Below are 68,886 nucleotides of genomic sequence, written 5' to 3' on the forward strand. Positions count from 1 at the left end.
GAGTGTTGGGAATGGAGGTGTAGGCTGCAGTGCTAGACAATGAGCAGTCTTGGGGGGTCCTTACAAATATGTGGGAGCAGGAGATTGGTGGGAAGCATGGTGTGGAGGTGGGATCTTGCTCAAGGACACTGGGAGGTCTGATTTGAACATTCTTTTTGCAGTCCTTTCCTGATTTTCCAGTCTTGTTTTGTTGAGACAGGGCTTCTCTGTGTAGCCTTCACTGTCCTGGAACTCACTCTGTAGACCATGCTGGCCTTGAACTCACAGACGTTCACTTGTCTCTACTTCTCAAGTGCTGAGATTAAAGTCTGTGTCACCATGTGGCCTGTCCTTTGCTGCATTTCTGGCAGCTAGGATGCCACTCCGCAGAGTCTAGAGGGTTAACTCTCAAAGAGAGCTCACCTATGCACCCCTCCCCATACATTTTCAGAAGGGCAGTGTCCTGGTCCCTCCAATGCAGCCATTCTCCTGTCTCTGCCTCAATTTGATGCACTCTTTCATTCACTCTAAATGTTTTCAATTTTTCCTCCCTTTTCAGACCCAGTGAAAAATAAGATTTATTTCACAGTCTTTCCTATCTATTTCTGCAGAGAAATGCCCATCCCCTCTTGAAGTTTCTCTGGTATTTATAATCTAAACTGCCCTTTCGACACCTATTTACTGCCTTGGATTCTTTCCTTCTCATGTGTGTCTTCTCAATAGACTGAATTTCCTCAGGGTAGGAATTAGGTCACATTTATCTTTGTGTCTCCCAAGGCACTAAATAAAGCACCTCACTTTCATGTCTTTCAGTGGGGGCACTCTCTTACCCATTATCTCATTTCATCATGACATCAATGCTAAGAGACTGGAGTCACTACAAATATGCTATTCCCTCCTTTTGACAGGAAGGAGAGCTGTAGCCCAAGGTCTCACAGCCTCAAAGGGACAAAGAGGAAAGATATAATTGCCTATGGAGGTCTGTCCGATGCAAGGCTCCCACCACTATCTTCTCCATCCTTCTGGAAGGCAGGCTCCTGTACCTTCACCTCTCAGGGCCTGGCGTGCGTTAGAGGCCCTTAGTCAAAGCCTCGTATCTGAGAACTTCAAGACTCGGGAGATAAAATTCCAGTAGATCTCTGATCAGCTGAAACTCTGCAAAGCACGCTTGCTATTTTGTTCTCAGCACTGTTTGTGTATAGGCCTGGAATTTAATGAGGCTGCATTGTAGAACTGAGGAAGCATAAACAATTTTTAACAGCCCTGAAAAATAACAGTACTCTAGCATTAAACCGAAACACGGCAGCGCATGTATGCTCTGACCAAGGGCGTAAAATCTTTCCCCACGGGTTCCTTCCTCTGTGTATACTAGTGAAGTCTACTTGATCCTTTTTTCTTTTTTTTTTTTTTCTGACAGGATCACTCTATGTAAGCCTGGCTGGAACTCGCTATGTAGACCAAGCTGTCCTCAGACTAAGAGATCTGCCTGCCTCTGCCTCCCGAGTGTGGGGGCTAAAGGTGTGCGCCACTAGGATCAGTCCTCGCCTGTTCTAAAGGAAGAAGCCAACAGCTCCGTCTCCTCCCACACTCTGCCCCACTCTCTAATGCAAGACAGCTAATGATTGGACTGGAGAGCGCTCAACCATTGCTCTTCTAGAAAACCTGGCTTTGATTCTCGGCACCTAAGGGTGGCAACCGTAACCAGTCCCAGGGATCCAAGAGCACCCTCACACATAAGTAACAGTAAAGCAGGTAGAACTTGAAAGAGACCTAATAACCTTGAAGCAGCTTATTTCATATAAAACTTTTAAAAATATTCATTTATTACATATACACCAGATTGAATTGTAGATGGCTGTGAGCCACCATGTGGTTGCTGGGAATTGAACTCAGTGCTCTTAACCTCTGAGCCATCTCTCCAGCACCCTTCATATAAAACTTTTATTCACATGGAGGGGGCAACTTCAACATGGTGCTCAGGTCCAGCCATGAACTCCAGATCTTCCTGACTCTGGCCTAGATGGGATGAAGGACAAGTCCTACCACGGTGTCCAGCTAGACATCTTATTTTCTACCCAATTCACTTCCTGATTGGGTTCCCTTAGTTTTGCAAAACCAGTGTAGGCTGGAGTAGGGGTTGAATGAAGAATGAGAAATAAAGGGAGGGCGGGGCCGTTAACTTGGCAATATGGGTAAAAGAGCTTGCTCCCAAGCCTATGACTTGAGTTCCTCCCCCAGAACCTACATCTTGGAAGAACTGACTCCCACAGCATCTTCTGACCTCCACAGCGTACATAGCACACAATCAGTAAGATGTGATTTAAGAAAAAAAATAATAAAGGGAGAGCAGAGGAGGCTGCATTAAGAAATTCAATAGGCAGGAGATGGTTCAGTGGTTCAGAGCACTGAGCTCTCTTGCTGAGGACCTGAGTTCAAGTACCAGAACTCACAACTGGCCGCTCACAATCGCCTGTAATGTCGCCTCAAAGAGCTCTGACTCCCTCTTCTGGCCCCCGTGCGCACTGCACACGTGACGCATGCTCGTGATAGGAATATATATATATATATATATATATCGCGTGTTGGGCTAGTGTGAGATTTTAATCTCAGCACTCGGGAGGCAGAGGCAGGCGGATCTCTTGAGTTCAAGGCCAGCCTGGTGTACAGAGCGAGTTCCAGGACAGGGACAGCCAGGGCTACACAGAGAAACCTTAAAAAAAAAAAACCCAAATACACGACTAAATCTAAAACAACAGAACACATTCAAGAGGAAACCGGCAAAGGTGCGATTCGTTCGAGGACCAGAGAGGCAGGCCTAAGCTTCCCGGCCCGTCGCTACCTCTAACTCTACCCTTGCTTCCGTGCCTTGGCCCTCCCCTCCCCTAAACCGGTCAAGTCCGGACTTCCAGGCGGTTGAGCCGAGCGCGCGCTCCCGGGGCGGGGCCTCCGTTCCCGCCCAGCGCAGCCCCGCCCCTCCCCGCCCCGCGGCCCGGCCGATTTGAGACCTGTGCTACCCAAGTTGGCGGGAGTCCACCCCCGGCAGTCCCCGGCCTCCGCGCTCCGGCGGCGAGGTGTGCAGGTTTGCTTTCGACGTCCGCGGGCTCGCGCCGAGGCCGCGCTCGCCCTTAGGACTCCTGGGCGGCCCAGACGGTAGGTCGGCGCCGGAGAGCGCGTTCTGCATCTTGATTCTCTCGGGCCCTGTAAGGGTCACCTCCTGCGAAAACACCTGGAAATCAATCTGCGTCCAGCGCAGCGTGCGGGGACGGCTGGAGGGCTGGCAGCTGGGCAGCCCCGCGCGTGGGACCCCGGCTGCCTGCGCAGGCGGGGTGGGGTGCAGCCTGAGGTCGCGTCCTGTGGCCACTGAAGGCGGATGGCTCTGCCGAGGACCCTGGCCGGCAGAGACCCTCGTGGCTGTGCGCCTAACTGGCCCGCAAAACTAACTCAACAATAAACTGAATTGTTAAAACTGAACTTAACTAAATAGCTTTTGTCGACAAGTCGATTGTTATTAATTCTTAATGTTTCATGCAAGGTAAGAATCATTATCGCGGTTTTGCAGCTGGAGGAGGGTTGGCACCAGAAAAGCTTTCCCTTTAGACTCACTCACACAGAAACACCGGGGTGGCAGAGCAGAGCCACAAATTAAGGCCTAGCATCACACCTCCTCAGCTGCGTCCACGTTACAAAACAAACGGCTAGTTGCTTTCATGTGACTCGTAAAAGGAGCGAATAAACCAATATTCTGTGGACCTGAAGCGTTAAGTCCTAATAAGCTTCAGGGTCAGCGCTGCTGCGGGCTCAGCCACCTTTTGAAGGAGGGGGTGGAGCAAAAACCGGAAAGAATGGGCTGCAATGCTTGTGTTCCTGTTCAGATTCTCACTGCCCTCTGTGGACGACATTACTTTAAAAACACCGCAGGCTGCTGTGTCCCCTACCTGCCACTGCAGCCCGCAGTCCACTGTGGTGTCCTTTCCTCCAGGTGCACTGTTGTATGGGAAAAGCTGATGTGGTTCAGCTGTCTGTCACTCCTGCCCCCAGACACACAGCTCTTCCGTGAGAGGACAAGGTCAGAGAGCACTAGAAAACCATAGCTCCGTAGCTGGGCTGTCACTGGGGAAAGGGCACACTTGGACCCGCCATCCCCAGTTTCCTGGGAGCATGAATGCCACAGTTTGTAGCCCGCGGACAATGGTAGTGGTCGGAGGCAGCCTTCCTTAGACCTTAGTGGACTGGGTGGGGCGGGCCGGGTGGCTCTCTCTTTTGGAAGGCTTGGGAGACATTTTGGAATGTAAGGTCTGGCACTTGTAGTGTGTCTATAAAATGCCGAAGAGTTCGGGACCCCTGATGTCTGGCATAACACTTGTCTATACGAAACATCTTTGAGCAAGATGGGGTGGTGCCCTCGGGAGGCGGGGGCGTTGAAGAGAATCAGAAGGTCAAGGCTTGCCTCAGTGGCACGGAGTTTGAGGCCAGCCTGGGCTCGTGAGACTGCCTGAGGTGGCGTCACCTGGGGCAGCCTGGGGTTGGCTCATCTTCCACTTTTCTCCATTTGGCTCCATACAGATACTACCAAGAAAGCCAGATGGCGTCTGGAGATTTCTGCTCACCTGGAGAAGGGGTGGAAATACTGCAGCAAGGTAAGGGTAGAGTCTGCAGAAGGGACTGTCTACATCCTTGCCTCCCGTGACCCAAGGGCTCACCCCCGCTAGCGAGGAAAGTGGAATCCAGAGACCCTGGAGGACTTCGCTTGAAAAGCAGGTTGGGCCGGGTGTTGGTGATGCACGCCTTTAATCCCAGCACTCGGGAGGCATAGGCAGGCGGATCTCTGTGAGTTCGAGGCCAGCCTGGTCTACAGAGTGAGTTCCAGGACAGCCTCCAAAGCCACAGAGAAACCTTGTCTCGAAAAAAGAAAAGCAGGTTGGACCACTGTTCATTCGGATTCAGGGTCCTCTTGTGCAGTAGACGCTGCCTGTCGTGCTGTGTTGGCAATCTATTGCCAAGGCAAGGGTGGCTGGGCTGCCCTTTGACGGCTTCTTTCCTGCCTGTGTTTTCATGCTTCTGTGTAGCCTAGGCTGGCCTTGAATTTCTGATTCTCCTGCCTCTACCTCACACCTAATCATCTCTGAAATGATTTTAGATATAATAGTCCAAAGAGTAAACATCTTCATGTTTGGTAGGTAAAAGTAAAAGACCTCTTGAGGAAGCTCCTGGGAGACCATGGAAAAGAAGGGGCGTTGAGCAGAGGGGTAACTGGAGGACCCTGACCCGGTATGGGTTCTCTCGTGCCTGGGCTGACTTGTGAGCACATGGGTTACTCAGCTCCGCCTACAAGGACAGAGTTGCTTTCTTCCACCTGTCTCAGCTCTGCTTATGTGATAGCTCATCCACAGCTGGAATTTGCCATGCCTGTTTCCCACTCTTCCTCAAGATCTGTAATGATTCTGGCCCGGCGTGGTGGTGCATGCTTGTAATCCCAGCATTTAGGTGGATGAGGCAGGAGGATCACAAATTCAGAGCCAGCCTGGGGCTTACACAGAAAATGTTTTAAAAATTCTAGTACGTTTGTATGAATGGGGTATTATAGTTACTGGTGAATCATACCAAAAGGGGGTGTCTCCCCTCCCTCCCTGCCTCCCTCCCTCCCTCCCCTCTCCTGGAGCTGGGAGGCAAACTAAGTCCCAGCAAGCACATGCTCTACCCTCACTCCTTGCTCTCCATTTACCAAGGCCTTGTCTTGGGAGCTGCAGCTCTAGCTGATGGTAGAACCCATGCTTAACATGTTCAAATCCCTGGCAACACATACCCTACTTCGTCAGACATTCGTCTATAAACTAGATACTTGCTAATTTGAGCACCATTTCCGGTTAGCTTGTGATTTGTGTTTGAGGCAGGTTCTCTCAGCGTAACACAGGCACCTCTGGAAGTCACGCAGTCCAAGCTGGCCTGGAATTGCTAATTCTCCTTCTTCTCCCGCCTCCAATCTCTCTGGTGCTGAGATTCCAAGTGTGTGCTACCACATCCACATATTTGCTGCTTTGTATTTATTTATTTGTGTGAGCACTGAAGTGTGGTGATTCATGCTCTTGGACTGAAGAGATGGCTCAGAGGTTAAGAGCACTGCCTGCTCTGCTTGTCCAGTGGTCCTGAGTTCAATTCCCAGCAACTACATGGTGGTTCACAACCATCTATAATGAGACCTGGCGCCCTCTTCTGGCATGTAGGCATATATGCCAACAGAACACTGTATACATAATAAATAAATCAATCTAAAGAAGAAGATGTTCATATTCACTCCGTAGTGTGGATTCTGGGGAGTGGACTCAGGTCAGCAGGCTTGGTGACAAGTACCCGTCCAGTTTGACACTCTGAGGCTGATCCCAGACTCTTGGGTTTAAAGGGCCTTTCTACCTCAGGCTCCTGAGTAGCAGTGGTATATGTCATTGCCCCCGCTTTATTTTTCCATTTAGATCGCATTATATTTAGAGAATTTTCCTACTCAAAACCAGGGTTGTCTCTTTTTGTTTGTTTCAGAAGTGAGTGATGTTATGCCCAATTATGTAAAGCAAGGAGTCCATGTGTTTGTTGTCATTTTTTAAGTGTGTGACCAGCAGTTTCCTCCTTGTGCCCTGACTGAAGAGGACCTGATCCAGAACCCATATTTCAGTAAGCTGTTACTCAGTCTCTCACAGCATCTGGATGAAAGCGGCTTAAGCCTCACCCTGGCGAAGGAGCAGGCTCAGGTAAGGCCGCAGGAGAAGGGATGGGGAGGAAGGTAAGGCCTCGTGAGAGAAGCGTCTCAGACAGGGATTTTGTTTCGTTCTGAGGCATGGAATGAAGTTCGACTGCATAAGACAGCGTGGCTGAGGTACGAGATCTTACAGAGAGTCATCCAGGAGCTGCTTGTGGACTGCTACGTGAAGGCACAAGACACAAACCTGACATCGGAAGACAAAAAGGTGAGGCCAAAGGAATATGGCTAGTGTTGGTTCCGGCACAAGAACCACCAGGGTAGCCAGTTGAGGCGGCACGTGACTGTTACCCAGGGCTGTGGAAATGTGAGCCAGCCTGGCAGCGCAGTGAGACCCTGTAGGAAGAAAGAAGAGGGAGGACGGACGGACGGACAGCAGACTCAGGGAGAGAGGAAGGGGGATGAGGAGGAGGGGGAGGTGCCTTGCTTGAGGACCCTGACAGTGTGTGAGAAGAGGTGCATGGGGTGAACGAGGTGGGGTGAACTTCTTTGTTTCGTTCTATTGAGACACTCACTGTGTAGCCCTGGCCGACCTGGAACTGGCCATGTAGACCAGGCTAGCCTCAAACTCAGAGAGATGGACCTGCCTTCTGAGTGTTAGGATTAAGGGTATGAGCCACCACTGCCCAGATAAGTTAAAAGTTTTATAGTCATTGAATGTGTGTGTACTTTTTATTCTCAGTTTCATGAGACCCTTGAACAGCGGCTACTTGTAACTGAACTGACACAGCTTTCGAGTCCTGACCAGGAGACAGAGATGCCCCCACTGCTGGGACTTAAGAAGGCCGACCTTCTGGAGCTCATGCCACCCTCACAGGTTGGAAGCAGATACTGGATCAAGTCTTTTAAGTTCTTGTATTGTAATTGTCTGTCTGTCTCTCCATCTCTTTCTATAGGATCTCATGTATTATCTCAGGTTGGCCTTGAACTTTGGAGCCTCCTGGTTACACCTCCCAAGTTCCGGGGTTATAAGCGTGTACCGCCATGCTTGATTTATGAGGTACTGGAGATCAGACCCAAGGCCTCTTGAGTGCTAGGCAAGCAGTGAGCTACATCCCCAGCTAAAAAATTTTTCTTTTTTTTTATTTTACTATTATTGTTTTATGTTTATGGGTGTTTTGCCTGATTGTATCTATGCACCACGTGTGTGGAGTGCACATGGAGGCCAGAGAGGGCATCAGATGCCCTGGAACTGGAGTTACAGATGGTTGAGTCACCTTATGGGTGCTGAGACTTGAACCTTGGTCCTCAGGAAGAACAGCCAGTGCTCTTAACTGCTTGGCCATCTCTCCAGCCCCTAAAACCCTAAAATTTTCTTATTAACTTACACTGTTTTTTTTTCTTTTTCCTTTCTTTTTTTAGACAGGGTTTCTCTGTGTAGCCCTGGCTGTCCCTGTCCTGGAACTCTCTATAGACCAGGCTGGCCTCGAACTCAGAGATCCACTCTGCCTCCCTAATTCTGGGATTACAGGCATGTGTGACCACCACCCAGCTTTACTGTTTTTCTAAAAATTACATACATCACATGGTCAGACTCAAGAAAAACATTACACACAAGAATGAAAGACCTGAAATACTAGTCTCGAAATGCATTTTGCTTTTGTTTGAAACCAGAGCATTTGCGTTATGATGGGATACGCTGGGTGCTCTGTCACTGCCCTCGTGGGTTTGGCTGGTGTTCAGAGTCCACGTTAGTCTGTGGCAGACAATTTTAGATGCCCCAGTTGCCCAACCCTGGTAGTGTTTGTTAATCTTGGTGCTCCAGCCCCTCGTTCTCTGCCTGGTAGGGCAGCCCGGTTTGTACCAGGCTGTCTTCTGAAGGTGGTGGACCTCAGAGCCCCCGTGGCTACACAGTGTGTGCATCTTATTGAGATGCCTCTCAGCGCAGACCAAGTCCCCATCGTCATGTTGCTGTGCCACTCAACCAGAGACTGAAGAGTGAAATGCAGAGTTGTTAGAAACTACTCAGTTGATGATCTACTCCTTGCTCATTCTCTCTTGTTCAGAATATATGCGTGTTTTGCCTGCATGTATGTCTGTGCTGAGGAGGCAGCAAGGGTGTTGGGTCCCCTTGGTGTCGCTTTATCCAGGGCACATTGGCTCACCTGCTGCTACCTGGCTTCTGAGGCTGCTACCTGGCTTCTGAGGCCGAGGCCCTCGTATCCCTCCGCTGCCTCTGCTGTTGCTGCCTCAGCCGCTTCCATGTTTTGTAACTAAGTTTCAGCGGGTGCTGGGGTGAAAGCCTGCTAGCATAGAGAGGCAGAGAAAGCATCTGGCTGACCTTCCTCCTCGGCAGGCACCTCAGAAAAAGAGTTTCTGCTACACCTGTGACAAAAACTCATCCAGCCGGATACCCCTCCCCTCTACTTCTATGTCTCTCCCACCTCCCGACTTCCTCTCCCTCTTGTTGCTCCAAATGTCACTGTAACGATAAGCGACACACACTTACTGAAAGTAAAACTAAGTATTTACTGTAGAAATTACTCACAAGATACCAAACAAGTGACCCAGATGAGCCAAGTAGTTGCCGAACTCCGGGAAAAGAGACCGAGACTTCCTGTGTGCTGTCTTTTATGCCTTTCCCCCGTAACGCCCCCTAGCCATGCCCAAAAGTGGGCCTGGCTAGTGACGTAGTTCACTGCCTACGTACATATACGTCTTTACGTCTGGCCGTATACGTCTTTAGTCATGCCTAAAGTGGGTGTGGTTAGCGGTGTGGTAAACCGCCCTTTTATTACCTCATCTGTATGCGCCTCTAGTAAGTCACATGGTTAATGGCGGCATACAGACTTCCTCCTACACTCTCTATGGTTACTTTCAGTCAACTGATTGTTTGCTCTGCCTTTAACCTAAGGTTGATTTTATTTAAATATCACAACCTCGGGGTTCATAGTGACCAGATATTCCACAACACCCTGGAACTGGGGTCATAACTGTTGTCAGCTGGGAAACAAACCTGGAGAGCAGCCAGTGCTCTCAACCTCTAAGCCGTCTCTACAGTCTTCCCCCTTATGAAACATTTGTGGGAGACAAGGCTTAACTTTGTAGTTGTGGGTGAACTCTCTGTAGACCAGGCTGGCCTGGAACCCACAGAGCTCCACCTGTCCCTGCCTCCTGAGGGAATACTGTGAATAAAGGTGTACTCTACCCTATCCGGCCTGTAGGGCGTCACTCTGTAGGCCAGACTGGCTTCAGGCTGACCTCAAACTCATGGCCAGAAGTTCATCATCCTTGGCTACTTATTGAGCTGCTTGGGCTGCATGAGACTGCCTTTAAAAGCAAAGGGCTCAAGTCAACAGACGTAATTCAAGAGCAGAGCTCAGGAGGTGGCTCGGTGCGTGAGTTCATATTGTTATTGCAAAGTTCAGTTCCCAGGACCAACCTGGGGCAGATCATAACTGCTGTAATTCCAGCTCCAGGGCTTCTAACAGCCGTGCTGGACTCTGTGGACACCTACACTCACATGTGTACATTCCCACACACAGACGTAAAGATGTAAATAAATCTATAAGAAGAAATCCTAACACTTGGGAGGCAGTTGCAGATAGATCTCTGTGAGTTCAAGTCCGACCTGGTCTATATAGCTAGTTCCAGGCCAGCCAGAGACACTCAACATGGTACATATGACCCTGTCGCAGAAACAAAACGAATAGAGGTTTATAATCCCAGTGCTTGGGCTGGAGCAGAGGGTTGGAGTTCAAGGCCATCCTGGGTTTGTATAACAAGTCTATCCCAGAAAACAAACAACGAAGACAGGTGTGGTGGTGGAAGCCATTAGTCCCAGCATTTGAAAAACAGAGGCAGGCAAACTTCCTGAGTTTCAGGCCAGTCTGCTTTACAAAGTGAGTTCCAGGACAGCCAGGGCTATGTAGAGAGACCCCGTTCTCAGAGAACCAAAACCAAACCCAACAACAGAAAGAAGGCAACAATAATAATAAATAAAATGATACCTGTAGTAGCACTCTGCGCATTGTCTGGGCACTGGGAGCGTGTTGTTGAATCAGCTTGACCCACTGGGGAGATTCTCAGTGGTGGAGCCCATGCCTAGCCCAGGGTCCTGTGTTCCATCCCCCGTGTGAAAGGACAGGACCACTGATAGCAGTCCGTTGTGTGGATACAGTACAGTTTGCTTGCTTAGTGGTAGGATTTATGTTGTGGGTAGTCCTTGGCCTCGGTCCTCCACATGCTGCCATTCCAGGCTCTCTCTGATTATTTGTGAGGCTGTCTGTCCTTGAGTCATTGTCATTGGGGAGGTCTTCCTGGTGCCAGTGGTCTGTGTGCTCTCTAGGACTTTGTCTGGATGAGAGCTCGACTCCAGCTGGAGGTGGAGGAGCAACTCAAGAGGAAATGCTTCACTCTGCTCTGCTACCACGACCCCAGTTCAGGTGAGAGCCGCCTATCCTGTCATGGGGCCTTCAAGCTCCTTGGCTAGCCGCCTTTCAGTTTGTTGTGGGTTTGAGACAGATCTTTTTTAGTTCTGGTTTTCAAGACAGGGTTTTTCTGTGTAACAGCCCTGGCTGTCCTGGAACTTGCTTTATAAACCAGGCTGGCCTCGAACTCGCAGAGATCTGCCTGTCTCAGATCTGCCTGCCTCAGCCTCCTGAGTAATGGGATTAAAGGCGTTCGCTGCTGCCGCCACCGCCGCCACCACCACCCGGCTGACAAAGGCCGTTGTAGGGTGGTATCTATTGGGGTTCCCTGTCCTCCTGTCTGCCCAGACACGGACGGGGAGACGCTGAAAGCTGCGAAGGTGTGGAGACTGGCCGAGGTGCTGGCGGGAGAGAAACAGCAGTGCCTGGAGGCCAAAGGCCAGCACAAGAAGCAGCTGGTGCTGCTGGAGAAGAGGAGAGCCACCTACTCCCAGGTCGGGGCAGGACCTGCCCTCCCTCTGTTTGACACAGGACCCTCAGGTAAGCCAAGGCGTTCTCACGGCTCGCTCGTCCTCCCTCCCGGTCCAGGTGCTCCTTCGCTGCCTCACCTTGCTGCAGAGGCTTCTTCAGGAGCACCGGCTGAAGACTCAGTCTGAGCTGGACCGCATCAATGCCCAGTACCTGGAAATCAAGTGCAGCGCAATGATCCTTAAGATGAGGTGAGCTGTGAGCCCGCTGGGTGGGAGGGCTGGTCTCACATGCCACTGCCCCACCCCACCCAGCGCCAGTGGGTCCCAGGTGTCACATGGCGGTGTAATTACCCAAAAGCTTTCAACAACACTTGTGTTTATTTTAGAGCCTTCTGAAATAGGTGCTGTGCTGTGAGGCCAGCTGCTTGGGGCTCACAGTGTCTGTTTCCTCTCCATGTCTTGACTACAGCTTGCTACTGTGGGTTTTTGTGTTGTTGTTGTGTTTGTTTTGAGATATAGTCTCACTATGTGGTCCTGCTAACTGGCTGGCCTGGAACTCACTAAGTAGGCCAGGCTGACTTTGAACGCAGAGATCCACCTGCCTCTGCCTGTTGAGTGCCGGGGTTAAGTGTGCCACCACAACAGAGTTAGCTGTTCTTTTTTGAAAAGTTTGTTTCTTTTTTTTTTTTTAATGTGTATTGTTGTTAGGACTGTATGAATGACTTCTGGTGGCCACCAAGGTTAGATAGAAGAGGGTGTTGGAGTCCCAGGAACTGGAGTTACAGGCACTTGTGAGCTGCTGTCTGGGTGCTGGGAAGTGAACCTAGATCTTCCAAAGAGAACAAATGCTTCTAACCCCCGCCGTCTTTCAACCTCCCATCTTCTTGCCATTCTTAACTGCTTTAAAAAGAAGTGTGAATCCCAGCACTTGGGAGGCAGGGGCAGAGGCAGGCGGATCTCTGTGAGTTCGAGGCCAGCCTGGTCTACCAAGGGAGTTCCAGGACAGCCTCCAAGACAATACAGAGAAACCCTGTCTCGAAAAACCAAAAAAAAAAAAAAAAAAAAGAAGTGTGAGACTGTGAAACTCCTGAGTGTATCTTACCTGTACCTTTTTTTTTTTTTGAGATTTATTTATTATGTTTACAGTGTGCTGCCTGCACGACAGAAGAGGGCACCAGATCTCATTACAGATGCTGTGAGCCACATGTGGTTGCTGGGAATTTAATTCAGCTCCTCTGGAAAAACAGCCAGTTCTCTTAACCCCCGAGCCATCTCTCCAGCCCCCTCTTAGCTGTACTTTAAGAGAGAGAGAGAGAGAGTGTGTGTGTGTGTGTGTGTGTGTGTGTGTGTGAGTGAGAGAGAGAGAGAGAGAGAGAGAGAGAGAGAGAGAGAGAGAGAGAGAGGTGAATATGTGTATGTGTGATGGGTGCATGTACAGGTCAGAGGACAACTTTGTGGATCCAGTTTTCATCTTCCACCTTTCCATGGGTTCCAGGGATTGAACTCAGATTGTTAGGCTAGCACAGCAAGCCCTGTAACCCACTGAGCCATCTTGCTGGCCCCTAAACTCTGGTTTGGGATCTTCCATGTAACATCTCTCTTCCCTCTGTCAGGATGGAGGAGCTAAAGATGTTGTCTGACACGTACAGCGCTGAGAAAGTGGAGGTGCACCGTCTCATTAGGTAAGAGCCGGACACGGCTGCTCACGCCTGTCCCCTGGCTCTTCAGAGGTGTTCTGTTGACATGTGTCTGTACCTGTCTGTTTTCTGAGAACTTACATCATGTCTTCTATTGAACTTTCTATGCCGGGGCTGCTAGGGACCGTTTGGAGGGAGCCATTCGCCTACAAGAGCAGGACATGGAGAAGTCGAGACTGGTCCTGAAAACCTATGAGGTCCTTGGAGAAGACTTTGAGGAACTGGTGAAGGAGTACACCCAGCTCAAACTGGCAACTGAGAATAAGCGTTGGGCTCTCCAGGAGTTTAGCAAGGCCTAGCCACTAGGTTGAGTGTGGGCAGAGCCAGGAAGCATGGATTCTATATGGCCATCTTCTCTTCCTGCTCAACAGACTACCTCCACTGTAAGGGAATATGGGGACATGCTTAAAACACTGCAGTGATTATGACAGCCTCCTGGTCTCCTTGTTTACAATGACTGGGTCTCCTCTGGAAAATGTAGCTATTAGATTTATAAAATTTCATGCATATCTGTGTGCATCAGCCCTGTGTAATATTTCCTGAATAAAGTAGTAATATTATGTCTTAGGATTTTAGTCATTTTCCTTGGGCAAAGATGAAAAAAGAAGATTGAAGTATGTGATGGTTTGAGTAAGCATGCCCCCCAAGCCAATATATCTGAGTGATTAGTCACCAGGGAGTGGACTCTGATAGGACTGGAAGGATTAGGAGGTATGGCCTTGGAGGAAGTTGTCATAGAGGGTGGGAGATGAAGGGTAGGAGTGGGGGGCTTTGAAGCCTTAGAGCCCACGCCAGGTCCAGGTTCTCTCTGCTTGTGGATCAGGACATCTCTCAGCTACTGCTCTAGGGTCACGCTTGCCACCAAGCTTCCAGCCACGACGCTGGTGGACTAACCCCCAATTAAATGCTTTCTTTTCTAAGAGTTGCCGTGGCTGTGGTGTCTTCACAGCAATAGGACTGACCAGGGCAGTAGGTAAGGCAGAAGAACTGAGTGGATCCAAAGATAGACCTGAACTTCAGTGCTGTCCACGTAATGGCAGGTAAATGTGCCAGGCTGCCCTTGAGTCCTACGGCTTTATCCAGGAGAGAAAGCCGATTAAATCTGGACCTGTCCGTACTCCCCAGAGGAGGGTTAGGTGCTCAGGGAGATTGGAAACGATTTTGTCACTGGCTGGCAGTGGGGCAGTTAGAATAAAGCAGCCAGGGCTGTTTTATCTTGTCACAGTGGCCATGCTTTAAACCACTAGCAGCCTGGCTGCTCAGGCTGTATCCTGGGGGGAATTCTGTTCCCCCAAACATCGGCTCTGTGCTGCTGCTAAGTTGGTTCTAACCAAATCTCTATCATTCTAATAAAACTTGAGATTCAAAGGCTAGGGTGAAAAGCTGTGAGCTCAGAGTTAGAACAGCAACTGCTAACTTCCCCATCTCCTCCTACACCACCCCATCTAAAACACTGCTTCCTGTCAACTAGTTGCTAACCCGCCTCTCTGAGCCCAGGTTGATTTTATTTAATTAACGCAAACTCGACACAAATAGTCCGCAGCAGCATCCTTAGGACGCAGTCACTTGTACTCCTGTGGCTTAAGGACCGAATGCCTCTCTAAAAGCAAGAGTGAGGTTGAACCCTGATGACAAGATTCTACAGTCCCTGCTGAGGCCAGGCAGGGGTCTGGCTGGGGTTGGCTTGGGAGCAGGGCAAGAGGGGAAGCCTTCACTCAGAAGCTACTCAACCATGGTCTAGAACAAGTACCTGGAGCCTCTTGATGAGGTCAAATGAAGGTCAGGGTTGGCCTGGGAAGAACTAAGGTCTTGTACTTTACATTAAACCTTTCTGTAAATGGGGCCAACTACATCTGTATGCAAATGTTGCTCCACATGAAGCCACTTCCTAAACTATTTGGAGAAAGTTTTATCTATAGAAAAATTGAAGCTAGCTGGTCGGCGATGGTGCATGCCTTTAATCCCAGCACTTGTGAGGCAGAAACAGGAGGATCTCTGTGAGTTCAAGGCCAGCCTACAGAGTGAATTCCAGAACAGGCTCCAAAGCTACAGAGAAACCCTGACTTGAAACACACACACACACACACACACACCCTGTCTCAAAACAAATTATTATTTTTTATGTATGTGCCTGTTTTGCCTACGTGTGTATGTATAGCCTGTGCATACCTGATGCAGACAGAGGCCAGAAGAGTCTGTCGGATCCCCTGAAACTGAGTTACAGACAGCTGGGAGCTGCCATGTGGATGCTGGGAATTGAACCCAGGTCCTCTGGAAGAGCAGCCAGTGCTCTTGACCACTGATGTATCTCTCTAGCCCGTCTCCTCTCTCTCTCTCTCTCTCTCTCTCTCTCTCTCTCTCTCTCTCTCTCTCTCTCTCTCTCTCTCTCTCTCTCTCTCTCTCTCTCTCTCTCTCTCTCTCTCTCTCTCTCTCTCCCCCCCCTTGGGCGTTCTTTTTCCTTTCATATTTCTTTTGATTTTTCTTTGATTGCTTTTTGTCTAGTATTTTCCTCCTCAGGAGTCAGCTTGGCCCCCTTCTGGCGGCCCAGGGGCAGTGCGTAGTGCGACTCGTACCTCTGCAGGTACCGCGTACCGCGTGCTCGACGCGTTACTGGTGCATTGTAGACGACGTCAATGATCCTTGTTTTGCGAGTACAGCACTCAGAGGCCCAGGAACAGTTTCCCACATCCAGGCTTAGGGCACGGTACTTCTCTTACCACCTCCTCAAAGTCGGGCTGTGAGTATATGACGAGGGTCAATCTTAGTGCTGGCAGCAGTCTTCCCCGCTGGTACTTCCGCTTCTTGTGGTAGGGCTCTTTCTCTTACAACCCCCCCTCCCCGTCTCGTGGGCTTGTTCTCCGTGCTGGCTGAGAAAAGGTCCCCCTTCTCTAAAAGACTGAGATACAAATCTATACATCTTCCCTGAAACATTTTTCAGAAGTTACAGATTCCAGAAGGCAACTATTCAAAATTAGGGCATCCCTCTATAACTGCTAAAATTGTTATTCATAAAAGTTAATAATTCCATAATGACTATTATCCAAGTCATCAAATTTCTCAAACTTCATTTCCTGATCTCAGGTCCAATAAAATCTAATGTCTTACACTTGGATGTTAGGTTTCATTAATTTCTTTTTCTTTTTTGAAATAGTGTTATGTGGCCAAGGCTTGCTTCAAATTCATGGTCCTCCTGCCTCAGGCTCCTGGATCTGGGGTTGTGTGCATGTGCTTACCTCCTCCCCCCTGCTCACATGTTTATTTAATGTAATGAGGTCTTACTATGTAGGCCAGGCCAGCCTTCAGCTCACAGCCTCTGCTATGTGCTGGAATTAGTGTATACTTCCTGACTAACTTTTTCCTTGTCTGTTTCTTTTCACCTTCCTCTTCCTCCTCCCCACTGGGGATGAACTCAAGGGTCTTGTGCATGTAAGCAAGCTGTGACCAGCTTTGGGGGCTGATGCTTTTGGTGGAGGGCAGAGGCTTGTTTTTGTTGTGCTGGTGTGCACATGTGCCTGTGCACCACATCTGTGGCTAATGCCTGTGGAGGCCGGGAGAGGGTGTCAGATGCCCCGGAGCTGGAATTACAGATGGATGTGAGCAGCCTTGTGAGTGCTGGGAACAGGACCCTGGGTCCCCTGGAAGACAGCAAGTGCTCTTAACCTCTGAGCCAGCACTCTGACCCCTCTCCCTCCCTCCCTCCCTCCTCTCCCCGTCTCTCTCTCTCTTTCTCCCTCTCTCTTGATAAGTCTCATTATGTGGTCAGGCTGGCCTTGAATTTACAGCAATCCTAACTGCTTCTTTTTGTTTTTTGACACAGCATTTCACTATGTAGCTGGCTGACCTGGAACTCAGTATGTAGACCAGGCTGACCTTGAGCTCACAGAGATCCTCCTGCTTTTACCTCCCTCCTATAGGATCAAAGGTGTGCACCACCAAGCCCAGCTGGGTTTCTCTAGTGTATGAAAGCATTTTCTTAAGCCTACCATGGTGTTAAACACCTTTTAATTCCACCTTTCGGAGGCTGGTGGATTGTTGTGAGTTCCGTGCCAGTTAGAGCTCCAAGGGATCCAATACTCATTTCTGATCTCTTAGGGCATGTGCAGACCCCACACAAGGACACATGCATATAAATAAAAAATAAAATTACAGCTTCAAAACCAAAAGACCCAAAACACACTTTCCCTTGTTAGTCAGTAGCACCCGGAAAGAAACTTCAAAATCACATGATAGTTCTGAGATTACTTCAGAAAATATGTAACACTCAGCAGGCCAACGTTGGCGGACACACAGCAGCTTCCAAATGAGAAGCAATACAGAGAGTGGGTAAGCGTGCCTGGAGCCCAGCGCTGGGAGTCGGAGCATGGACGGCGGAGCCTGGGGGGCGGCAGATTTGGTTTGGACTTGGTTGGGATAGGATTTTGGAAAAAGCAACTGAGAGAAAGGAAGGAGAGGCCCTTACTTGCTGAGCCGTCTTGCCTGACCTGGAAAACTAATTTTTAAACCTCTACTGGGGAGGTCAGTTGGTAGAATGTTCTTGGGTAGCATGAGTAAGGCCCAGGGCTCACCCCCAGTACTGTATAAACTGGGTGTGGTGGTACTATGGATATAGCCCAGTAGGGAAAGTGCTTGCCTCATAACCGTGAGTACTAGATTTTGGTTCCTGTGAACCCATGTAAGGCCATGTGGTAGTACATGTCTGTCATCCTGCTGCATAGACATTCACCTGTCAGGGTCAGAAAATCAAGGTCATAACCAGCTGCGGCTCACACCTTTAATCCCAGCACTGCTCAGGAGGCAGAGGCAGACAAGCTTTGTGAGTTCCAGGACAGCCTGGTTTACATAGTTCCAGGACTCCAAGACATAGTGACAACCTGTCTCCAGAAACAAAACAAAATAAAACAAGAAAGAAAGTTCAAGGTTATCCTTGGCTACATAGCAAGTTCCATTTAAAAAAAAAAGGTGTGCTTGTACAATAAGTGGTCTTACTGGCTGGGATATTTCCCAGCTCCTGCCTTTTCTTTTGGGGGCATTATAAATTAAGCTGGCCTGGAATTTGCTATGTAGATACCCTGAGATCTTCCTGCCTCCCATGGGCTGGGATTAAAGGTATGTGCTACCATGCCAGACAAGAATTCAGTTTTGTAGGAAAAACAAAGCAAAACAAAAACCTTTCAAAAATCAGGGGAACAAAAAGCGTGCCTACTCCTTAAGGAAATTTGTTTTCTCTGTCCTTCCGTGGTTTGCCCTGCGGCGCTGCGGTGAAATAACAGAAAGGGACTTACTTGGCAGGCTAGCTGCCCTCTCCCCACACTGTTGAGAAAGGAAGCGTGTACTGTTCCCATCTGTTCTTCGGTGGTCCTAGCTCCCTCCTGCCTGTCAAGTGAAGGAAATAACCTCCAGAAAGTGGAGTAAGATCACACTGGTAAGAAACACAGGGCCTCTTAAGACACATAAAATCGAGTTCTCAAGTAAGGTTGAACTCGAAGCCTAGCCCAGCAGGATTCCTAGCCACCAAAGGTAGGAAAACATCGCCCCCTAGGGGCCAGCCTGGTCATCTTCAACGGTGAGCAGGATCTCTGGGGTCCAGGAAGACCCTGTACCATCAGTGGGGTTTTAGGAAGCAAGTAGGTTTCCTTTACATTGTGGGGGAGATATAGAAATGCACAGCACCAGGAAGACCAACTAGATCTCCAGTTTGCGTCTGAAGGAGAGGGTTTTTGGTGGGTTAGGAGAAAAGGAATTTCAGCCTAGAATGCACCTGGTTATCTTACGCTACTATCAAAGAGTCAGGAGCATTTCTGGGCCAGGTGTGGCTGCACAGTTCCACACGCCCCTCTAGGGCTCTGTGGTTTAGAGTTTGCTTGGAAACTCCGCAGACAAGCTCTGAGGTCAGTATGGTAGCTAGGGTTCAAAGGGCTGCAATCCCAGGCCTGATAGCTCACGTTGTAATCCTAGCTATTGGGAGGCTGGGGCAGGAGGATTGGTGAGTTTCAAGCCGGCCCATGAACAGAGGCACTCAAATAAAACGAAGGAAGAAAGGAAGGGGATGAAGGAGCAAGAGAGAACGAATGGAGAGGTGAGAAAGAAGAAAGATGGAAGGGAATACAAGAGGGAGACTGGAGAACAGAATAGAAGGTGTTATAGAATTAACACCAAGTGGCAAAATGAGGGGGGGCGGGGGCGGGGCCGGAGGTGGGGGTGGGGGTGTAAGTAAATAGTAAGAGAAGGACCGCTCCTCACCGGCTGGACAAAGAAGCAGGGCTCCGCGGGATTTACTAGGAAAGGACTTACAACTTCTCCTTCCTAGTACTTCTGAGCCCCAGAGAGCAGAGGCTGAAGAGACCAGGCTCCCACACGCCAGTACCAGGGAGCCTGCTAGAGCCAGGGGGACCAAGGACCTTTATCACTGATGGAAGCCATCCCATCAGTGCTGCCTGCAGCCTTGGTCAGACCCTTCCTGCAGCAGACTCCTGAGGGTCAAAGTGCTGAGAAGAAATGACTGCTGTGTGCTCAGGCTAACACACACACACACACACACACACACACACACACACACACACACACACACACACGGGCTCGGGGTGCACGGAGGGAGAGAGTCAGGAAGAAAATAAGATGGACGCCGGGAGTAGTGGTGCACACAACTTTAATCCCTGCACTCAGGAGATCTCTGTGAGTTAGAGGCCAGCCTGGTCTACAGAGCAAGTTCCAGGGCAGCCAGGGTACACAGAGAAACCCTGTCTGGAAAAACAAACAAACACAAAACAGCAACAACAAAGATAGAAGGCATAAAATGCTGTCTTCTGGACATGGCATGGTTGCTGCACTCCTGACTTCACAGATCGTGGTTGCTACACAAGACCGGAACAAGGTCACACCAGCCAATGTTCCAGCATGCATGAGAGAGGGGTTCATGAGCTCTGCTCCTAGCCTAGCCGCTATTGGCAATTGATCATGGCTGGGGGAAAGGGAGGCCATTTTTCTTTGGGGATTCGGTTGCTGCTGTATTACCCATACTATAATGGAGCATGCAGGAGCCACCAATTGGACTCAATGGGTTCTTTTAAAAAAAGGCATTAAAGTGGGAGGGGGAGTGCATGGGGGGGTTCCAGGGAGATTGGGAGGGAAGATGAGGGTTGGATATGAGCTAGGTATACTGTATACATGTATAAAGTTGTCACAGAATAAATTTAGTATATAAAGAAAGTAACGGAGGGGAGAAAAGGAAGCAGACTGCACTGTGTATAGCTAAATCTGTACATGTTTGTATTACAGGCTAGCCAAATCAACATATTAAACTTATTATCACACAGGGTTCTGGTTTTCATTTAACCCTAAGTTTGAAAGGAATACTGAGATAGAGTCTCACTGGGGAAAGAAGCTGGGTTGCACAGGTGCCTGAACAAGGCTTGGATGTAATCCCTTTCCACTAAACAAGGCTTCAAGGGACTGGAGACGTGGCTCAACAGTTAAGGGCACTTGCTGTTCTTGCAAAAGGTCCATGTTCAATTCCCAGCACCCACATGGCAGCTTACTGTCTGTCAGATCCAGTTACTGAGGATCTGATGGCCTTTTCTGGCCTTTGAGGACCAGGCACACACATGATACACATACATATAATGCAGGCAAAACACTTATACACATAAAACAATCTAAATAAACCTAACAAAAAGTTAAGCCCTCCGGGCAGTGGTGATACATACCTTTAATCCCAGCACTCTGGGAGGCAGAGGCAGGCAGGTCTCTGTGAATTCGGGGCCAGCCTGGTCTACAGAGCAAGTGTCAGTATAGTTCCAAAGCTACACAGAGAAATTCTGTCTTGAAAAACAAAAAACAGAAACCAAACAAGCAAAAAAAAAAGAAAGAAGAAAAGAAAAAAAAGACAAGCCCAAGGCTTTGAAAGTTTATTAGATCCCAAATACTTTTTATTTTTGTTTCTGTTCAGGACAGCCTCTCTTGTGTAGTCTAAACTAGTCTTGAATTTGTAGTAATCCTCCTGCCTCTGCTTACTAAATTCTGGGATTACAGAATGAGCCATTATCTCCATCTTGTACATTTTATCAATAGACATTCCCCAAATGAAAACTGAGTCAGGCTAGCATTTAGGAGGGTGAGGTCAGCCTGGGCTACATAGTTTGATCCTAATTCAAACAAACAAACACGAAGTACACAACCACCACCAATAACAACAACAACAAGCTGAGAACAATTTAAAATATTTTAGGCTGGGTATGGAGGCTCACATCTGTAATCCCAGCATTTGGGAGGGAGGCAGAGGCAGGAGGATCAGGTGAGTTAAAGTCCAACCTGTGCTACATAGTTTCAGGCCAGCCGGGACTACATAGTGAGACAGGGTTTCTCTGTCTAGCCCTAGCGGTCCTGAAGTCTTTAGACCAGGCTGGACTTGAACTCACAGAGATTCTCTTGCCTCTGCCTTCTGAGTGCTGGGATTAAAGGTGTGCAGTACCACTGCCTGGCTTCTTGGACCACATTTTGACAAAAAAGGAAAGAATGATTGGAATCAGAAACTAGACTCTTTCCCATCTGGCTCTTAAACAGGTAAGTATCACTTTCCTCTAGAGACACTTATCTTCTGTTTCCTCACCTGTAGAATGGACATTAATAATTCTCGCCTAACAATTATAGCCAGAGCCGGGTGTTGGTGGCGCACGCCTTTAATCCCAGCACTCGGGAGGCAGAGGCAGTCAGATCTCTGTGAGTTCGAGGCCAGCCTGGTCTACAGAGTGAGTTCCGGGACAGCCTCCAAAGCCACAGAGAAACCCTGTCTCGAAAAACCAAAAACAAACAAACAAACAAACAAAAACAATTATAGCCAGAAAACTAATGATACTTTTTTTTTTTTTTTTTTTTTTTGCTTTTTGAGACAGGGTTTCTCTGTATTGTTTTGGAGGCTCACTCTGTAGACCAGGCTGGCCTTAAACTCACAGCGATCTGCCTGCCTCTGCCTCCCGAGTGCTGGGATTAAAGGTGCATGCCACCAACGCCCCACTCCTTATGATACTTTGTAAAATGCCTGGCATGTGGTAAAGCTTATTAATACTCTGGCGAGGGGGATGAGCGTGTTATTGCTGTGAGGTAGGAGTAATGGCTGAGGTCAGACAGCTGCAGCAGCCTACAGAGGAACAGGTGAATGAGACAGAAGCAAGCCTGTGTTTATATAGACTTTTAGAAATGCTGTCAATGGAATAGAAACATGCTTATCACTGAAAAAGTGGAAAACAGATTTTCTCTACATGACTGAGGTCATTCTGCATGTACAGTTTGTAATCTGTATCACTTAATGGTAATATTATGAGCACTTCCCTACATTATTCAATTTTGTTTGGTGACATTGACTTTAATGGCTGCTTAAGACTTCACTGCATGGATGATTTACTTTCTCCGTTCTCTAACTTGCTTTGTGGCTTAAAAAAAAAAAAGCCTTTAATGAGAGCCTGGAGAGATGGCTCAGTGAGTAAGAGCACTTCTGCTCTTCCAGAGGTCTTGAGTTCAATTTCCAGCACCCACATGGTGGCTCACAGCCATCTGTAACTGTAGTCCCATGAGATCCAGTGCCCTCTTCTGGTGTGCAAGTGTACATGCAGACAAAACCTTCACATATGTAAATAGCGCTCTCACTAAACATTTCTCTTGCTCAATCTTTTGTCCTAGTGTGTGAAGATCACTAAGGCCACCTTTCCAGAAGTAAAATATAGAGGCTATGTGTAGGTGGAGTTTCTCTGTCTCAGCAGTCACTCCCAAATAACCATCCAGAAACTTCGTATCATTATAAATGCTGGGTTGATAACTTGTCTCCAGCCAGCTCTGACAACGTAAATTAACCCATTCCTACTAATGTGTGTGTGCCCTGAGCTCATTTGCCTTGTCTATGAACTCCCCATGTTGCTTCTTTCATTTCTGGCTCACAACTCTCTGACTCCGCCCCCAAATCCTGCCTAGCCTTCAGCCAATCAGCTCTTTGTTAACAGTGTACAGAAAGACTGTTCCATAGCAGATATGTGTGGTGGTTTAGATAAGGTTTAGATGGGCTCCTATAGTTGACTAACCACCAGGGAATGGAACTACTTAGAAGAATCAGAAAGACTAGGAGGTGTGGCCTTGCTGGAGGAAGTGTGTCACTGGAGGGTGGGATTGGAGGTTCCCAAAAGCTCACACCAGCCCCACCCAGTGTCTCTCAGTTGCTGCTGTGTCCCACCGTGTCCCACCATGCTCCCCACCATGAAGACTAAGCCTCTGAAGCTGTAAACCAGCTTTCTTTCATAAATGTCCTTGATCGTAGTGTCTTTTCACAGCAAAAGAACAGTAACTAAGACAATATATCTTTAAAAAAATTGTTTATTTACTTTTTAATTATGTGTATGTATATGTGTCCTGGAGGGATGTGCACACAGTTGCAGGTTTTTTGTTTTTGTTTTTTTCTTTCTTTTCTTTTTTTGTTTTGTTTTTTATCGAGACAGGGTTTACTCTGTGGCTTTGGAGGCTGCTGTGCTGGAACTAGCTGTTGTAGATCAGGCTGGTCTCGAACTCACAGAGATCCGCCAGCCTCTGCCTCCTGAGTGCTGGGATTAAAGGCAGTCAATACCACTGGGCTGACTTGTTATTCTTATCATACTTCAAAGCATTTGTGTATGTGTCTGTGTCTGAGTTTTCAGTCACATGTGTGGAGGTCAGAGGACAACTTGTAGATTCTCCCTTACTTGGGATCAAATTCGTTTCCTCACCTTTAAAAATAAATCAGCTAACAAAAGGCACCCTTAGAATTGTGATTGAGGGCGGAGGGGCTGGCTGTCCTGAGAGTGTAAGGGGCAGAATTCAGATCCTCACCCACACAAAAGCTGAGGTTCAGCAGCCTGCCTGTGACCCTAGCACTCTGCAGGCAGAGACAGGAAATCCTTCAACAACCTCAGTCAAGCAAAACCCTGTGCCTCAATGCACAAAGCGGAGAGTTACTGAGGAAGACGTCCCACACCAGCCTCTGGACTCCACACACATGCACATGGGTCACACACATGTGTGCCAATACACAGGTGAATATACCCAACACCGCGCTTGTATTTTTGTTTTTGAGACAATATTTCATGTATCCCAGCCTGCTCCCAAATTTGCTTTGCAGTGGAAAATGATCCTTCTGCCTCTGCCTCCTGCATTGAGATTGCTGTACCTGCTACCATGCTCTGTTTATGCTGTGCTAGGAGCAGAGGCTGAGTCTTTGTCCATGCTAGGGCTCTCTTCCAACTGCGCTACAGCCTGGCCTTTTGCCATCATGTAGATCATGTGTGTGTGTGTGTGTGTGTGTGTGTCTGTCAGAGAGAGAGAGAGAGAGAGAGAGGAAGGGAGGGAGGGAGAGAGAGAGAGAGAGAGATACAGGGTGCCCTGTCTTAGCCTCCTGAGTCCCTTCCTAGTGCCAGGTCTCAAAAAGAAGAATCTGTCTGTCTGTCTGTCTCTATGTGTGTATGTATATATATTATATCCTAATACCAAATTTTGTATTAATTTTTGGGATAAGCACTATTTAGCTGTGTTATATAATCACTACAGCAATATATTGATTTTAATAATTCTAAATATCTCCAGAATTTTATATCTATAAGATAGAACTGGTCTAGAGCCTTTCTGGATGCCGCCTTTGACAGTTTTTGATACTGGCTGTGTTTTTGCTTCATACATAAAGTGAGTAGCTTTCTATCGTTTTCTATGTTTAGAGCAGTCCCTGCTTCCTGTTTGTCTTGACAGATTAATACTGTATGACAGAGACGACAAGGAAGAAAATGCAAATCGGCACAGATTATTTTGCCTCAGTGACCCTGCCACTTTCATAGCCAGAGGGATGCTCTGATTATAAAGAAGCAATTTGGAGCCGCAGGAGGGTCAAGCTGGCCATTGTGTAGGTGTTGAAGAGGGCTGCTGACCAAGCTGGTGCAGGGGTGAGTGGAGGGGGAGTGCAGGGGTGAGTGGAGGGGGAGTGCAGGGGTGAGTGGAGGGGGAGTGCAGGGGTGAGTGGAGGGGGAGTGCAGGGGTGAGTGGAGGGGGAGTGCAGGGGTGAGTGGAGGGGGAGTGCAGGGGTGAGTGGAGGGGAGTGCAGGGGTGAGTGGAGGGGAGTGCAGGGGTGAGTGGAGGGGGAGTGCAGGGGTGAGTGGAGGGGAGTGCAGGGGTGAGTGGAGGGGGAGTGCAGGGGTGAGTGGAGGGGGAGTGCAGGGGTGAGTGGAGGGGAGTGCAGGGGTGAGTGGAGGGGGAGTGCAGGGGTGAGTGAAGGGGGAGTGCAGGGGTGAGTGGAGGGGGAGTGCAGGGGTGAGTGGAGGGGGGAGTGCAGGGGTGAGTGAAGGGGGAGTGCAGGGATGAGTGAAGGAGGGTCTCAGGAAGGCCAGCACAGCCAAAGAACAGTGCAGTTAAGACTGGCAGGAGGGGTTTAAACTACTAAACTCAGCCAGACAAAGCTGAGCCTGAAGACGGAATAACTGGCAGCAGGGAGAGCACTATCTGGGAGTGGGCATCTCCTTCCCCGCCCCTCCCCTCCCCTTCCCAAAAGTCTCTAATGCTCTACTGTGTTGTCATTAGTGTCTACTGGAAAAGTGAGCTCATTTATGGTTATTATTATTTACATATATACATTTATTCATTTGTTTGTTTTTTCAAGACAGTGTTTCTCTGTGTATCCTCGACTGCCCTGAAACTGTAGACCTGGCTGGCCTCGCCCACTGCATCCTTTTTTCTTCCCTAGACTATCTGGCCTTCTTCCGTGCCTGTCTTCATCCAGCCAAGGCCCCCGTCATGCTGTACACCTGAGATCTGTAGCTTCTGAGGTCAGAGGACGACCTCTGGGAGTCTGTTCTTGCTCTTTGGTAAGACCCTGGGTCACCAGGCTTGTGTGGCGAGCACTTCACTAACCACACACAAACCTGGAGCTACATGCTTTTACCCCTCCCCAGGGACACAGGAAAAGGTCGTAGAAACGACAGAAGTGTGTGACAAAATTCCCAGCAACTGCTGGACATCACACTCAACAGGTGGCTATAGCCAGTTTTAGCGGAGAACAAAGACCGCACAGATGGAATAAATCCAACCCCATAAATGTCCAAACTCTTGAGAATTATTGTAACTAGTGAAACCACAGTATTTCCCAGGCTTTTCTTCTTTCCCTCTCACCTATGGATTTTTAACACTCAATGGAGCAAGCACTACCTTGCTTCAGGAGCGAGACCCCAGAAACACAGATGGTCCACAACTAGACGTTTAGCCTCTGAAAGAACAGACACCTACTGAGACTTTGGTGGATGCAGTTTGCTGTGCACAGCTGAGGCAGACAGAAAGGAAGCCTCCTTAACAGGGTTTTTATCTCCTGGATTGTGGACAGAATACTCACTGCCCACAGACATCCACCTACTGGAAAGATCTGCGGGAGGAATTGTAAATAAATTCTTCAGATCTGCCCCCTACAGGAGAGAACCTGTAGTTCTCTATTCCCATGGTGAGGGCAAGGGCGCGCAGAGTGTGTCCTTGCAAAAAGTATAGCATAGAAAATTGTCATTGGTGAAGGAAAGAAATCGTGTGTGTGTGTGTGTGTGTGTGTGTGTGTGTGAGAGAGAGAGAGAGAGAGACAGAGAGAGAGACAGAGAGAGAGAGAGAGAGAGAGAGAGAGAGAGAGAGAGAGAGAGAGAGAGAGAGAGAGAGAGAGAGAGAGAGATTGTGTGTATGAGTGAGAGAGTATATGAGTCTGGGCTGTTTTTAAGAGATCTTCCAGCCGGTGGTGGCGCACGCCTTTAATCCCCGCACTCAGAAGGCAGAGGCAGGAGGATCTCTGTGAGTTCCAGACCAGCCTGATCTACAAGAGCTAGTTCCAGGACAGCCTCAAAAGCCACAGAGAAACCCTGTCTTGAAAAAGCAAACAAAAACAAAAACCAACAAACAAACAAAAAAGAGATCTTCCAGCCCCAGCTTCCCAGGTAGCAGGGATTATAGGTCTACGGTTGTGCCTGGTGGGCCAATTAGTGTGTTGTGGAGAAATCTGAGAAATTCCTTCCACCAGGTGATAAAAGCCATGCTGATTGTGATGAAAATAGCATGGGGCAGGGTGATTGTTGAAAGTTTGAGGCCAACCTGGGTTATATGGTGAATTACAAGTCAGAGGAAATCCCTGCTTCAAAAAGCCAAGAATGAGGGGAAGAAGTGGGGGAGGGAAGGCGGGAGGGAGAGAAGGAGAGAATGACCACTTATCTCTGATTTTCTTTCTCAGCTTAATCACAAGAAAAACATGAGACAAATTCCAACAGAAGGGCATCTTACATCATCAAAATTAACAATCACTAGGAACAAAGAACATCTGAGAGATAGGCACAGTCAACAGGAGCCTAAGGACACATTCGACTGAATGTGATAGGAGCCTAAGGACCCTGCTTAAGATCCTGGAGCAGCAAAAGGGGGGTGGGGTGGGGTGGGGTTGGCGTGGGTGGTACAAAAACATCCTCAACTCCTCATGGTGAATTTTCTTGGTTTTCTGGTTTCCTGACTGTTACTGGGGTGCGGGTGCCGGTGGGGGGACTTATGTTACCCAGGGTTCCTTAGAGCCCATTTTATCCATGTCCTTCCAGTGTTGCTAAGAGCACTGTCCTCCAGAATCCATGGTGATCTCACTAGTCAAGACGACCGACTCCTCGTCTGGAAACGTCCAAATATCGTCTGGCTCAGATCATTGTCCCTGCAACTCTATCACACAGTACTCTCTGGATGACCAGTCTGCACCCCGAACCCCAAGTCTGATTCTCCCTGAACTCTCCCACTTCAAGAGCAAAACGCTGAGTGTCATCCCTACTTTTCCCTCTCGTGGTTCCTTGCTACTGAATCTTTGAATAGTCAATGCCTCCTTGTTCTCGTTAATTTGTTTATTTGTTTGTTTTGTTTCGTCAAAGCTGACACAAGACAGAGGGAACTTCAGCTGAGAAAATGCCTCCCCCAGATTGGCGTGGAGGGCCCTCAACATCTGTGGGCTTCTTGCCTTCAGGTATGTGTTTCCCATTTCCCTTCCTAGGTCCTTCCTTGCCTCTGCCATTTCCTTTTCCAGAAAAAAAAAGGGGGGAGGGAGCGTAGATTCTCTTGGTCCCCCGCGAGGTAGTTCCACGACTCCTGGGTACAGAAATCTCTCATGTATTCCTTTTCTCTGAGGGGTGTGCGCGCGCAAAGATGTTTACTTACATCTGTGTTTGAGACAGAATCCCTAGGAATTAGTGGCTAAGTTACTGAAGTCTATTTTTAAGTGTAGCGTAGTAATGAGACAAAGCTCATCTTAATAGTCCATTCACCGAAATTGTCATGCTCAGATTGACTTAATTATACAAGAAACAGCTTTGAAAAGAGGAATGAGACGCGCCAGCATGGGATAGCTGGAAATTAAGACCTGAAAATGAGAGCATAAGGAGAGAGTGAAGGAAATACAGCGGCTGCGAGACAAGGAAGAAAGAAAAGTATTATACAGGACTGGTTGTTTAGGAATGCTAGATTTGCAAGGGTTGCAAATAAAGGAGTACCAGTCCCAACGAGCCAGCCAGGAGTCGAACCTGGAATCTTCTGATCCGTAGTCAGACGCGTTATCCATTGCGCCACTGGCCCGCAGACGTTTTCGTGCAGTCCAATGATGGTACTTCAGGCTAGCTGCAGGGTTGCATGGGACCTGTAGTCTTCTCTAGAGCGCTTCAGGCGGACACGGCATTCTGGGAGACTGCAGAGCGTCACCAGTGACAGTCTGTCATTGGTCGAGCCGGGAAGCCACGCCTACGTCACCGTGCGGCCTGTGGATTGGCGGGAGCGGCCCCTCGGTCCCTCCGCCTCCGCTCCGGAGCTGTGAAGACGCTCTGGTTGTTAAGGCGACTTGTCCCGCCTCCCGGGGACTGTTCTCGGCGTCGTGATTGGTCTTTACTAGCAAGGAATCCCGGCGTGGGCCGCGCGAGGGAAAAGATGGCGGCGATGGCAGTCGGAGGTGCCGGTGGCAGCCGCGTGTCCAGCGGGAGGGACCTGAATTGCGTCCCCGAAATAGCTGACACACTGGGTGCTGTGGCCAAGCAGGGGTGAGGGCTGGACCTCCGCCAGAGCAATGCGGGATCCAAATTTGGGGCCCAAGGAGGGCAGACTGGTTTCCCCGCCGGGGATGAGGGCTGGAGACACTATTACCCCTTGAGTGGGGAGGACTTGTGTTCCAGGAACGAGATGAAACTCTGGGAGGCGTGTGGTCACCGAGTTCAAAAGTCAGGGGAGTTGTTGGGCAAATAAAAAACGGGACGCAAGTCAGTCCATCTAGGGCCTTGGAGGCTGAGATTATTTTAGAGTAGAAGGAAGTAGAAGATGGCAATCGAGGGAAGAGGTTAACCTGGCAGGGGAGGCATGGCTGTATTGGGACAATCTGGGTTTGACGTCCTGGAAAGCCAGTGTTATCCGGGAAGAAAGAATGCTATTTGCCTTGGATGCCCATCTTTTCTCACTCGTCTTTTTCATGGCTGTGTTTTGGGAAGAAATTGGTGCAGAGTGTAGAGAAAGTGATATGTCCCAAGATGGGCTGAACTCAGTAGCCCGGGGGAGGGGGGGGCTGACTGATGGCTTTTTAGAACGGTGCAAAATCAAGACAGTTTAAACCCAGTTGGTTGCTCTCCGGGTCCTCACTTTACATGATAATTCTGAGTCTGTCGCGGTTGTAGGTTTGATTTCCTCTGCATGCCTGTCTTCCACCCGCGTTTCAAGAGGGAGTTCACTCAGGAACCTGCTAAGAATCGGCCTGGCCCCCAGACACGATCAGACCTACTGCTGTCAGGAAGGGGTAGGGACCATCCCATGTGCCCCTTGATTGTTAGAGGCAGTGATAACTTGTGCTTTCTAGGTCTTCAATTCCCTCCTTTTCTGACTTGGTTATACTGGTTAGCCCCTGTGATATAGGTAACTCCCCCATTTTTCAGGCTATCCCTATATCTGAGAGAAAAAGGCTTGTTTTCATCATTTCCTGCTGAGAACTAGAAATTGAGCAAGAAAATGCCAGATCTCAATTGAGTTTTTGTCTTTCCTTGGGTGGGGGAGTGCAGACTGGAATACGCTAATTGTGGGAAAGCTTTCTCCGTGGATTCGTCCAGACTCTAAAGTGGAGAGGATCAGAAGGAACTCTGAGGCGGTAAGGCAGTTTGTTTTTTCTGTGGGTTCCTTTTAAAGATTAGGTCTGACCTGGGTACTGTGGCCCCTACCTGTAACCTCGGCGTTTGGGAGGCTGTTCCACACCGGAATATAATGAAGGAGGATTAAGAGTTCCAAGCCAGGAAAAGGAAAGGAGAAAAAAAAAAAAAAAAGGAAAGCAGGAAAGAAATTAGTTCTGTCATCAAATTGGGTTAGGGAAGTAACTCCCACTCCCCAGAACCTGTAAATCAGAGGACAGTCTGATTCTGGGTGTGGTGGTTCACATCTGTAACTCAGCAGAAGCAGGCAGATCTCTGAGTTGGATGCCAGCTTGGTCTACAGAGAGAATCCTAGGCCAGTCAGGGCTACATACTAAGACCCTATTTCATCCCAGTTTTAATATATATGCTGCTAAAGTGATATGACCCTGTTTCAAAAAAAAGTTTGGGTTCAAGGCTAGCCTGGTCTACATAGTTCTAGGATAGTCAGGACTATGTAGACAGACCCTGTCTCAAAAAGACAAAAATAACTGAGCGGTGGTGGCACGTGCATTTAATCCCAGCACTGGCAGAGGTAGGTGGATCTCTGTGAGTTTGAGGCCAGCCTGGTCTACATAGCTATTTTCAGGACTGCGGAGGCTGAGTGAGGATTGCCTCCCATTCAAGGCCAAATTGAGTTACACAGTGAATTCCAGACAGCCTGGGCCACAATGCCAGATCCAGTTTTAACTCCTCTCTCCCTGGGAAGTATTTGGTTCCTAGTTTTTAATGGCTTTCTCTTCCCATGTGTTTCAGGCTATGTTACAGGAGCTGAATTTTGGGGCATATCTAGGTCTTCCAGCTTTCCTGTTGCCCCTGAATCAGGAAGATAACACAAACCTGGCCAGAGTTTTGACCAACCACATCCACACTGGCCACCACTCTTCCATGGTAGGCTTCTTTGCTACTGGGTATCCTGATAGTCATGGTAGGCTTCTTTGCTACTGGGTATCCTCCTGATAGTCACCTGTGCTAAGCACCTTTTGCCTAGTTAAGCCTCAGTGCTTTTGGCCGAATTGAAATGTCAGTACTGCCCACCCCCCACCACACCACACCCAACCCCCAATCTCAAAGTGTGAGGAGATAGTTTCAAACAGAATCTATGGGGCCAGAGTTGCAGCTCAGTGGTAGATCACTTGCCTAACATACATGAGTCTCTGGGTGAGAGTCTTAGCACTGTAAAACAAAGCCAAATCATAGAAAATACTTAATTGTTTCTAGTTAAAATAAAGGACAAAGGAGGTATTTGCATAAGGGTGTGTATAAGGTACTATTAAACACAGATGTAATCAAATTTAGAAAGGCGTATAAAGAGATTTTAACTTGAAATCTGGATCAAGATCTTTTGAGGGAAGCTTTTTGGACCCAATTAGTTGAAAACGGTGTTCTAACTAATGGTAACTGTTCGTATGCAGTTCTGGATGAGGGTGCCCTTGGTGGCTCCAGAGGACCTCAGAGATGATGTCATTGAGAATGTCCCAGCTACACACACAGAGGAGTACAGTGGGGAAGAGAAGACGTGGATGTGGTATGCCCTCTTGGCACTTTACCTGCATGGAGTGGGATAAGGAACTTGGAGAGCTGGTGGAAGAGCTTGAATCGTAAGCCACGTGCATTTGACAGTGCCTTCGTTTCTGATTCTGGGCAGGTGGCATAACTTCCGGACTCTGTGTGACTACAGCAAGAGAATTGCAGTAGGTACGTACGTAAGGATCCTAGGATAGGAGCAACCTCCTAAGAGTAAGAGTCAGCAGGTCGGGTGTGGTGACCCAGTGCTTTTCATCCCAGGGCTGGGGAGTCAAAGACAGGTAGATCTCTTTGAGTTCAAGGCTAGCCTGGTCTACTCAGTGAGTTCTAGGATAGCTAGATTATGTAGACAGACCCTATCTCAACAAAACAAAACAAAAACCAAAAATGCAGCCAATCTGTGGTGGTGTTTGCCTTTAATTCCAGCACTTAGGAGGCAGAAGCAGACAGAACTCTATGGGTTCGAGACCAGACTGGTTTACAGAGTTCCAAGACAGCCAAGGCTGCACAGAGTGACCCTGTCTTGGAAAACCAAAACCAAAAATATGAATTAATCAAGTTAGAAAATTCCAGAACAGTCAGGGCTACATAGAGAGACTATGGTTGGTTTTTTGTTTGTTTGTCTGTGTGAAAACAAAAACAGCCAGGCCTTGGAGGCGCATGCTTTTAATAATACAGGCACTTGGGAAGCAGAGGTAGGCAGATTTCTGGGTTCTAGGCCTGCATGATCTACAGAGCTAGTTCCAGAATAGCTAAAGCTGTTACACAGAGAAACCCTGTCTCAAAAAACCAAAAACCAAAAAGCAAAAACCAGGAGTTTCAGGGCTGGAGCAATGGCTCAGTGGTAGAGAGTACATACTGCTCTATTGTGAGGATCAGAGTTCAGATATCAGCACCCATATTAATTCGCTCACAACTGCATATTAACTCTAGCTCCAGAGGATTTGATTTGATGCCTTCTTCTGGCCTCCATGGTATATGTACATAAATACACATATGTGCATATAAATAAAAGTAAATCTAAAAGACAACAAGGGCCAATAATTTCATGAGGTGGATAGAGGCATATAAGCACTTGCTTGCCTATATACATGAAGCCCTAAGTAAAATCCATAGCACATAAAGCCAGATGTAATGGCACATGCCTGCAATCCCAGCACTTAGGAGGTGGAGGCAGGAGGATCTAAGTCCCCGGGAAGTTCAGTACTTACTGGGCTACTTGAGACCCACTGTGAAAATAGAACCAGCACTAGCATTCTGTTTTCATGCACCTCTAATCCCCGAATCAGGGAGGTGGAGCTCTGAGTTGAAGCCACTCAAGACTATACAGTGAGAGCCTGTCTATAAAAGGGGAGAAAGACACGGGTTCCATGTGTGTACTGGGTATTTTGGCTGCTTTCCCTGGGCTCAACCACCAGTTTTCAACAGAAGGAAAAAACTTGCACCCCGTAAGGCAGGGCTCCCTGCCTAACAGCAGGTGATAGGCCTTTTTTTTCTTTGCGTAGCTCTTGAAATCGGGGCTGACCTCCCATCTAATCACGTCATTGACCGTTGGCTTGGAGAGCCCATCAAAGCAGCCATTCTCCCCACCAGCATTTTCCTAACCAACAAGAAGGGATTTCCTGTTCTTTCTAAGATGCAGCAGAGGCTGATCTTCCGGCTCCTCAAGGTGGGTGGCCCAGTGGTGTCTCCTGACTTGCTCACTAGTACATGGAATAGAGTCAGATGATTGTTTTCTTTGTGATTTCTGGAGAAGGAACCAGGCTTCATGAGAAAATGTTATATAAGTAAAGTAAGAGGGCTGGTGCAGTGACACACACCTCCCAGCACTGGGAGGCAGAGGCAAGCAGATCCCCGAGTTCCAGCCAGGGCCTGTTTGTCTCAGAGCAAACAGGCAACGAGCAAGAAGTTAAAGGTACTTGCGTGTGGAAGTGTAAGGGCCCTTGTGTGTGGGATTGTGAAGATTGTTGTATAGGGAGTGTGAAGGCCCTTGTGTGTTGGGAGTGTGACAGTTCCTGTGTGTGGAAGTGTGAAGGCCCTTGCACCCACAGATCACCAGAGAAGCTAGAAATGTTAAGCATGCAGGATTGTCCTTTCAAGGGGAAGGACGTAAAACCTGTTTTTCTATCTAGAAAGCAAGGAATGGAAGTGATTAATTTGTTATCTGGTGATTTGTGTTATCTATTGGGCCAGGCCATATCAAGTCTCCATAACCAAGACCGTAGGTGGCTAGTAGTCTAAATGACCCTTACATTATCTAAGTAGCCAGGGGCTTCCTCCAAGCTTCCAGATGTGGCTAATAGCCCAAATGACCTATATGCTATCTATATGACCAAGACTAGGTCAGATCCTTCCTTAGACCCTTAAGCTATTACAGGTAGCCTATCTCTAGAGCCAAGCTTCTTGGAAGAAATGACAGATACTTTGAGTTGAGTTTTGTGCACTGGTGATTGTATTATGCCAGGAAACTTTTTCTCAATTCTACTGTGTTTAAATATGCTTGGCAATAAACTGCCTGGCATCAGACTCTCAAAGTTTGATCCGGCTTAAGTCAGACTGAACTGAGTTTTCATTCTTACCTCTTTGCGGATCATTTCCCTGCAGGGACCCCCTCACTTGTGGCCCTTTGAGTCGGGATGATGCTTATATAGCATATGAGGACTTTATAGATTTATCAAAGCCCCCTTTTGGGGGGTTGATGCTGGAGAACTGTTGGTGTGGGTTTTATTTTGTGTTAAGGCTTTTGATCATAAGCCGTAAAGTCTAAGAATCATGGTTGTGGGCTGGGTCTCACGGACTGACTTCTCTCACAGTTGGAAGTGCAGTTTATCATCACGGGCACCAACCACCACTCGGAGAAGGAGTTCTGCTCCTACCTGCAGTACTTGGAATACTTAAGCCAAAATCGTCCTCCACCCAATGCTTATGAACTCTTTGCCAAAGGCTATGAAGACTACCTGCAGTCTCCACTTCAGGTAGGTTTGGAGTACATTTACAAAGGTAAGAGGAGGGACTGGAGAGGTCAGTCAGCAGTTAAAGAGTGCTGCCTTTGCGTCCAGAGGACCTGGGTTCGTTCCCAGCACTCCCATGGTGGCTCACGGCTGCAATGCCTGTCCCAAGAGATCTGATACTCATGGTGCCCTTTCCTCAGACACTGCCTGCAGATGGGCAAAAGACCCACACACAAATGTTTTTTAATCGAAAAACCTCAAAAGGCCACCATAAGGCAAGTAATAATAATGGTAACAACAACAATAATAATAGCAAGAGATATCTCTTGAGAGTAGGTGGTCCAGGATCCTATTAAAATTCAGGAAGCAATGGGAGATTTCAGTATCTTGGCCATTTCCCCTAACTGGCCAACTTGTTCTTTCCTCATTTATCAGCCACTGATGGACAATCTGGAATCTCAGACATATGAAGTATTTGAAAAGGACCCCATCAAATACTCTCAGTATCAGCAGGTATAGTGTTGGCTCCAGGGTGGCAAAGCACAGGGAGACCAGTGAGGAAAGGATTGTAGCTGTGAGGTTTTCTGTCCTCCCCAGGCTATCTACAAATGTTTGCTCGACCGAGTACCAGAAGAGGAAAAGGAGACCAATGTCCAGTGAGTGCTTCCCTTATGTTCCCAGGGAGCCCTGTGCCTGGTTCTCCACCTGCTCGGTTTGCTTGACCCTTCCCTTCTCTCAGGGTACTGATGGTGCTGGGCGCAGGCCGGGGCCCTCTGGTGAATGCATCTCTCCGGGCAGCCAAGCAGGCTGACCGGCGGATAAGGCTGTATGCTGTGGAGAAGAACCCCAATGCTGTGGTGACGTGAGTAGCAGCCCGCTTGCTAGGCAGCTTGTCCTGGGTCCCAGTTTCCAGCTCCTGCTCTTATTCTGACACCTCTGTTCCAGGCTAGAGAACTGGCAGTTTGAAGAATGGGGGAGCCAGGTGACGGTTGTCTCTTCAGACATGCGGGAATGGGTTGCTCCCGAGAAAGCAGACATCATCGTCAGTGAGCTTCTGGGCTCCTTTGCCGACAATGAGCTGTCACCCGAGTGTCTGGATGGAGCACAGCACTTCCTGAAAGGTTTGTCCACGTTGGGTGTATGAGGTAGTTGATGGTTGGTCTGGGAAGCAGCCTGGGAAATTGGACTTGGATCAGATCATACAGCCTCGAACTGCTGCTCACTAGATTAGAAAATGATGTCAGGTAGCAAAACTTCTGAGAGAGCTGTAAGTGGGTGGACTAGAGATTGTTTACCTAAGGTTTGTGGCCTCCCTGAGTTGGTGTAATATGTATCTACTTTGAGGGCCAGGGGTAGTACCTAGCCATAGAGCATTTACCTAAAATGAGGCTCTGGGTACAATCTCTACCATAAGGGGGTACTTGAGCTTAATGTTCACTGGGAACTTTCATGGGGTGTTATGATCCCCATCAAATTTCAAAACCACCAGATTATAGTGCAGTCATGCCTTGCCTAGTGATATTCACCAGCAGTGGGTTTTGTACATGATGTGGTCCCACAGGGTTATGTCATCACGATGTCATAGTCATCTTAGTTTGTGTAAGGACTATTGTTTTCACATAGTAGTTTAACATTCATCCCAGAATTTGTTGTGCTGCTAAGTAGTGCATGACTCTGTTACATTTCTCTACCTTGAATCTGTGGTTCTAAGCTATCCGGAGAGTGGAGTCCCTGTGTGTTAAGGGAAGCTTTTTCCTTTGAGAGAAGCTTTCCCGCCAGCCTGGTTCTAGAGCCGCATCAGTCCCAAATAAACACACAGGAGTCTATATTATGAAGCTGTTGGCCTTGCTTGTTTCTTACTGGCTAGCTCTGACTTAAGTAATTACCCCATAATTGTTAATCTAAGTATTTCTCTTACCGGAGAATGGTTCCAGGCTTCCTACCCCCATGGCATTACATCTTGACTCCTTGTGTTTCTCCTTCCCAGAGTCCTCCTGGACTCCTAGTCCCTCCTATCTAGATTCCCTATAGGCCAGACAGTGCTTTATTGACAAATGCACAGGACTTCCCCAACACCTGTGGGACACCAACCAGTCTTCCTGCCACACCCACAGCAGCCTTGACTTGTCTTGTTTGAGCCTGCAGGTAGTGTGAGCATGCCGCTCCCTCCCTCTGGAAACTGATGTGACCCTGTTGCTCTGTAGGCGATGGCGTGAGCATCCCTGGAGAATATACCTCCTTCCTGGCTCCCATTTCTTCCTCTAAGTTGTACAATGAGGTCCGAGCCTGTCGGGAGAAGGACCGTGACCCTGAGGTAAAAAGCTGCCTCTCTGGAAGGTGGGGTATTCTTTAGTCTCCCGTCTTCTTGTGGAGCAGGTGAAGACGTGAACGAGAGGTTGCTTCTGAAGAAAGTGCTGCAGTGAAGCAGGCCTTTTGTCTGTTTCTTTGGTCCTGGGTTGAGTTTCCTCTGGGGAGGTTGGTACCTCCTGTCTGTGCTCTCCAGTTCTTGCCTCCTCACTCTGAACAGGCACAGTTTGAGATGCCTTACGTGGTTCGGCTGCACAACTTCCACCAGTTGTCTGCACCCCAGCCCTGTTTCACCTTCAGCCATCCCAACCGAGGTAGGTTCACGCATGGCCATCCTGACTGGGAAGGGTGTGAGCTGTCCTGCTTTCTCCCCTTGCCATGCACCCACATCTTTCCTAACAGATCCTATTATTGACAACAACCGCTACTGTACCTTGGAGTTTCCTGTGGAGGTGAACACGGTGCTGCATGGCTTTGCAGGCTACTTTGAGACTGTACTCTATCGGGACATCACTCTGAGTGAGTGTCAGGGGGACATTTGTTCAGTCTGTGTACGTTCTTGGGACTGCTCCAGAAAGCTTGGCTCCTTCTTGGAGCTTTTGAGGCTGAGGCTGACTACTAGTTGATGTTACTTTGGGTCTAGCTTACTAATTTAGTGGGAGCCCAGAGCCAGGAACTGGAGATCTTTAATTCTTCTCAATAAGGTAAGAGGGAGAATGGAGACCTCAGGTTGCACTGTTTTGTCTCCACAGGTATCCGTCCAGAGACCCACTCTCCTGGAATGTTCTCGTGGTTCCCCATCCTTTTCCCCATTAAGGTAGGAATCACCTTTAAGGTGGTAGGCTCAGAGAGCACCTGCTAGTGGTGTTCTTTCTGCTCCTGTCCCTCAGCTAGTTGACTGTGACTCTTTTTTTTTTAATAAAAAATTTTTTTCTTCCTTTTTTTTTTAAGTTTGAAACAAGCTTGCTTCACATGTCAATCCCAGCTCCCCTGTGACCCCTTCCTACTCTGTCACTTGCTCTGAGAAGTTGGTACATCCTGGTTGGGTTACCTAAGTGACTTACCTGGACTCCCCACATCTCTGACCACTCTTGTCCAGTCTTTATCTAGAACAGGAATCACTTTTTATGACTCTAACTTGAATTTGCCTCAACTACTTAAACCCTTCAGTGCCTTCCCACTGCCCTTAGGTGAACATCTGGAACAGGGTTGTATGAGTTGGTGTGGTGGGTTTCCTTGCCTCCTGCCCTGTGTCTCCGCATTCTCTCCTCTCTGCTTTCCTGTGAGGCTCTGCTCATGTGGCCATCCTACTGACTGACCTAGGTTTCAGGCCATTTTCCAGGCCTCTTAGTTGGCTTCCTCTTAGGCTTTTTCGTGGCATCTTGTACATGCTATAGCATTCACTACCCTTTGTTCACTGTCTGAGTAGTCCATATTTTGACACAGTAGGTAAGTTTTATGAAGGTCAGAATATTTCGTTGTGCTTATCTTTTGGTGTTTGATTTGAGATAGGGTTTGGAGTTATGGTCCAAGTTGGCTTTGAATTCCTGATCTTCCTGCCTCAGCCTCCTGAGTGCTGGGGTTATAGGTTTGTACCCACACTTGGTTGTTTGTCCTCTAATCTCTGCCTGCCCTAATACATTACCAAGTATAGTTCATCAACTCTGCCTGAACCTCCCTGTCTTTCCTATTACAGCAGCCCATCACGGTGCGTGAAGGCCAGAGCATCTGCGTGCGTTTCTGGCGATGCAGCAATTCTAAGAAGGTGTGGTACGAGTGGGCGGTGACAGCACCAGTTTGTTCTTCTATTCACAACCCTACTGGCCGCTCCTATACCATTGGCCTCTAGCACTGTGTGCAATGCTGAGCCTTGGAAGCGCTTTGAGTTCTGTTCCTACAGCACAGAAGGTGCAGGACAGCTACTGGTACAGTTCATCTGTGAGACCCTCACCCGTCAGAGAGCCACGGTTCAGTCTGCTTTCCTATCTTATGCCATGGTGGGCAAGGGTAGGCATTCCAGGACTGCCAAGCATGGTGGTGCACACCTTTAATCCCAGCACTCTGGAGGCACAGACAGGTGGATCTCTGTGAGTTCAAGGCTAGGCTGGTCTACCTAACAAGTTTCAGGCCAGCTAGGGCTTGCATAGTGAGACCCTGTTTCTAAAAAAAAAAAAAACAAAAAAAAAAAAGACGGGACACCAGCCACCAGTCTTCAAAAGCCTCTGGCTAGGGCATGAAGAGTTAGTAGTGCTGGATATGAAGCATCATGAACACGTACTCAGCCTTCAGAACAAGGGTCAGAGAAAAAAGAAAAGGTTTGTGAGAACATGTGCGTTGAACAGATTTCCAGCCTTTTCCTTGCCTTATTCTGTTGTTTTTTGGATGGTTTTGTGTAAGAAAGAAACATAAATAAAGTGAAGTTATGGCCTCTGCTGCTTTACTCTGCTGTTCCTGCCTGTCTCCCTACATCTCACTTAACCTGGGCATGTGCGGGTCTGTGCTCTTGCCTTACTGAAGACCCAAAGGACCTAAGAAACGGGGGTGTTCAGTAGTCGAGCATGGAGTACTCAGTGGTAACCTCTGAGGTCCTGAGTTGAGTCTGTCCCTCACACCCCACACTCCCTCCCCGGGACTTCTGGATGTAGGCTTTTTCTGACTGGTCCGTTAGTCTATTTTCTAGGAAAGAGACATGGCCTTTGCCACTTTGGGGAAGCATGAGTGAAGCTAGCTAGCTTCTGCCCGCCTTAGATGGATTGCCAGGCATCTCTAGTCAGAGAGTATTAGTCCAATTGTCCATTTTACAGAGGGTAATTTGAAGTCGGTACAGTGAGGTGGCATTACTACATATCCAAATTGGTACTGACTTCCGCTCTCTAAAAGCCAGGCACTTTGGGGTAGTGCAGGATTGGGCAGCTGAAGTCTCCAGTTTTGGAGTGAGGGTTGGCATCATCAGATCTTTTAGAAGAGAATACTTAGTGCAGTGTCTGTGTCACCGAGGAATGGTCTCAGTTTACCTTTGTAGTAAGGGGTCATGTGGGGTGCTGATATGGATAGTAGTGTAGCCTAGGAATCTGTGGCAGTATTTGAGTGATGGGGGATGCCCTGTATGCTGTGAATATGTTTCTCTTACTGGTTGATGAATAAAACTGTTTTGGCCAATGGACAGGATGTAGGCAAGCAGGAATTATAGTTGAGGTTATCATACTAGGAGAATTCTGGGAAGAGGAATGCAGAGAGTGAGTCGCTAGAGAGATGCCGTGTAGTTAACCAGGAAGCGTTCCCTAGTAAGCCAAGACCATGTAGAGATACATTAATAGAAATGGGTTAATAATTAAGAGAGAGCTAGCCAATAAGAAGCCTTAGCCATTGACCAAACAGTTTATAATTGGTATAAGCCTCTGTGTTTATTTGGGTGGGACTAAATGGCCGCAGGACCAGGCAGGACAGAAAAACTTCCATTAACATTTGGGTCTTAAGTAGTGAGGTGAGGAGGGGCAGTCTCGAGGGTTGGGTAGCTGCCCACTCAGGATGGAGGTGTGGGCCCTCAAAACCATCTCCAATAAAACAGATCCTACTACACTCTTAAGTCAGTAGGTGTGGTCATGGACATCCTCATCAGCATCTATATTGAAGGACTGAGTGTTTCCTCCATCTGTTTCCTCTCCTGTAAGTCACTTAGCCAAGGAATGAGTGACTACTTGCCAAAACACTGCCAGAGCACCTCAGATGTGCTTGGCCCAGGTCAGTGACTTCACCAGGTGTTGCCATCATCCCTCAAACGCCAACATTTGGTAAATTCTTCCTGAAGTAGCCAATTGGTTTTTAAGCATTCCTCTGCCCCTTTGGCAACACAGTCTTATTTGAAAAAGTCCAGGCACTGCTATGACTGGGTGGTTAATGTGATTTTTGGAGCAGGGTTGGAAGAATAGCCTGCAGTGCATAGTGGATGGGATTTAATGCCCCTTGACGGACTGGAGAGATAGCTCATCTGTTAAGAAATACCAATTGTCAACGGATGGTGGTGGCGCATGCCTTTAATCCCAGCACTTGGGAGGCAGAGGCAGGTGGATCTCTGTGAGTTCGAGGCCAGCCTGGTCTACATGATCAAGTTCCAGGACAGCCTCCAAAACAATACAGAGAAACCCTGTCTCAAAAAATCAAACATAACAAACAAACAAACAAAAAAAACAACAAAAAGAAATACCAGCTGTCTTTTTCAGAGGACCTGGATTCAATTTCCAGCATCCACATCGTGTTCACCATCTTCCAGAACTCTTGTTCTGGGGGATCTATTGCCTTCTTCTGAGCTTTGTAGGCACACACGGTACACAGATATGCAGCGAAAACACTCATACACATAATTAAGGGATTTTGACCCATAAGTTAGGGCATTGAGAAGTCTTAACAATTACCATCTTAAAATGCATAATATTTGGAGCATTACTGCTTTTAGAACTTCTAGAAAAACCCAACTAAACCCAATGAGATTGTCAGGCCTGGCAGGGTGAGACTGAGGGAGAAGGACTGATTGAATCCCTCAGTTCGGGGCTATAATGCACTCTGCCACTGATCACAAGTTCCAGCATCAGTTTGGTGGTAACTTCCTGGGAGTGAAGGACCACTTGAATTGCCTAAGGAGGGACAACAACAGAGTGGGCCTGTGGTAGTTTGAATGAGATTGGCCTTAGTCCCCATTTGGTGGAACTGTTTGAGAAGGACTAGTAGGTGTAGCCTAATTGGAAAGGTGTCATTGGGGGTGGACTTTGAGGTTTCAAAAGTCCATGCTTTCCCAGCTAGCTCTCTCTGCTTCCTATTTGTGGATCAGAAAGTAAGTTCTTAGCTACTGCTCTAGCTCCATGCCTGCCTGTCTACAGCCATGCTCCCCACCACGATGGTCCTGGTCTAACCCCCTGAAACTGTAAGCCCCAATAAACTCATCTATAAGTTGTTTTGGTCATAGTGTTTTATCATGGCAATAGAAAAGTAACTAAGACAGGTTCAAAATTCCTTTCTGATTAGTAGTGGGGGCTATGCCTCTGCGTTGGTGGCGCACGCCTTTAATCCCAGCACTTGGGAGGCAGAGGCAGGCAGATCTCTGTGAGTTCGAGGCCAGCCTGGTCTACAGAGCGAGTTCCAGGACAGCCTCCAAAACAATACAGAGAAACCCTGTCTCGAAAAATCAAAAAAAAAAAAAAAAAAAAAAAGAAAAAGAAAAAGAAAAAAAAAAAGGAAAAAAAAAGAAATGTCATGTGGGACATGACTATGTATGTCTGTGCTTTTAAATTGCTATGAATGAAAACTTCATATATGCAGGATTGTCAACTTCACTGAAAGATTTTTTGGGAGGGATCAAGCACATTATAAACACAGGGAGTTACATCCCTATCTCCTTTATTTATTCACAGACAAGGTCTCTTGTAGCCCAAGCTAGCTTCGAACTTGCTATGCAGCTGACCGTGACTTGAATTTAGGATTCTCCTGCCTCTCTCTGTTGAGTGCTTGCTTTCGTGGGCTGTGGTGTCCAGTTTTCCTCAGTGTTGGGGATGGAACCTTTGGCTTTCTGCCTGTCTGCCTGCTGGACAAACACTGCCAACTGAGCACATCTCTAGCCCCAGTCAGTCTTTATTTAGCTCCTTTAATTGAAAGCTTTGTGCACGTGTTAAGACTTTCTCATGCTGTAGCCCAAACTGAGGCAGTCCCGCCTCAGCCTCCGGAGTGCAGGGATTATAGCAGGCGTCACCTGGGCTGGCTAGAGATGAGCCACAAGCATTTTATTTAGAGAGTTTTGTATGTGTTGTTTGCACCAAGCAAGATGTCCTTGCCGGTTTTTACTACTCCTTACTTCATTGCTTTAAGACAGGGTCTCTTGGGCTGCAGAGATGGCTCAGTGGTTAATTGCAAAAGGCTGCTCCTCCAGAGGACCGGACTCAGGGTTCAATTCCCAGCACCCACGTGGCAGCTTACAATTGCCTGTAACTCCGAGCTGGCGTCTGCATGACATATATGCAGGCAAAACACTAATGCACATAAAATAAAAATAAACAAAACTTTTAAAATGTTTTTTTTTAAAAGACAGGTCTCTTGATAAACTGGAAGTTCACTGTTTCAGCTAGGCTAGTGGGCTGGCCATCGGGTTCTCAGAGTCTGCCTGTCTCCATTCCTCTGATGATGGAGTTACAGGAGAGCGTATGTAGTCATGTCAACCATCTTATGTGGGTGCCGTAGATTTGAACTCAGGTGCTCATGCTTGTTAAAAAAAACACTCTTACTCACTGAGCTGCCTCACCATCACCCTGTTTTTGTTTTGTTGTTGTTGTGGACAGGATTTTAGGACCTTGAACTTGATGTGGAACTGATGAGACATTCAATTTTTTAAATTACTTTTAATGAGCTGGAGCAATGGTTGAGCTAGTGGCACGTCCCTTTAATCCCAGTACTCAAGAGGCTGAGGCAGGCAGATCTCTGTGAATTTGAGATCACCATGGTCTACATGGTGAGTACCAGGACATCTAGAGCTAGGAAAAGAGACCCTGTCTCCAAAAAATAATAATGATGACTGGTTGTTATTCCAGAGGACCTGGGTTTGATTCCCAACATGACTCTGAGGGCCTGGCTCACACTTAGTGCACAGACACACATGTAGGCAAACACTCATACACAATCAATTCCTATCTGTCTGTCTGTCTGTCATCTATTTTTTTTACCTAATTTAATAAAAATTATTTTGAGATGATTTCTCTGTGTAGCCCTGGCTGTTCTGATGTTCCCTCTGTAGACCAGGGCTGGCTTCAAACTCAGAGATCCACCTGCCTTTGCCTTCTAAGTGATGGGACTAAATGCATGGAGCACCACCTTCCATCTGGTTTTGCTTTGGTTTATTTATTTATTTAGAGACAGGGTTTTTTTGTGTAGCCCTAGCTATTCTGGAACTCTCTCTGTAGACCAGGCTAGCTTTAAACTCACAGAGACTGTCTTCCTCTGTCTCCTCAGTGCTGGGTTTAAAGGCGTGCGCCACCTCCACCTGGCTTTGCTTTGTTTTTTGAGACTGAGCGGCTCTGACTCTTAATTCATGCCTCATCCTCCAGCATGCTGGAATCCCAGGTTCTAGGTACCATACCAGCTCTAAGCTATGTTTTTCGTGTCAAGTTCTATGAAAATCACTGCACATTCACAAGAACCTGTGACATAGGAAGTATTTGTAACTCCCACAAGAGTGAAGGAAATGATGTCTAGAAAGCTAAGCTGGCCGGGCAATGGTAGCACACACCTTTAATCCCAGCACTTGGGAGGCAGAGGCAGGCAGATCTCTGTGACTTCGAGACCAGCCTGGTCAGAAACCCTGTATCGAAAAAACCAAAAAGAAGAAGAAGGAGGAGGAGGAGGAGGAGGAGGAGGAGGAGGAGGAGGAGGAGGAGGAGGAGGAGGAGGAGGAGGAGGAGGAGGAGGAGGAGGAGGAGGAGGAGGAGGAGGAGGAGGAGGAGGAGGAGGAGGAGGAGGAGGAGGAGGAGGAGGAGGAGAAGAAGAAGAAGAAGAAGAAGAAGAAGAAGAAGAAGAAGAAGAAGAAGAAGAAGAAGAAGAAGGCTAAGCTGATGCAGACCAAGGTCAGTTAACTGACTCCAGAGCTGTTTATCTTAACCTTAAGGCACATAACTCCTGCCTTCCTTTATTTTTAGTATTGTGTGGGTATATGTACATGTATGTGTATGTATGCATGAATGTATACATATGTGTGTGCACATGTGTGTACGTGTATGTATACACATATGTATGCATGTATGTACATGTGTGTGTACACGTATGTGTGTGTATAAGTATGTGTGTATATGTACGTGTAGGTGGCCACATCTGCCACAGTGTACCTGCAGTCAGAGGAGGACAACTTTCTTTCCTCTGAAGGTCCCAGAGATGGAACTCAGGTTGTCAGGCTTGAATGTCAAGTGGGTCACTAGATGGGCCAGTTTATCAACCCTATTTATTTAGGTTGTTCAGGCTAGCATCAAATTCTCCATGTGGCTGAAGCAGACTTTAAACTCCTGGTCCTCCTGCCTCTACCTCTCAAGTGCTTGGATTACAAGTTACCTAGTCAAGACCAGGATCTTTTTGGAGCTAGGCCTTACTATGAAGCCCAGGCTGGTCTCAAACCTAGTCAAACCTAGTCTACTTTCCCCCTAGTGTCTTTGAGTTGTATGTAGTTGGCATACATTAAAACTTTCTACATTAAAGTCTGTCATTTATTTTTAATTCTTGTTTATTTGTTTAAAGATTGAGTCTCACTAGGTAGCCCTGGCTGGCCCAAAACTTGTTCTGCAGCCCAGGCTTACCTCAGATTCATAGAGATTTGCTGGCTGCAATTAAGAGTGTGCATCACTGAGCCTGATCAAAGTCTATAGTTTGATGGGCTTTAATATATATAGGAACACCCATGAAACAATTTCTTGAAAAGATATTCTTATGGACTTTTTTTGTTTGTTTGTTTGGTTTTGGTTTTTCGAGACAGGGTTCTCTGTATTGTTTTGGAAGCTGTCCTGGAACTCACTCTGTAGACCAGGCTGGCCTTGAACTCACAGAGATCCGCCTGTCTCTGCCTCCGGAGTGCTGGGATTAAAGGTGTGCGCTACCAACGCCCGGCTTTTAAAGGCTTTTGTGGCCTTTTAAAACCCTTTTCTCCCAGCCTTCCCTTCTCGCTCCCGTCCCACACTGGCAATCACCCATCTCCTCTCTGTGACGATTTTCTGGGATTGTTGTTGATGGTCATTTAATGTTAGGGTGGTTGGAATGAGAATGACCACCGTATGCTTAGTCACTGGGGAGGGGAACTATTTGAGAGTTAGAAGGCGTGGCCTTGTTGGAGTGGGTGCATCCCTGGGGGTGGGCTTGAGATTTCAAAGCCCAGGACAGGCCTGGGTCTCTTGCTCCCAGCCTGAGTCGTGAGGATCAGATATGAGCTCTCAGCTAGGTCTTCGGTAGCTGCCTACCTGCCTACAGCTATGCTCCCCACATGGGTGATAATGCACAAATCCTATGAGACTGTAAGCAAGCTCCAATAAAATGCTTTCTTCCATAAATTGCCTGGTTTCTCCCTAGCAACAGAAAAGCAACTAAGACAACTATGTACTCATATTTTGGGCATTTTTTTTAACTCAGCATACTCATTTTGAGATTTAACTGTGTTGCATGTATTGATAATTCCAGACTAACATTTAAAAAATTTTTATTTTTATGTATGAGTGCTCTACATGTAAACCTGCGGGCCAGAAGAGGGCATCAGATCCTATTATTCATGGTTATAAGCTACTATGTGGTTGCTGGGAATTGAACCCTGGTCCTCTAGAAGAGCAGTCAGTGCTTGTAACTGCTGAGTCATCTCTCTAGCCCCAGACTAACAAATTTTATTTTATTTATTTTTTTAAAGATTTATTTAACATATTCTGCCTGCATTTATGTCTGCAGGCCCAAAGAGGGCACCAGGTCTCATTATAGATGGTTGTGAGCCACCATGTGGTTGCTGGGAATTGAACTCAGGACCTTTGGAAGAGCAGTCAGTGCTCTTAACCTCTGAGCCATCTCTCCAGCCCCCAGACTAACAAATTTTAAATATTATCTAATTGATTTTGTTTGGCACCTTTAATTTTTCTTAATTTGACAGCTCTGTGGCAGGCAGTTGGAGAAAGACAGTTGCTGGATTGGAAAGCTTTGGTGACTTCAGTAGCTGTCACTGGTCTGTCAGAAAGAAAGACTTGTTGTAGAATTGGTCAAGCCCACCTTAATCATAATATTTCTGGGTTACCTAAACTTAGTTTTCTTTGACAGAAATAGCAACGAGACTCTAACTGTTGATGGTATGTGAGGAAGGGCTAAATGCAGATTTGCATCATTCTGGTTCCTCTGTTTTCTAATTTTTAGTTTTGCATCCTTTCCTTTTTCTTGAAAGCTGTGGTTTGACACAGCTGTTAAAAGCACTGGCTACTCTTGCAGAGGATCCAGGTTCAGGCCAGCACTCACAGGGCTGCTCACAACCATCTGTAACTTCAGTTCTATAGGGTCTGCCTTAGGGGTCTATTGCTGTGAAGAGATACATGACCACAGCAACTCTAATAAGGGTTTAATTGGGGTGGCTTACAGTTCAGAGGTTCAGTCCATTAGCATCATGGCGGGGAGCATGGTGCATGCAGGCAGACACAGTGCTGGCTACATCTTGATCAGAAGGCAACAGGAAGTGGACTGTGACACTGGGTGGTAACTTGAGCATAGGAAACCTCAAAGCCTGCCCCACAGTGACACACTGTGCTGTGGGATATTTGTACACTGTGTGAAGGTGTATTGCTGTGATTGGTGTAATAAAAAGATGAATGGTTAATAGCTAGGCAGGTGGGATTTCTGAGGAGAGAAAGGAAGAGGAGGGATCTAGAATTCGTGCAGGAGACGCCAGGAGATGCGGCTAGGAAATAGGAGGTGCAAGACGGAAGAGAGGTAACGCCACACGATAGAACGTAGATTAGTATAAATGGTTAATTTAGGTTATAAGAGCTAGGTAGTAATAACCTTTCATACTTAATAAGAAGTCTTTATGTCATTCTTTAGGAGCTGGCTGGTGGGACAGAAAAAGACTTGTTATAACACTTTGTCCGACAAGGCCACACCTATTTTAACAAAAACCACACCTCCTAATAGTGCCACTCCCTATAAGTTTATGGGGGCCAGTTACAGTCAAACTACCACAGGATCCAACATCCCTCTGACACAGACAAACATGCAAACAAAACACATATACACACTGTAGAGTGTAGTCTTCCCCACCAGCCACCTGGGCCCTGCCACAGTTGCAGTCCCCAAATAACACACGAGTCACTATATTAATTATAAAGCTGTTGTCCGTTTGCTTGGTTTCTTACTGGCTAGCTCTGACTTAAGTATTTATCCCATAATTGTTAATCGATGTATTTCTCTTACCGGAGAAAAGGGTCTGGGCCTCTTACTCTGGCAGCCTACATGGTGTCTCTCTCTCTGTCTCTCTTTCCCAGAATCCTCCTTGACTCCTAGTCCCACCTATCTTGATTCCCTATTGGCCAACAGTGCTTTATTCAACAACCAATAATGAAAGACCTCAATACATCCCCCTTGAGAATCAGAAGGTTGCCCCAGTGGAAATTTCCCCAAGGTCCCCTAGGCAGGGAACAAGGTCATATCGAAAAGAACATCTGGTCCAGAGTGATGACCCATGAAACCGATAGACTGTGGAGATAAGCTTAATTTTGACCTTGTGGTTTCTCCAGGAAGGTTAAATTATGCCCTCGCTTTTTATAATACCCCTGTTGCTTGCCAAGATCTGCACCTGCAGCAGCTCCACTTTTTACAATACCCCTATTGCTTGCCAAGATTATGTATATAAAAAGAAAACTGTCTTAAAGCCCGGCGTGCTCAGCTAGCTAAGGCTGCGGGATTGCCCACAGGCGCCTGTGTTGTACAATAAACCTCTTGCGGTTTGCATCCAACTGTCTGGTTATTGAGCTCAGGATGTTGCGATACGTTGGACCTGATTACCATAGGTCCTTCAATAAGAGAGACAGATTTACAGAATGACATCTGCCATCAACACATAAGGTGAAAAATCTTAAATTTAAAAGAAAAAGAGAGAGAGGAAGTAACATTTCCCAGCTCCCTCCTGGAATCAGAACAGTTATGGGTCTTCAAATCCTCTTTTTCCTGTTTATGTATCATGTCCAGTGACTTGTGCAGGGGTTCAGGGGGTTTGTCAAGACAGGTTTTAACTGTGTGTGTAGCCCTGGCTGTCCTGGATCTCACTCTGTAGACCAGGCTGGCTTCAAACTCACAGCACTCCAACTGCCTCCCAAGTTCTGGGATTAAAGGTGTGCGCCACCATCTCCTGGCTGACTATTTTTTACAAATAGTAAGGAAAGCATTGTCTCAGTAAGTTCTGCCAGACACCTACACACTGAAGGACCATGCATTCAGAATGGGAGGGGAATTGGGGAAGGACACATAATGTGGTGGTGGCAATGTGTTCTTTGCCAGTGACCTGGTAATAATAGAAAGTCCCTTTACCTGGAACCCAATGCCAGAGTGTCAGTGGAATAAACATTGGTAGCTGATGGCTATAGTTGTTTTGTTGTTGTTGTTGTTGTTTTGGGTTTTGTTTATTTGTTTGTTATACTCTTTGCTTTTTGGGGACCTGCCATCCAACTCCCAAATAAATACACAGAGACTTATTCTTACTTATGAATGCCCAGCCTTAGCTTGGCTTGTTTCTTGCCAGCTTTTTTAAAATTATCCTGTCTACCTTTTGCCCCTGGGCTTTTACCTTTCTCTGTTCTATATTCCTTTCTTTCCATCTTACTCCGAGTCTGGCAATGTAGCTGCATGGCTGGCTCCTAGAATCCTCCTCTCCCTCTGTATTCTCTCTGCCTGGCAGCCCCTCCTATTTCTCTCTCTCCTGCCTAGCTATTGACCTTTCAATTCTTTATTAGACCAGGTGTTTTAGGCAGGCAAAGTAACAGCTTCACAGGGTTAAACAAATGCAACATAAAAGAATGTAACACTGAATGTGGATGTCAGTTTGGAGGTCTGGTTAATCTTTGAGGCTTCTAGTAGTGGCTCAGTATTTATCCCTAGTACACTCCACATAGAGGGATACTCTCTCAGTCTAGACACACGGGGGAGGGTCTAGGCCCTGCTGCAAATGATATGACAGATGTTGAAGATTCCCCATGGAAGGCCTCACCTTCCCTGGGGAGCAGAAAGGGGATGGGATGGGGGGCAGGGGAGGAGGGGAGGGAAAGGGAACTGGGATTGACATGTAAAACAAACTTGTTTCTAATTTAAATTTTTTTAAAAAGGGGGAAAAAAGAATCTGATACAAGTCTGGTGGTGGTGACGGATGCCTTTAATCCCAGCACTTGGGAGGCAAAGGCAGGTGGATCTCGGTGTGTTCCAGGTCAGCCTGGTTTACAGAGCGAGTTCCAGGACAGCCTCCAAAACAATACAGAGAAACCCTGTCTCGAAAAAAAAAAAAAAAACAAAGCAAAAAAAGAAGGTAACACATCTTTGCATCATTAAGCAAATATTCCGAAGCATAAACTAATATAACACATCTTCAACTAATGCTCCACCACAGATGGCTAACATCGAGGCCTGCTGTTCTGATCTCTTCCCTTAGGGTTGTTTTCTCACTTCTGTGAGTCAGTCGGGAGATCTAGCTGCATGAAAACTTGTTTGGTAGTTGAGAGCACTGATTTTTTTCCTTGCCCACCTTTGTTCTCTGCTCAGTATTAGCTGGGTTAGGCACCTTGTACCTTGTGAATCATCCTTGGCCCTCTTCTTAGGATGGGCGGCAAAGGCCAGAGCTTACAGGGGTCTTTCCAGCGATACCAGCAGCAGTAGGAGGAAGGCAGTACTGGAAACATTACAGGAATGATATCCTGGCAGCCGGGAGCCAAGGAATACCACAAAGTCACACCACACAACAAACCTCACTGGCCATTTGTGTGGCTCGAGGGACTTACAAGTGTGGCTAGGGAGCTCCACTACTGAGGAAACACATGAGTGAGGCTGACTGAAAACAATGGGGAAGGGAGAGAACTGTGACCCCGGAGAAACAACTAGAATAGGGAGGCGGGCACTCTTAATTTCTGAGTCATTTCTCTAGCCCTTACCCCATTTTGAAACAAGATCTCCCTAAGTAGCCTTGGCTGGCGTGAACTGTCCACATAGATTAATGTGGTGGTTTCAAAGAAAGCGACCCCAAAGGGAGAGGCACTATTAGGAGGTGTGGTTTTGTTGGAGTGGGTGTGGCCTTGTTAGGGGAAGTGTGCAGCTGTGGAGGCGGGCTTTGAGGTCTCATATATGCTCAAGCCACATTTGGTGAGACAGACCCCTTCCTGTTGCCTTCAAAGAATCAAGATGTCAGACTCTCAGCTACTTTTACAGCACCACATCTGCCTGCATGCTGCCATGTCCTACAATGATGGTAATGGACTGAACCTCTGAAACTGTAAGCCAACCCAATTAAATGTTCTTCTTTTATAAGAGTTGCTGTAGCCATGGTGTCTCTTCTCAGCAATAGAAACCCTAACTGAGACAACCAGGCTAGTCTTGAGCTCTTAGGGATCTCCTTGCCTCTGCTTCTCAAGTACTGGCCTTAAAGGTGGACACCACTACACACTGCTCTAGGGGTGAGTTTTAAAGACACGATTTTATAGAACTGGTGTATTGTGGGGCTGGAGAGAGGGCTCAATAGGTAAGAGAGCTTGATGCTTTTCCAGAGGACCTGAGTTTAGTTCCCAGTACCAATGTCTGATGACTCACAACTGCCTGTAACTCTGGCTATAGGAACTCAATGTCCTCTCCTGATCTCTGTGGGTACCACACACAGCTGGCATACCCTCAGACATACACATCTGAGGCAGTCCCTTCATCCTGAAAAGCATGATCGGTGAGACTAGTGATGCAGACTAGTACTGGACACATTGCATCATTCCCAAACACCATAACAGAGATGTTCTCGTTTCTGTTAACTGATTCTGCTAGCCCCATGTGAACCCAAGCTTATCACTGGCTGCCAACCACCAATTCTATTTTATAGCTTTGATTCAGGGAGCATATATTCCAAAGTTGTTTACGAGGTTAAGAGTTGGAAGGCAAGGTAAGCTATGTGGTATCGTGAGACTTACTCACCTCAGAAGTATCTGGTAGGCAAACCACATATCCCACCTATCCAGGAATTGTCAGTAACACATGCTAGCCTTAGAACAGGTAATACCAGTGTAAACAAGGCCATCTGTTGGGTTAATTATTCCATAGTGGCAAGCAGCCATGGCTAACTCTCTGTGTGATCCAGATGTGGAAAGGCTTCTGTTGTTGCCTCGTAGGTCAACAACCTTGAGACATAAGCAGGAGTCCCAGTACATACTAGGTTGCTGCTGCTGCAAGAGACTGAAGAGCAAACGCTCTCTGTAGTCTCTTAGTTGGAGTGCACCAGTATACGTGTTGGGGGAGGCTTCTGTCTGCACTCAAGAATACTGCTAAGTAAGCTTTGGTTCTGGCATCCTAGAGTCTGGGATCTTGAGTTGGAAGATTCCTAACACTTGATTGAGAACTAAAACTTAATCATCCTTAGGAACCAATTAAAGCCTGGGAATCTTTTTGGCTCTTAGCTTGTTTCCCACTTATATATGCCAGGGCTGGGACTGAACCCAGGGCTCAGTGCATTTAAGACAAGCACTCTACCCATGTGCCCCTGTATGCCTCCCTCCTTTTAATTGATTAGTCTGTTTATTTATTCAGTGCATTTAAGGCAAGCACTCTACCCATATGCCCCTGTATGCCTCCCTCCTTTTAATTGATTAGTCTGTTTATTTATTTAGGTTTTTTGAGACAAGGTTTCTCTGTGTAGCTTTGGAGCCTGACCTGGAGCCTGGACCAGGCTAGCAGTGAACTCACAGAGATCCACCTGCCTCTGTTTTCTGAGTGTGGAGTAAAGGTGTGTGCCACCAGCGCCTGACTGCCTCCCTCCTTTTAAAAAGATTTTATTGTTGTTCTTTTAATTTTTGAGATAAGGTCTCACTATGTAGCCTTGGCTGGCCTGGAGTTTACTAGACTGGCCTTTCACTCGCAGAGATCTGCCTGTCTCTGCCTCCCAAAAAGATTTTCTTTTATTTTGTCAGATTTACTTTATTTTATGTGTGTGTGTGTTTTGCCTATATGTATGTCTGGGTACCAGGTGCTCTCTCTGGGAGGTCAGAAGAGGGCATCAGATCTCTGGAACTAGAGCTACAGATAGTTGTGAGCCACTGTATGGGTGCTGGGAACTGAGCTCTGGTCTTCTGCAAGGACCGTATGTAACCTTTGAGCCACCTCTGCAGCCCCCAAAGATTTGACTTTTAATCATGTGTATGTGTGTGTGTGTGTGTAAGTATATGACATGGATGTGTGTGTGTGCCCTAGGAGACCAGAGGCATCAGATCCTATAGCTGTGGGTGGAGTTATAGGAGTGATGGAAATTGAAATGGGTCACCTGGAAAAGTAATATAGATCTTAATACCTGAGCCATCCCTCCAGCCCCTATAGATCTACTTTTAAAACATCCTGTCAGTCCAGGCGTTGGTGGTCCACACCTTTAATCCCAGCACTAGGGAGGCAGAGGCAGGCGGGTCTCTGTGAGTTCAAGCACTGGTCTACAGAGCGAGTGACAGGATAGCCAAAGCTACACAGAGAAACCCTGTCTCGAAAAACCAAAACCAGACCAAAACAAAACAAAACAAAAACCCCAAACAAACAAAAACCAAAAACCAACCATCAGACTAGATTTCTGGCGGGTGACAGTCTTTGCTTGTTGTTTAGGGTCTCAGTGGAGCTGGAGGATCAGAAAGTGACTGTCACTGTTAGACAGGTCCTATTCACAGAACCATTTTGGAGCAATGGGAATTTTAGGCTACGTTTCCTGGGGACGAAAAGCTTGTGCCACAGCAAGCATTTGCTTTGGTAAGCAATTCTGCGGAGGATGGTGAGACCGAGGAGAGTTAAGTGGGCTTGGGGAATCTGTGCGGCCAGGGAGATGAGAGACATAGCCTACGTTTTTCAGAGTTTCCTGACCCCTGAGTGTGCCCAGGGAGCCCTGCAACAATCGGACTTGCTGGTCTACCTGTGACAGTTGGCCATATAACTAAGTGTGTGGATGATGGCACAGACATCACATCTGCTGATGTCGACAGGTGGCTATCTGTGGCCAAAGGTAGAGTATCCGTGCCAGGTGAGGAGCATGGAGGAAGATTGTAGACGAGGAATTGGAACTTTACCTATTTACACCCCGGACACGGGCGTCTCAGGACTGAGCCATGTGCTCTTGGGTTATTCTCATATTCTCACATTCACAGTCTCTCTCTCTCTCATCTCCCCATCTAGTTCATCTAGTTGTTTTTCTTTTTCTTTTTCTTTCCTTTGGTTTTTTTTTTTTTTTTTTTTTGCTGTCATATATTTTTATCAGGAAAAACTCTGGATTTCCTTGAATTCTCCAGTGGCATAACAATCCAAGTCACATTTCAAAGGTTCCTTAGAAAGCGTCACATAAATACTAGTTGTTTTTCTTACTGCACGTATGTTTTAGGCACAGCCCCCTACCTACTCCTGAGGTCCCATGGGTCTCACACTGCCTTTCATGTACTTTTCCACTGTCTTCTCTGCCACTTTGTGGACAAGCCATTCTGAGGGCAAGGCCACTGATGCCAAGGAACGAGGGTAACTTTTATGTATTTAGTGTCTAGATTTATTTATTTTAATTTTATGTGCATGGGTGTTTTGCCTGCATGTCTGTCTGAGTGTCACACATGCACAGTACCCACAGAGGCCAGAAGAGGGCATCGGATCTCCTGGGACTGGAGTTACAGATGGTTGTGAGCCACCCTGTGGGTGCTGGGAATCAAACACTGATCATCTGGAAGGTCAGTCTACAGTTTTAATTGCTGAGCCATCTCTCCAGTCCCATGGGGCCACTTTTAGACACCAAGAAGAGTGTCTGCCATGCACCTCTGGGAATGGACTCTGCTAAGCACAGTGTCTAGATGAGAATGGGATCTACACCTCCATTAAGTGTGTTTGACCCTGTGTGTTCTCTCCAAAGGCGATTTTGCCCTTCCTCAACACCCTAGTGATTTCTTCACTCTTCTGCTATTGGTAAGGCCACAAGCAGTGACTAAGGAAATGAATCTTTATCCTACAGGGTATCAAGGAAAGCTTGTAGGACTTTAGGATGGAAAAGACGTTGGAACATGGGGTGTGCCTTGAAGCTATCTGCTGCAGGAGGGGCACCATGGACCTGTGTTTGAGAACCCTTCTGTAGGCTCGGCTTCTTCCAGGGTTGTGGAATTGTCATTTCTGCCAGCAATTGGGTGCCTGGAGGGCTTTGAGGAGTCTGGTGAACGGTGGGGTGCCCCCAGCCTTCCCGTGCCCCCCAGAGTCAGACGACATTGTGGGGCCGCCACGCTCCCCTGCTTGTACGTGCGTCTCCTGTGGCCTTGGTCCTAGCAGTCAAAGCTGTTCCTCTTCTCTGTGTTTTCTTCTCACTGGGTTTTATACTGGGAGTCCACACATATGTACATGCAAACACACACACACACACACACACACACACACACACACACACACACGCGCGCGCGCGCTTCTACAAAAGGCCGGTGGGCTGTCTTTGGGATGCTATTGTCCACCTGTGTGTGGTCTTCTGGTTGGGGCTCTAAGACTTTGGTGATGCCACTTCATTCTCTTTGTCCTGCTTAGCCTTTAGGGAGAAAGGTGGACAAAGGTTTTACACCCACATGGAGTTTCCCGTTGGTATCCAGGTAACATTCTCAACCACCTGGTTCCCTCCATTATCTTAACTGTCTTTGTATGTCTCTGCACACTTCAGTCTTTTCCTTGGAGCCTAAGGACAAATCTTGTCTTTCCACCAGATGGCAGTGTGAGAGCAATGCCACCTGGCGTTTGTGATCCAGAGGCACCTCTCAGCTCAGGCCCCTTACCCAGCCTGCCATTAGGCCTGGCTTTTGGCCTATAGTGGGAATCCCAGTTAAACATCCAAAAAGGCTTGGGAATTGTACATCAGGGCTCCCCATGCTTGATTGATGTCTAAAACTGTTTCCTCTTTTTAAAAAGTGTGTGTGTGTGTGTGTGTGTGTGTCCTCTGGAAAAGCAGTAAGTGCCCTTTATCCCTTAGCCATCTCTCCAGCCCTCTACAACTGTTTACTAACCAGCTAATTAGTTGTAGATGGGGAATTGGAACTTAACCCAACTCTTGCTTTCCATGTAGCTCTACCTGGGATGACAGATTTGGGGACGGGTACATTCCAGAGAATTTCAGTATTTCAGGAAAGGTCTGCCCAAGAGAGGGGCACCCTCCTCTAGCAGGGGTTAGGAAAGAGAATGGCTGCAGGCCTAGGAGCCAACCTCAAGGAGAGGACCTGAATTCAGGGGCAGGACTCTGTGGGGATCCTCCATTCTTTACTGATCTCTATGGCAACAGAATGCTAAGACTTTATCATGCTAAAAATATGGATAATTGCCGTTAGGTTTTAATTTGTCAGTTCTCAGGCTTCTAGGTGGGGTGATGGCTGTGTGGAATTGCTGTCTACACTAAATCTCAAAGTGCTGGAGGCTGGCTGGTGACATAGGGAGCCACCGGCCCTGCTAGCTCCTGTCTCTGGGCCTGCAGTTTCTCTGCCACCCCCTCCCCAGCTCAGTCCCACCCTGCTTTTACTCTTTGGGCCTATGGCAAGGGAACAAGAGAATGATAACTCTATTTTTAGGTAGGAGCTGCTGGCTGTGGCCCAGTCCCCTATAGTTATTGATTTGGCTGCTAATGTATCTTGAGTGGTGCAGGGGACGGTTTTGTTTTTTTTTTTTAGTCATCCTGAGGCCATGAACCTGAGCCATAACTGGCTTAGACTCTTCCGAACTATTACACTCACAGGGCGTGTTTCCTGCTCCTTCTTAGATGGGCCCCTATTTCTGTTTGATTTTCCTAATATCACATCCCAAACACTGGGATTCTACCTCAGCCTTCTATTACTCCACTCTTAATTCATCATCCAGCTTCCTGCGGAGAGAAAGACAGCGATGGGTGTGAGGAAAGACTTAAGGCAACTTTTGCTGTACTTTTACCCCATATAAGGTGGCAGCATCCAGTAGGTAACAGCTGGTGTCATGGTGTGTGACTCAGTGCTGTGTTACTCATTCCTCCATAGGGGGCGGTTAGAGTAGAGGGAAGCAGGCAAGGAACAGTTTCCGTCCAGCAGACGAGGGAAGAAACCTCCCTCCCGTTGTCCCACATGAGCAGGGGGGGATTGGGTGAGACTGTGAGCCAGGTCCTTTCCCAGCACAGTTAGAATTTTCCCACAAACCTCTGCTCTCAGTAGGCATCTCACTTGGCTTGGGGCTCTGTTGTAGGCCGGCTCACTACTGTTTTGATTAAGCACTATCCACAAACAACTTGGGGAGGGAAGGTCTTATTTTATCAGTGATGTCCTTGCCGTCGAGGGGAGACAGTTAGAATTTTCCCACAAACCTCTGCTCTCAGTAGGCATCTCAAGCCAATTGGGACTCTGTTGTAGGCCGGCTCACTACTGTTTTGATTAAGCGCTATCCACAAACAACTTGGGGAGGGAAGGTCTTATTTCATCAGTGATGTCCTTGCCGTCGAGGGGAGACAGAGCAGGCAGGCACTTGAAACAGAAACCACACAGGAAAGGCTTACTAGCTTGCTTGCCTGGCTTGCTCAGCCACCTCTCTTGTCCAGCCCAGGCCCGTTTGCCTAGGGATGACACCACCTACAGTGGGCTGGGTCCTCCTGCATAAATTTAGCAATTGAGAAAACACTTCACTGATGTAACTAGAGGCCAGTCTGGCTACTCTTGCAGAGGACCTGAGTTTGGTTCCCAGCACCCACATGGTGTCTCATAACCATCTGTAACTGCAGTTCCAGAGGATCCAGTTCCCTCTTCTGGCTTCGTCAGGCACCAGGTTTACACATGGTGCACAGACATACATGTAGGCAAAGCGCCCATTCATATAAAATGAAAAAATCTTAGAAGAGGCTGAAGCAGGACTGCTATGAGTTTGAGGCCAGCCAAGCTACATAACAAAATTTTGTCTCAAACAAAAGAACATAGCTTTTTAGAGATTTATTTTTAGAGTTTGTGTGTGTGTGTGTGTGTGTGAATGCTACATGTGTTTGAGTACCCTAGGAGATAAAAAATGGACATCAGATGCCCTGGAGTTGGAGTTACAGGCGGTTGTGAGCTCTCAACATGGCGCTAGACATCAAAGCGGTGCCTGGATGAACAGAATGTCCTCTTCACCTCTGAGCCAGCCTCTAGCTCCAGAGCACAGCAAATCAAAGAACGGTATTGTCATTGCCTTAGAGGAGACACACACAGACTATGGGACTGCCCTGGTTAGTTTTGCCAGCAACTTTACACATCTAGGAAGAGGAAACCTCAACCGAAGAATTGCCTGGAACTGCAGTTACAGATGGTTATGAGACACCACGTGGGTGCTGGGAACCAAACTCAGGTCTTCTGCAAGAGTAGTCAGTGTGCTTTTAACTGCTGAGCTGTCTCTTTGGCCTCCTGAGTTCTGGGATTACAGGCATGGTTCACTAGGCCAGGCTTCTACTGTGTGTGTGTGTGAGTGTGTGTGTCCACACTCGTTCGTGTGTATATAGACAGAGCCTCACACCATAGTGCGAAACTTGCACAGAACTCACTGTGTAGCCCAGGCTGGATTCACTTGCTGCAATTAACATGAATTAGTATCCCAAATGCTGAGTTTACAGTTGTTGCCACCACATTTGGCTTGCAGCTTGCTGTATTTTTTGTTTTGAGTCAGGATCTCACTATGTAGTCCTGGCTGTCCTAGAACTCACTGTATATACCAGGCTAGCCTCAAACTACAGAGATTAACTTGCCTGTCTCCCCAAGAGTTGTTGGGATTAAATTTGTGTGCCATCTTGCACTGCTAAGAAAATAATTCTAATCACTGTGCTTATTCACTTAATCTTTACAACTGGTTAAGGTAAATTGTCTCTTTTACTTTGTAAACAAGGAAACAGGTGGGATGAGATTAACTTTTAAAAATTCTGTGGATTTAATAAAAACTTCACTAGTGATACACAAACACACACACACACTATATATATATATATATATATATATATATAGAGAGAGAGAGAGAGAGAGAGAGAGACTAGATAGACAGAAAGAGAGAGACAGACAGAGACTTGCCCCACAGTCTGTTGGCAAATTTGATTCCAATATAATTGCTGTGGCTTTAAGATCCTCTAACTAGCCAGGCAGTGGTCACGAACACCTTTAATCCCAACACTCAGGAGGCAGAAGCAGGTGGATCTTTTGACCAGACCAACCTGGTCTACAGAGCTAGTTCTAGGAAAGTCAGGGCTACACAGAGAATCCCTGCCTAGAAAAACAAGCAAGTAAGCAAGCAAATAAAAGATCCTCTAACTATCCTTTCTCACTTGTCCATCAACAAGCCTTGGAGTCACGGGGCAAGTGTCCCTTTTATCTACATCTACTGCTCTTGGTTGACTCTGTGTGTGTGTGTGTGTGTGTGTGTGTGTGTGTGTGTGTGTTCCCGTGGCTATGCAATCTGTGCATGTGTGTGGAGACTAGAGGATGGCTCAGTGTCCTGGTCTATCACCCTATGCCTTATTCCATAGAGATGAAGTCTCTCACTGAACATGGAACTGAACTGGCAGTCAATAATTGTGTGTGTGAGTGTGTGTGTGTGTGAGTGTGTGAGTGTGTATGTGTGTGTGTGAGAGTTGAGGGGATGGGGAACACATGTGGGGGTCAGAAGACGACTTGTGGAAGTTAGTTCTTTCTTTCCACTATGTCAGTACTGGGCATCAACCTCTGGTTGTCTGGCATAGTGGCAAGTGATTTCACCCACTGAGCTGCCTCACTGGATGCTTTTGGATTTTTGAGGCATGTTTTTATGCCCTGAACATTCGGCAAGAGTTCCACCGCGGCCCTGAGTGTTGGGATTACAGGTGTGGGCACATGGCTCGTTCTTTGCAAATTATTCTTCAGCAATTTCAGTCTGGTGAAGCTAGACACATCTTCTTCCTTATGTCTTTTGCCATACTTGTAGGATATGTTTATCGAACTCAAAGTCAGAGGAAGGCTTTCCGAAAACTCTCTTCTAGCTTAGTTTCCCCAGAAGCTGCATCCCAGCCATTCCTTTCTCCTCCAGGAGAGACGATGCATCTCTACTGGTTTTGGTGTTACCATGGTAGCTTGTGATACTTCTAAAGTGCTGCTTGCCATCTACCAGAGACTGATATTTCCATAGCAACCAGGTGAAGGCACTTGCTGGATGAGCTGGATACAGGAGGTGTCTTGGTCTGAGTTGTGTGTCTGAATCGTCGAGCTCCCGTCGTCCTTGCTCTTCGCAGTTTGGACCCAGCATCCAGACCTGGCTGAGAGCCTATGACTGTGTGAGGTGACGCTGACGGCCGACTCCCATCAAGTGGGAGAGCGGAAGTGAGGGAAGGTCGGCTCCAAGACCACTATGTTGTTGTTTGTTTTGGTTTTCGAGACAGGCCTTCTCTGTGTATCCCTGGCTGTCCTGAAGCTCGCTCTGTAGACCAGGCTGGCCTCGAACTCAGAGATTTACCTGCCTCTGCCTCCTGAGTGCTGGGATTAAACGCGTGAGCTAGCCGGACAGGCTCCAAAACCACTTTTAAAGTTGGGTGCTCAGCTGTCTGTTCCAGATGATCTGTGCTCAAGAGCCCTGGGCAGTTGGCTAAAGTCACTGCAGAGCCATTAGGCATTTTTGTTTTTAAAGCAATGGGTGGATGGATGAGGACTGGAAAAGAGCCAGTCAGTGCTGTGTTTAGAACGGGGAAACCATGACCTTGGAAATCAGACACTTGTCAAGTGTTGGCCAGTGTTCTAGAAGGGATGCGTCCCGGTGGGTGCAAGCATTGGGAAGCCTAGTTGTTTAGAATAAAGGGTGCTGGGGTCTAGCCCCCTCACAGTGAAGGAGTCAGATGTTGACTACAGGGTCATTCTGCAGGCACATGGAGCTATGTGTTTCAGGTCCTCCTGTATCACCAGTCGCTGACTAAGCTCAAGTCTTTCATTTGCCGCAGATTCCCCATCTGTAAAAGGAAATTATGGAGTGCCTCCTTCCTAAAGTGTCCCGAGGATGAAGTGAGATGCTAAGTACAAAGACTTTAGAACCTGTTAGTCTGTTACTGTCATCATTCCCACGCCTCTGGATGCCGACTCAGTTGACTTCCCACCGAACCTCATTCTGAATTCAGAAAATACTCAAAATACAAGGGGAGAAGGGTGGGTGGGAAATGTGCAGTTAGTGAGTTCCTGGTTAAAGTCTCAAGTCCTGTATGTGTCCAGCCAGCCTAATTCATAGGAAAACACATCACACTGACCTGAACATTCTATGCCTGAAGCTCTGTACAGGCAGATCGCAACAAAGATGGCTTTGAAAACTCAAGGCGAGCCCCACCTAGATATGTAACTAGTGTCTGTGCTTTGGTCGACCTTGAAGGAAGAAAGACTGGTACAGGCCCTTTCTAATAGCCTCCACACCTTCCAGGAACATACAGTGCCTGCCTGTGGGTCCCAGAGCCTGGTTCTCACCTGGCAAATTTCTTTCTAATAAGCCTCTGCCTATCTGCCTCTCTGCCTCTCTCTCTGTGCCCCCCCCGCCTCTCCCTCTGCCTCTGCCTCCCAAATACTGGGATTAAAGGCATATACCACCACTGCCAGCCTAATAAGTATTTTAAATCAGCACAGGTCCCTGGGCGGTGGTGGCACACACCTTTTATCCCAGTATTCAGGAGGCAGTGGTAAGAAGATCTTTGTGAGCCAGGCATTGGTGGCGCACGCCTTTAATCCCAGCACTTGGGAGGCAGAGGCAGGCAGATCTCTGTGAGTTCGAGACCAGCCTGGTCTACAAGAGCTAGTTCCAGGACAGCCTCCAAAGCCACAGAGAAACCCTGTCTCGAAAAACCAAAAAAAAAAAAAGATCTTTGTGAATTGGAGGCCAACCTGGTGTACAGAGTGAATTTTAGTACAGCCCAGGGCTACACAGAGAAACCCTGTCTCAAAAAACAAAACAATAACCAGTACAGGTCCTCTGTCTAAAGACAAGCTCTGATTCAAAACCATGAAACAGAGATCCTCCGTTGTTAGCCTTTTCTCTAAAACTCCCCCAAGCCACCAACCCCAGGACTACATCGCCAGTGTGTCCTACAGGAGGGTGTGCTGGGAAGCTCATTTGTATCTCCAGAGTAGTACTATTCTTTGTGTTTAAAGATCTTTGCTCTTTTACTTGGCTTTTTATTTATTTATTTTATCCTCCTAGTGCTGGGGTGGAACCCAGGGCCCGTGCATGCTAGGCAAGTGCTCTACCAGCTGAGTTACATCCCCAGCCGTGTGTGTGTGTGTGTGTGTGTGTGTGTGTGTGTGTGTGTGTGTGTGTGTGTGACCTTTGAGCAGTGTTGTCCACTGACCTGAAGCTCACCAGTAAGGCTGGCAGGTCAGCAAATCCCAAAGATTTACCCGTCTCCCTGTTCCAGCCTCCCAACCGTCCTTGTTTTATTCTTCACCACTACCCTCCGATAGGTCCCTTGCCATCTTCATTTTATACTCACAGTGGTATAGATAAAGTTTAGAAAAGTAAAGAGGGCAGCATCCTGAGGCCTAACTGAAAAGCCTCCTGCAAGGCTGAACTGAATTCATATTTTAAACTATGGCTCCTGGACATCTGTATTCCAATGCATGAGGTCAGGCTGATGGTAAAGGCCCGTAATCCCAGGACTGGAGGATGAGACAGTGTGTTTGCAAAGTCAGAGTTTGCCTGAGCTACAAGGTGAGTGAAAGGCCAGCCTGGGCAACTGAGGTGGGCCCAGTCTACATTTCTTTTTGAACAGTTAAGAATAAAGATTTAGAAATGAAAACAACACATACGGGACAGCCAGATGGTCCAGCAGGTGAGGTATTTGCTACCAAGCCTGGTGACTTGAGTGCCATCCTAGGGAACCATGTGGTGGAAAGAGAAAACACACTCCCACAAGCTATCCTCTGGCCTCCACATGTGTGCCAAGACATATACGTACACACAGCCACACCCACATAAATGAATGTACTAAAGATAAACTTTACTATTTGTTTTTTTCTTTGTAACAAAAAAGGACATCCATATTTGTGGCAGAGTGGTTGCCTAGCATGTCTCAGACCCCAATTTTATTGCTTTCTGCACAGGGATGAAGTAAGATCCTCCATGCACTTTCTTATGTTGTTTTTGTTTTATCTAGACAGGGTTTCTCTGTGTAGCCCTGGCTATCCTCACTCTGTAGACCAGGCTGGACTAAAAATCACAGAGATCCGTCCGCCTCTGCTTTCTGAGTGTTGGCATTAAAGGTGTGCCCCACCGTTCCTGGCACTCTTACAATGAACGTTTTTCTTTCTTTTACCAGTCTATAGTGTGTGTGTGTGTGTGTGTGTGTGTGTGTTTGAGACAGGGTCTCACTAAGTAGCCCTAGTTGTCCTGACACTCACTATGTAGACCCAATCCTGCGTATCTTTTTAGGTTCAGTTCCTAAATCTAGAATACCTAGAGCACAAAACATAGCTCACAGTTAAGACTGTTCTTGTGGCTGCAGCTTTTGACCTGTTTTGGCACTGTCAACATCTTGCTCAAGTTTCCAGCTTTAACTGAGGCTCTGGGACAGTGTCGTGCATGTGTCTGTCTTCCCAGCGCAGTGCCTGACATATTGCATATGCTTACTACTGGAGGGGAACAAAATGTCTTCAAACATTTGTGGTTGAAATATTAAATTCTCAGAAAAGTATACTAAGATTGCTGTGGACTAAAACTGCTAGATTAACAAAGGAGATGTGTGGGCTCCCTGGGATTCCCAGAGGGCTGCTCCCACAATGCTGGCACCCTTTCAGAAAGGAGAGCCCCTGTCACAGCTGCACAGCTGTAGCAAAAGGCTGGAATGGAAAGACCCTTCCTGGACAAAGAATTGCCCTCTTTCTTTGGCCCGTCAAGGGGAAGCATACAAGGTCTGGACATCTAGGAAGGCTTGTGGGCAGAGCTACATGAATGGCAAGAGACGGTAAGGGAACATGGACTTCAAGACTAAGAGCTCTGTGGGCATCTGACTCAGCCACAGGCAACTTGGGCCCCTCGACTAGTTGCTGACAGCTCATCTCAGCCCAGGCCAACAACTCTACTTTGCCTTGGGCAGAGGGAAGATGGGTTCTGAGAGAAGACCTTACCTCTCCCAAGGCTGGTGGAAAGCCTGGCTTTAGCTTCTGTCTGTTCTGAACTCTTTCTCGTAGGCGTCTGGAGGGAACACACAGATGGGTCTGGCTCATGGGACTTGCTGAGTTGGAGGGAGGGAGGTTTGTGCTATGTGGCTTTCCTCCTGGGGGAGGTCCTGCCATCGTTTTCAGTGTGCAATATTCATGCTTGAAGCATCCGTCTCATGAAACTACTGGACCTTTATTGTTCCTTACCCTTTTTTTTTCTCTGAGACAGGGTTTCTCTGTGTAGCCCCGGTTGTCCTGGAACTTCCTCTGTAGACCAGGCTAGCCTCGAACTCACAGAGATCCACCTGCCTCTGCTTCCTGAGTGCTGGCATCAAAGGTGTGCACCACCACCTTATCCCTCCTTGACGTCTGACTAGTGATATTCTTCTTGTGTGCCCAATCCTAGTTCCTCTACCACGTCTATGGCAACAGCTCCTCTGCCTTCTTATCTACTTGTGCCCAGGACTCTCCTTGGTCCTCCTTTTTCTGTGACACTGACAGTTTACTTTATTTTTATACTATTTAAAAAGTTATCTATTGTTTTTGTTGTTTTAGACAAGGTCTCTCTGTGTAGCCCTGGATGTCTTGCAACCTCTGTGAACCAGGCTAGCCTTGAACTGAGATCTGCCTCTGCGCCCTGAGTGCTAGGTGTGACACACCATGCCTGGCTTTGTTTGTTTGTTTGTTTGTTTTTCGAGACAGGGTTTCTCTGTGTAGTCCTGGAACTCACTTTGTAGACCAGGCTAGCCTTGAACTCACTGAAATCCACCTTCCTCTGCCTCTGAAGTGCTGGGATTAAAGGTGTGGGCCACCACCACCACCACCACCTGGCTTTGTTTATTCTTGAGACAGGGTCTTACTATGTAGCCATAACTGATCTGGAATTTACTATGTAGACCAGGCTGGCCTGGAATTTACAGAGATCCACCTGCCTCTGCCTCCCAAGTGCTGGGATTAAATGCATGTGCCTCCACACCCAGCCTTTTTGTTAAATTATTGTTTATTTGTTTGAGACAGGGATGCCTTTCAAACCCAGGGACCACAGGCATGCACTTTGTGCTGGATTCTATCCTTATTTGGTCTTTGAACAATCAATAAATGCCATGGTTGAAAATCCAAAGCTAGGGGGTTGGTGTGACAGCTCAGCAGTTAGGGGCATTGGCTGCTCTTGCAGAGAGGACCTTGGCGCTGTCCTTGGCACCCACATGGTGGCTCGTAACTGTCTAACTCCAGTTCCAAGGCATCCAGTGCCCTCTAGTAGATGCAACGGGCATTGCACGCACACAAAGTACATTTGGGCAAAACACCCATTCACAGAAAATAAGAATTTTTTTTTTCAAGACAGGGTTTCTCTGTGACTTTGGAGGCCTGGAACTAGCTCTTGTAGACCAGGCTGATCTCAAACTCACAGAGATCCGCCTGCCTCTGCCTCCTTGCTGGGAGTTTTTTTTTAATTCAAAACTAGATGTGGCAGTTTATGCTTGTTGTTCCATGAGGCTGAGACAAGAGGATTTCTGGAAGTACAGGGAAGCCTGGGGTGCAGTGGGAGGCCCTGTCTCAAAGCAAAACCAGTGTCTGCTGAGATAGCTCAGTGGGTAAAGGCACTTGCCACAGCCTGACAGGCTGTGTTCAATCCCCAGGGTCCGTATGGCAGGAGAAAACCAGCTCCTACAAGCTGTCCTCCACATGCACGCCATGCACACAAATAAATGAAATAATAAATTTTATTAGTTTATTATTTTGTGTGTATAAGAGTTTGCCTGCATGTATGTCTGTGTACCATACCACTTACATACCTGGTCCCCACAGATTCCCTGGAACTGGTGTTACAGACAGCTTTGAGCTGCCCTATGGGTGTTGGGAATCGAACCTGGGTCCTTCAGAAGAGCAGCTGGTGCTCTTCACTACTGAGCCATTTCTCCAGTTCCAATAATAAAGAAAAAAGTAAAAAATAAACCAAGGCTGGGGATGTAGTTGAGAGAATATTTTCCTAGTATGCATGAAGCCCTATGTTCAATCCACAGTACCCAATAAAGCCAGGCATGGAAGTTGACATCTATCGTTGAAACCCTGGAGGCAGAGGAGGAAGGTTGGGATACTAGGCAGTCCTTGGCTCTGTGTGGCTCAGGCTCCTGAGTGCTGAATGAAGGCCCGTCATGTGTGGCCTGCCAGCCCACGCTTGCACTGTTCTACCGCCAGCGCCCAGGGTGGCCCAGATCACCTCCATGGGTATCCCTGTCGATAGCCCTGAAGTCGTCCCGCAACTCTTACCACTCACTGCCTCCCGGTCTGCGCACAACTGCAGCAGCCTCCTCTTCTGCAAGGACCATCGCCGACACGTTACACATGCAGAGACCTTCAGTGACTCACTTCCTGCAGTTAGGCACAAACTCTCTGCTGACATTTAAGGTCCTTTGTGGTCGGGCTCCAAATCTTTCCAGTGCTCATCTCTTACCCTCCTCTTCATGTCCCCGAGGTTTCAACCCAAATGCACAACCATCTGGTCCCTTATTGGCCCTATGTGCTTTCCTGCAGCTGAAAATCTGAGTTTCCTCTAGTTAAGGGCCCCAGAGTTCGAGGCTTTCCTACTGCACTATGGCTACAGCCAGATGACACTCCTGACTTTCGCCACAGCCATCACTCGGCTCTGTCTGTTGTGTCCACTCATCTTCTCTCCGTACTTCCACCCCATCCGTGTAGAACCAGGGCAGCTAACAGGTAGAGCCCCTCCCACCCCATACCCCCGACTCACTATGTACTGGACAAACCGCTGGAATGGTTTCCTCCACTGTAAAACAGACAGCAGCTCCTTCTAAGGTCTCCAAAGACTTAACAAATAATCTCTTCCTAAGGACAATTCTATCCTTTGCATTCTCGCCTCACCCTCTCTGCTGGGCTGCCCTGCTCCTTAGCTACCAGGGCTTAGGAAGCCCCTCATTCTCCCAGGTTCTAGGGTGCCGCATACGATGGTTTGGGGGCCTGGCTTGTCAGCATCCAGGTAGCTGAACTAAACATCTAGAGGTAAGGAGAGCTGCTGCCTCTGCTCGCTTTGTTCAAACTCATGGCTTAGGCAGCAGCAGGCGTGGGTGTCCCCAGGGGAGGCAGTGACAGCTTCAGTTCTCACACGGGCTTTGCAGGTGACAGCTGGAGCTGTGGGGCTCTGCCAAGGAAGGCACAAGCCCACCCTCACATGCCCGGCTAACAGGGCATCCTTGGGGGACATAGTCTCCACCTTGAGCCAAGCCAAGCCAAAGCTGGGTGACTGAAGCTAAAGGAGGCCGCCCCAGCAGCTCCAGGTAGGATGGAGTAGAACCGAGTTGGGATGCAGAGCTGAAGCCAGGGACTCTGGTATCACTGAGTGTTTCTGTCCAGTCCTGTTATTGAGGGCCTGCCCCAGGTCTCGCTCCTCAGGCCTCCCGATTTTCCTGCCTGTTACAGGAGCTTCCCCTCACGTCTCCTTCTCTGGGAACGACCAGAACAGAGAGCCAAGATGAACACAGTGCAATAGAAAAAGTTTATTGAAAGGGGAAGGAGGGTCCCTTGCTGGTGCCTCCTAGGCCCTGGCCAAAGGGGTTGCCAGCACTCAGCTCTACTTGAGGACATCTAGAAGGCAGAGAGTCTGCCCACACCTTAACTTCAATAACTTTAAAGGGAGGGGAGTGCCATAGTAGTAGACTGGTAAGTCAGAGTCCCATCTCAGGAGTAACTCCCAGGCCCTTTCCTTTAAGAACTTCTTAAGGGCAAAGGTGGACCTGGGCGGCGGATCAGAGAACATTTTCAGTTATCTCTGGAAGAGTCATCTCTGGGTTTTTACCTTTAACAGTTGCTTAAAGGTAAGGCATGTTCAGAGTACCAAGGAGGTCAACTCCATCCAGGAGGCTACAAAGCACTTTTCCGGTTCTAGTGTTTGGAGTCTCTTGCCAGGAGAGGTGGCCTCTTGCGAGTTAACACTAATAAAAAATACCTTGCAGTACGGATTTCTTCCCTGGCTCGCAGGTCTCCAGGCGCTGCGGGTGCTCGGCAGTGGAGGCGGGGGACAGACCAGCCACCCGGCCCCGCCTCCCGCTCACACCAGGGCACCCTGGGAATTTTTGGTTTCCTAGACGGGCAGGAGTAGGGTGAGGGGGCGAGCGGAGGGCACGGTGACCATGGCGACTGCAGTGGCCATGGCGACCGCGGCTCAGAGCACGGAAAGGTCGTGACACGACCTGGAGCGTTGCTTGAAGAACTTGGCGTTGCGCGGCACCAGGTTGGCGAGGAAGCGTTTAGCCTTCTTGGTGAGGCTCTCGCGGCGCGTGGGCGGCGCGGGGCCGTCGGGGCTGCCCGGCTCGGGTCGCTGGGCCCCGGCGTGGCCCCGGCCTCGCCGCAGACGGATTTGGCGCACAGCGCCCTCGAACAGCTCTCGAGTATTATGGTGCAGTGCGGCCGAGGTCTCGATGTGCTTGCAGTTCAGCGTCTCGGCCAGGTGGCGACCCTCTGCGGGAAGGAAGCAGCTCAGGCGCCCGATGGGCAGCTTTGCCCGTGGCTAGGGTGGGCCTGCACAAGTGGGCCGCGAGATGGGGGTGGGACCACCCAATCCCAGCTCAGACCTGGGTGGGGATCCTACGGCAGAGGTGCGAAAGGGTGGGTGGGCAAGGTGCCTCGGAGGAGCAGTGAGGGCTAGTGAGGACCCCGGGAGCTCGCTAGCGGGGCTCGTCCCTGACCCGGGACTAAATGCCAACTCACACACCAGGGAGGAAGGAGGAAAGGGCCTCCTGGGGAAGAATGGC

At 47.9% G+C, this 68,886-nt stretch overlaps 3 protein-coding genes, 1 long non-coding RNA gene and 1 other non-coding gene across 8 annotated transcripts in view; 3 read left to right on the plus strand and 2 right to left on the minus strand.

Annotated features, from left to right (window-relative positions):
* Positions 1-2,938: 2,938 nt before the first annotated feature.
* On the plus strand, positions 2,939-13,831 carry Haus4 (HAUS augmin like complex subunit 4). Of its 2 annotated transcripts, XM_040740684.1 has the most exons (11): positions 2,939-3,129; positions 3,959-4,045; positions 4,543-4,616; positions 6,577-6,719; positions 6,804-6,935; positions 7,410-7,544; positions 11,016-11,112; positions 11,446-11,591; positions 11,686-11,816; positions 13,181-13,249; positions 13,386-13,831. In XM_040740684.1, the coding sequence occupies exons 2-11, from the start codon at positions 3,984-3,986 to the stop codon at positions 13,561-13,563; spliced, it is 1,167 nt and encodes a 388-aa protein (XP_040596618.1). In that variant the 5' UTR covers positions 2,939-3,129; positions 3,959-3,983; the 3' UTR covers positions 13,564-13,831. The 2 variants fall into 2 exon arrangements, with proteins under 2 accessions (XP_040596618.1, XP_040596619.1); XM_040740685.1 differs by lacking the exon at positions 3,959-4,045.
* Positions 13,832-25,041: 11,210 nt separating this feature from the next.
* On the plus strand, positions 25,042-27,696 carry LOC121137844. The gene is made up of 3 exons (XR_005875117.1): positions 25,042-25,209; positions 26,004-26,124; positions 27,516-27,696. It is a non-coding gene; the product is annotated as an uncharacterized LOC121137844 (long non-coding RNA).
* A 564-nt stretch (positions 27,697-28,260) lies between these two features.
* Positions 28,261-39,690, plus strand: Prmt5 (protein arginine methyltransferase 5). 3 transcript variants are annotated; one of them, XM_040740643.1, is made up of 17 exons: positions 28,261-28,280; positions 29,965-30,083; positions 30,343-30,428; positions 31,222-31,356; positions 31,881-31,993; positions 32,114-32,163; positions 33,498-33,661; positions 34,806-34,967; positions 35,379-35,456; positions 35,541-35,599; positions 35,683-35,805; positions 35,889-36,064; positions 37,148-37,257; positions 37,471-37,564; positions 37,653-37,769; positions 38,003-38,067; positions 38,947-39,690. In XM_040740643.1, the coding sequence occupies exons 2-17, from the start codon at positions 29,981-29,983 to the stop codon at positions 39,097-39,099; spliced, it is 1,788 nt and encodes a 595-aa protein (XP_040596577.1). In that variant the 5' UTR covers positions 28,261-28,280; positions 29,965-29,980; the 3' UTR covers positions 39,100-39,690. The 3 variants fall into 3 exon arrangements, with proteins under 3 accessions (XP_040596577.1, XP_040596576.1, XP_040596578.1); XM_040740642.1 differs by lacking the exon at positions 28,261-28,280 and adding an exon at positions 29,187-29,340; XM_040740644.1 differs by lacking the exons at positions 28,261-28,280; positions 29,965-30,083 and adding an exon at positions 29,193-29,340.
* On the minus strand, positions 28,813-28,885 carry Trnar-acg. Its single transcript has one exon. It is a non-coding gene; the product is annotated as a tRNA-Arg (tRNA).
* Positions 39,691-67,617: 27,927 nt separating the features above from the next.
* Positions 67,618-68,886, minus strand: part of Rem2 (RRAD and GEM like GTPase 2) — a 4,901-nt gene continuing 3,632 nt past the window's right edge. Inside the window, exon 5 of the mRNA XM_005085570.4 lies at positions 67,618-68,593. Coding sequence (XP_005085627.1) covers positions 68,298-68,593 — 296 coding nt within the window. The 3' untranslated portion in view covers positions 67,618-68,297. The remainder of the gene's footprint in view (positions 68,594-68,886) is intronic.

Source organism: Mesocricetus auratus, unplaced genomic scaffold (genome assembly GCF_017639785.1).
Source record: "Mesocricetus auratus isolate SY011 unplaced genomic scaffold, BCM_Maur_2.0 Super-Scaffold_100707, whole genome shotgun sequence".
Lineage (NCBI taxonomy): Eukaryota > Metazoa > Chordata > Mammalia > Rodentia > Cricetidae > Mesocricetus > Mesocricetus auratus.

What these genes read in the sequence shown, in the direction of transcription:
- Prmt5 (XM_040740642.1), top strand. Translation starts at nt 29,231, where the DNA reads ATGGCGGCGATGGCAGTCGGAGGTGCCGGTGGCAGCCGCGTGTCCAGC. An exon ending in GAAGAGAAGACGTGGATGTG is followed by an intron (nt 31,994 to 32,113) that starts GTATGCCCTCTT and finishes GATTCTGGGCAG; the next exon opens with GTGGCATAACTTCCGGACTC. An exon ending in AATACTCTCAGTATCAGCAG is followed by an intron (nt 35,457 to 35,540) that starts GTATAGTGTTGG and finishes TGTCCTCCCCAG; the next exon opens with GCTATCTACAAATGTTTGCT.
- Haus4 (XM_040740684.1), top strand. Translation starts at nt 3,984, where the DNA reads ATGTGGTTCAGCTGTCTGTCACTCCTGCCCCCAGACACACAGCTCTTC. An exon ending in CTCTTCCGTGAGAGGACAAG is followed by an intron (nt 4,046 to 4,542) that starts GTCAGAGAGCAC and finishes GGCTCCATACAG; the next exon opens with ATACTACCAAGAAAGCCAGA. An exon ending in TGACATCGGAAGACAAAAAG is followed by an intron (nt 6,936 to 7,409) that starts GTGAGGCCAAAG and finishes TTTTATTCTCAG; the next exon opens with TTTCATGAGACCCTTGAACA.